Source organism: Quercus robur, chromosome 8 (genome assembly GCF_932294415.1).
Source record: "Quercus robur chromosome 8, dhQueRobu3.1, whole genome shotgun sequence".
Lineage (NCBI taxonomy): Eukaryota > Viridiplantae > Streptophyta > Magnoliopsida > Fagales > Fagaceae > Quercus > Quercus robur.
The window spans coordinates 6,704,057-6,768,896 of record NC_065541.1 but is presented as its reverse complement, the minus strand read 5'-3'; the positions used below and the strand labels follow the sequence as shown (position 1 = coordinate 6,768,896).

Below are 64,840 nucleotides of genomic sequence, written 5' to 3'. Positions count from 1 at the left end.
ACCTTTTTCCAAAACGCAAACAAGGACCCTTTCTTTTTGGGCAACAACCATTCAGGTCCGACTCCCTCAAAGCCATTAATCCCCACGGCAGGATCCTTTTCCTGGGGGGTTATTTGCATTGAGAAGAGGCATTCTCTCCTCTTTGGCTTTGCTGCGGCAGACTAAGCTTAAAACTTAATTTATGCCCATTTAAATTAGCCAGTATTATTTTCTTCATTTTTCTCTGTGATTGATATCATTATGACTATAATCATGCTTTATTAGCAGGGAATACATAGCCGTTTATTTAAATAAGTCAAAGTACTCTGTTTTAGTTATTATTATATCTGCCTACCGTAACTCGTCTACAACAGTTCTGCTTGCCGTAAATTTGCTCCTGGCAGACAAGGCATAAGTTTGTGCACAAACCGGCCCAAGTTGAGTTACAATTGGACCGGCCCCAGCTCCCTTACTCAGAAACACTAAGGCCCATCATCGCAGGAGGCAGCCCAGTCCATTATCGCAGAAGACAGCCCAATATACCATATCATACAAAAAAGGCCCCTACACTGCTATAGTAAGTTACATATATAAGAGCCTACTATAACAGTATTGTAAATTTTTTGGGATATAGAAATCTGAATAAAGCATCATTTTAGTGTGTGTATGGTAAAATACCATTTTGAGGGCTTTTACAAGCCCCAATACTAATGCTCTTACATCGTCAACCATGCCAAGTTATGAATCTTCTCAAGTGCATTTATTCCTGTTACATGTAAATTAATAATAATTTTATATTACCTAGGAAGATAACTAATAAACTTTAAAAATAAAACATTACATATTAGGTACGTAAAGAAAAGTAAGTAAATATTAATATGAATTATGTCTCAATTTAATCAACGTTCGTAGTAAATCCAACCGTAGAAATCTTCGTACTTTAAAATTATTATCTGTCATATAAATTTTTTCACACCATTTACACTTTGCCCTACATTGAGTGATCTGTTGTAAAGTGATTGCATGAACTTTGTGCATAAAATTAAAAGTGGATCCGATTGTGTTTGGGCAAGGTAAGGTATGAAAATAATAATAATAATAATATTGTGTCTATGTCACGTATATGTTATGGTTTTAGTTTTAATATAAAATAGTGACGTTGATGCCACATAAAATTACATAACTTGTGTTACAACTCGCCCACGTGGTGAGTTGTAAGTAGTAAAGATATGTCCCCACATAAACCCACCATCACACCTCTATTGCTTACAACTCGTCATATGAATGTGTTGTAGCATAAGTTGTGTCAATTTACATGACACCAGCATTACTCAATATAAAAATGTATGTTATACTTTTCTATTAATATCATATACATAGGGACTCCAGGAAAAGCATTAACAGTTCAATTGATGTAATATCATTTTGGCTGATCTCTATCATCAAATCAATAACGGGGTATTCACCAAAAATAAATATAAAAAATAAAGAATGGGGGTAGTACAACAATTTATAAAACCAGCAATTACCTACAAGGGACAGAGCCAGAACTTTGAGTTAGGGGGGCAAAATTCTTCTAAGATTGAATCTCACAAAAGGATTATTTTTTGTTTTTTTATAAGAAAAAAATGACTAATTATTATTACTACTAAATAAAGACAAATATAAGAATGTGGAAAATATGCATAAGAAATTAATTATAAATTTATTACTTATCAATTCATAATTTATTAGTTTTCAATTTATAAATATATTTATTATAAATTTATAACTAGTTATAGCTAATGTATTTCCCTCAACAACCCATTTAGCCAACCAAATATTTTTACTAACTGTACAATAATTTTTTTTACTTTAACTGTACTTTTTTTTTGGATAAGTTTCTTTAACTTTATTAAGTAACTTTTTAGTAATTACTCACTCTATCTATTCTCTTTATAAGTTATAATAAGTCATGCTCACACACACTTGACACTTCACAATTTTGCAACATAATTTAGAAAGAAAAAATTAATAAAAATAAAAAAATACAGTCACACACAGAGACACAAATTATATAAATAGGTATGGAGGGAGATTCCAAGAGATAAACAAAATACATAAATGGGTATGGAGGAAGAGAGAAGAAATGCCTGCTATTCACGAATACTAAATTGTTTGGGTTGATCTGTCTTTTTATTTAGGCATATTTTTTTATTAAAGGGGCCAAGAGTTTGGAGACTTGGGGGGCTAGTTTAATTTTTTTTTTTTTTTTTTTGCGAAAATACGTGTGGGTGAAAAAATGTATGAAGATACGTGTTGTGGTGTTTAAATAACAGTTTTCATTGTTTAAACACCGTTACCAAACCGGTCCATAGTTGTTGGTTTTTCAAAATCTCAGGACGGGCAATGGCCCCCCAATGCCAAACTGTAGCTCTGTCCATGATCGATGAATCAATAATTGCATTTAGCCAGGGTTCCAACCAAATTCATTTTCTCTCAACATTTTGAATTATTATGAGCTTAGCACTTTACACTAGGCCATCATTCAAAAAAAAAAAAAATTGTTTCAAAATGGATCGGGTCACAAGTCAATCCATTTTCACTTCGAGTCAAAAATCTAAGGTTACTAGTGTTAGAATAATGTGGCCCAACATGATATTTTATTATCAATAATTAATTATTCAAAATTTCTTGTGAAATTTTGCAATATTTTTATCATGTAAAATATTGAAATATTGAAATATGTCTACTTGATATTGTAGACTAAGATTATGAATCATTTCATTATAGTCTTTGACTTGACCATATTCATCATGATGTAGCCTATTCTGATAGGTACATTATTGGACCATGGTGAAAAGGAGGTGCAAGTTAAAATTGCTCAGACTATGGAAGACAATAAGGGCTAGTCTTTCGATGGTTAATGCATAATAATCTCGAAAGTCCTTCCACAATGAGATTCATGCAAGTTGAGTGTTGGCCTTAATAAATCTATCGTGTCATTGCCAGTAACTTGGCCTCCTATAAGAGGTGCTGTCATTATAGTGATTTTGGATATGAACAATAGATGAATCCATGTGTTAGTATGGAGTTACAAAAGTAGTGACATGTTAATGAACTTATTCATTAATGAATCTAATTAATGAAGTTGTATATTAATGAATGTAATATATATGTTACATGAATTGTTATTACAATAGAAAGGATTTTATCACTGGTCATGTTCTTTCTAAATATTATATATATTGTCAAGGCCACACTTGCAAGGGGTGTGAGAAGAGGAAAGAAAGCTCTTATTAATTCTGACCAGCTGGGGAGAGCATCCTAATTGCTTGTGAGGTCCTTGAATAATATAATTTAGTACGTAAATTTCTCACATCTTATTGTTGATTTTTATTACATATGCACATAATATAATTGTTATTTGATAGATGTATTATATTTGTTTCTCTTGAATTATTACTTTTTAAGTATAATTCCTACAACTTGAACCGGATCCAATTTTGTCATGACTAGTTTTAGATAACTTGAAAAGTATACTTTGTTATTAAATAAGAGAATTGGACTTCAAAGAATTTTTACACCCAATACTAAATTGATATTTTTTTTTTATCGGATGTCCCCGAAGGGACAAATTGATATTTTGATATCATCAACTATGGTAACGGAAGAAGTAATAATTTCAAACCCTAAGGAATCTTTAAAAAAATAAAAAATATATATTTATATTAGACAAAAGACAAAAGAATCGCTCTAATACACAAAGTTTGATTTGAATCACTACTAATTGCAAGTAGCAGTGAATATATGTAAACTACTATTGTCATCATAAATACAAGAGTGAACCCATTTACATTGGGATGGAAATTGGAAAGGCATAAAATATTGAATCTGCATACATATTAGTACTATGTTTTTACAGTGATGGTGATGGTGGGTGTAGAATTCTATAAATCTTAACCGGTATTGATTGCATATTAGAGTCCAAGAGATGGATAAATAGGGATGGCAAAATTAGACATGACTAGCAAACCCGACATGATACGACATGAAATTAGCAGGTTATGGGTTGAGACTTAACAGGTTTGCGTCATATTCAGGTTGACACGGCTGACCCGTTTAATAAACGGGTTAGGTTAGACTGGTTAGTGTTGAACATATGAACCCGTTTGATCCATTTGACCCATTTAATTAAATGACATTTTACCAATATACCCTTCAAACTCTAGGTATATAAACTTATTAGTTGTTGTGATTTATTTTCTTTAACATATTGTGATAAATTATTTATGATATTGTGATATGCTTTAGTTTTAAATGATTATTTGTGATGCAAATACTCGTTAATTCTGAAATTTATATTAAAAAAATTTGTTTGTTTGTTGTGGGGGGTAAAAGACCAATAAGCCCACGTCGATGTCTATATTGGGCCAAAGGCCCAACCTAAGGGAAAAATCTCTCCTCGGTCGCAGGGAGGAAAAGCCCTTCCTCGGCCACAGGGAGAGCCCTCCTCGGCACAGTGTAGCCAAGGATGGAGGAGGTAACCTACCACCGGTAGTGACACTCCCTATCATCCCATGGAGCGGGAAAAGTACTAAAGCAGAAAAGGACAACGAAAGTGTTTAAAGGAAAGGCTGTCATTATTGCATTCAGTATCTTGTGCCTGACACGGTCATACTTCTCTGTCCTTACAACCACTCCCAACAACTGGAGGGAAGGGCTGATGAGACAAGTACCTACCCTAGGGACCCCATTCAGAAGGAATAAAACTGCTATAAAAGGGGATAAAGAGAAAGGAGGAGGGCGGGGCGAAGACCCCCTAACACACAAGAGGGACCAGAGAGGGCTCCCGGAGCTGTACCGAGGACCAATTCTCCCAGATGAATTCAGTCCATCTCATCCTATCGAGTAAAACACCATGATAACTGTTGTCCATACACCAAAACCTAGCTCTTTAGCCCACTCTCTACAAATTCATTGTACTAAGCTCATAGGTCTAAAGTCCCATGCATCCTGGGCTAAACCAAAAAAATCAGACCCTACATTTGTATTTTCATAATTTTTTTTTTTTCATTTTGATAAAATCTGATAAACAGGTCGACACGACTAACCCATTTTATAAATGAGTCTTGTTAAGGTTGAGAAATCTTGACTTGTTTAATAAACATGTCGAGTTATTGTTGACCTATATTGTCAAATACTCATGAGTTGACAAGACACGAATCCGACACGTGAACGCGAATTTCCACCCTTATGGATCAAAAGACAATTTTTCTTATTAGTTATTACAATATGTGAGGGTAAAATAGGGTTGGAAATCCAAGTTTCCTGTTAAATTCTTGCAAGGGATTGACTTCTAAAATAATTTAGAAGAAAAATTATTGGGAAAAATTTTAGATTTAAAAATACATGTCATTTCCAACCAAAATTATATATATTAATTGAGCCAATGAGATTAGAATTTTGGAGAATTTCATGTAGCTTTATTCAAGCTTGGTCATATCATTTAAAACAAAAAACAAAAAACAAAAAATAGGAGTTAGCTAATCTACGCTAGCCTCCGAGCAAAACGCTTAGGTTAAGACCGTAGGCCAACCCTTATGGATGCCCATTGGTCTAACTGCCTGTTTGTTTCAACTTTCCCAACCCAAAAAGCCCGTTTTGAAGAAAGCGGAACCACAAAACCCATTTGGTTAGATATTGTTGAGGGCCATTTGTGGAAGGCCAGGCAGACAGAAAAGCCCAATAATGAGGGCTACAAAGAATTGACAAAATGGATAGCAAGAAACCCATTAGGCCCAAGCGGCAAAAATAATGGATCACAGACCCAACAAATAAATAAATGGGTCTTGAAGAGACAAGCGGGCTCAAAGAAGCCATGAAAGAAAGTAAAAGCATCCCATGGGCAGTGTATGAGGTAGAAAAATGAGAAAGGGTCACCGCAGGCCCAAGGCAATGCAAATTAAGAGATTAAGGGGTTTATGGCAAGCCCATGAGCCTCAAAGATAAGGGTAAGGTTATTGGGCCGGGGAAGCCCAATGAAGTTAGTAAAAAAACCCATGGGAGTGTGGAATTAGCAAACAGGCTGAGGAAGCCCAAAGAAAGTAATCGAGTCATGGATGCCCAAAGGAAAGCCCAAAGGGACATAGGAGCCCATGAGTAAAAGCAAAACAGTGCCCATGACAGGCCACTGAGAAAAAGGGATAAACAGCTGGCCCAAAAAGAGGTCCAGCAGGATTAAGTTATTACGGCAGGAATAACAGTTCAACGTAGCAGGCAATAAAGAAAATCAAAAGTGGGCCAAAGAAATGTAAGGCCCATCATCATACGAAGCCCAGCTCCTGAATGGAGAGAGAAACCAAAGGAAAGCCCACATGAAGGGTCAGGAAACGCAGATGGAGAGTCCCCAGTTCACGGCAGACGCATGAGCAGCAGGCAGACTCTTGGACATATCTGAAAGGGAAGCACGCGCAAGGCCCAGACACCACCAGCCTGTACCCAGCCAATATAGGACATGGTGGGGCCATGGGCCAGAGGTAAGAGGTAAAGGGGGTATGGTTTAGTGGTGGGGAAAGGGGAAAATGTCTATTTTGCGGTTCCTGCCCAAGCCCTTTTGGGAGGTATGTCCTGCTGGGATGATAGACCACCCAAAAGAGGCAAGTTTGAGGGGGAACCGTTGGGTGCATGCCTTGAGAGTAGAGAGAGAAAGCATTTATACCGTGGCAGGAAGAAATGTTACGGTATACAGAGGAACAAAACAAACCTGCCTCTGTCTGGCAAGGGTGGACGTCGCACAGACCTGGTGGTCGGCAAGTACTCCCAGACCAAACAAAGGCGGTTAAGGGGCAAAACGGTAAAACACTAGCCACAGCAGGCGCTATAAAAGGGCCCTTGCCGTGCCCTGAAATGGAGAGAGAGAAACAGAACATTTTTACGGAGTGAAAAGAAAAAACAGAGCAAGAGGAAAAGAAAAAAGATAAGAAAGAAAACAGAGAAGAAAAGAAATGAAACTAAGGAAAAAGAAGAGTTAGTTCAATGGGCATGCACCAATAGATCGGTTTCCCTCTCTCTCTCCCTTCAAATCTTACTTTCTTCCAAAACGTAAATAAGGACTCTTTCTTTTTGGGCAATAACCATTCAGGTCTGACTCCCTCAAAACCATTAATCCCCACGGCATGATCTTTTTCCTAGGAGATCATTTGCATTGAGAAGAGGCATTCTCTCCTCTTTGGCTTTACTGCAGCAGACTAAGCTTAAAACTTGATTTATGCCCATTTGATTAGCTAGTATTATTTTCTTCATTTTCTCTGTGATTGACATCAATATGATTGTAATCATGCTTTATTAGTAAGGAGTACATAGCCATTTATTTAAATAGTCAAAATACTCTATTTTAGTTATTATTATATCTGTCTGCCGTAACTCATCTGCAACAGTTCTACTTGCCGTAAGTTTGCTCCTGGCAGACAAGACATAAGTTTGTACACAAATCGACCCAAGTTGAGTTACAATTGGACCGGCCCCAGCTCCCTTACTCAGAAACACTAGGGCCCATTACCGCAGGAGGCAGCCCAATACACCATATACAAAAAAGGCACCTACAGATATAAAACGCAATTTTTTGGAAAAAGTTGCATTTTGGGTTTGTGAAGAGAACTCGCAATGCCATAAAGGAGCTCAAAGTTGCATTTTGGAAAAAGCCCATGCTTGTTGATTTGTATCCGTTGGACACGCATGGGCAATTACCAAATTACCCTTCACATTTTACTGAAAATCTAACTTTACCCTTTGATGCATCAGAAGATGTTCCCACGCTAGATTCCTCATTCCTCTCATCTCTTTGCTCTGCCCTCTGCCCTCTCTGAAGCTCACTCACGCCAGATTCCTCATTCCTCTTATCCCTTTGTTTATAACACAATATTACAAAAGAACCCAATAATGAAATCAGAACCAAAAAAAAAAAAATCGATCTAACCCATTTCTACTGCATGTCGTTGGCAGTGGGGAAGAGATCAAGCAACAGTGGGGAGGAAGACAGGCGGCGGTGAAGGCAAAGATCAAGCACCGATCTGACCTATTCCTCCCTTTTGGATTTCCCCCTTTATCTTTGTTTGATGAGAATCAAATGGTGTGGCGTGTGTGACCTCTAAGTTTGTGTGTTTTGATGGGAAAGAGGGAAAGAAACTTGCAGACGAAGTGGTAAGAGAGAGAGAGAGAGAGACAGAGAGAGAGAGAGAGAGAGAGGTATGTGTGTGGAGGAGAGAAAAAGAGGGGGGGAAAAAAAGGAAATACAGATGAAAAATAAAAGTAAAGAAATAAGGGAAAAATAAAATAAAGAATGAGAATTTAAAATTGAAAAATGCTACCACAATATTTTCACAATAAATTTTAAGTGATAGGTTATTATTAGTTAATATTTGTGAAAAAAATAATAATTTTTTTAGAAACTTTAAAAGTTCTTTTTAGAATAATTTTTCACAATACTTTATATATACATTGTCCTTTTTGGTAATTTATCACTCAAACCGCCACTTTTATAAATACTAACCAAACACTCAACTTTTTCAAAAAACACTTTTTAACAATTTTTACCAAACACTCAGTTTTTTAAAAAAGCACTTTTTCATACTGCACTTTTTGAAAACTCCACTTTTTCAAAAAACCTAGTTTTAAAAAGCTGAACCAAACTCACCTAATTCAACTTTCAGCTTATTGTTGGAGAGAGAACTTATTGTTGTTGAAACTGAAAACTAAAAATACTGTAGCAAAATAATTTTTAAATGTGTGAATAATACCATGGGATTCATTTTTAATATTTTTTAGTGAGTGAACAGTAATTTTTGTCACCTACACAGTGAATCCATGTGCTATTACCATTCACGTGCAGAAAGAAAAAAAAATTGAAAATGCAGAATCTGAAAACGCAAACACCCACTCCAAATGACATCTTTATCAAATAAACAATAAATTTTGAAGAGAGAAACATAGAGAGGCATAGACGGCAAGCTACTTATTATACTTTTTTTTTTTTGGATAAGAGCTACTTATTCTACTATGAAGACTTTTGGATGCCATTCATAACTGCATGCACATGTACCATATTTGGATTTCCAAAAGGGCCACTCAGTAATCATTACAATGAAGGACACGAAGAAATGATTTTGGTATGGGACACCTTGAACTTCGCAGAAGAAGTACCGTCTATCTATTCTCATTTCTCTTCAAGGCATACGGCATTACTGCTGTAATTGCCAGGGAAATACGCATATTGAATGTGAAAGGTTATTTGTTTATATGCTAAAATTGTTAAAGTACAATTACACTAAAATGGAAAAATAAAAAGTTTTTAAAAGTTAAGTTTTAAAAAAGAAAACAAAGTTAATCGAAACTCACATCACTCAAAACTTTTTATTTTTATTTTTTTTGATAAGCACATCACTCTAAACTTTTAATTAGAAGAACTCCCCTAGAAGTCTAGAACATATATTTGAAAGGCTTGCTCAAAAGGATACCTCAGTTGCTAAAGTTATGCAATGTCACAATCATTTTCATCCTTTTAAATTTAAACAATTATTGTGATGTATGAAACAATTAGTAAGACACATACTTGTCAATATATGGTTTAAATCTAGGCTTGCAGTAAAGCTTAATTCATAAGGTTTCTTGTCATCGGAACATGTGATCAAGTCCCTCATTCAACAGAAAAGTATAAAAATAAAAATAAAAAAAGTGTGATCAAGTTCCTCCAGTATCAAAAATGTGGTTTCTCAACCCAAAAAAAAAAAAAAAGTTCCTTTAGTATCAAAAATAACTTAATGGTAAAGAACAATCGCCACAAGGTTAATGACGCTCTTTATGGTACTGATATCTCTGATTACTTTTTATGATAAATATAATTTGACAACTCAATTGTCACCTCAATTTGTGACTCATTTGGAGTGTCCCCAAATTTTCTAATCTTATTTACAATGCTTTGTTCAATTTCCTCAACAATCTTTTTTTTTTTTTTTGGAAAGAAATTTCCTCAAGATTAGTCATCCTAATCTTGAGCCAAATGGGCAATTTTTGTTTCCAACATGTGATAAAAATCAGATTAATAGGGATCGTGGTAATTGCATAAACCCATTTTAGTAGGAAAATGGGCAACACCTCCTAACTTGGTGCGCGTGTAATGTCCGAGAAACATGCACTCCCTTTTAAGTCAAAATGAATAGCAAAGCACAAAAAATAAACCAACTCTCAACGTTCATGGAAAGACACTGCTCCTATTATAAACAAAAAACTTTTGAAAATGCAAAGGTTTCTTTGTCATTGTTCAGTTTAATTTCTTCAGCTAAAGAACCTGTAAGGCTGTAACCGCTCGTGTTCACTACTGAGTTTAACTTTTAATTACTCACTCACTAATAAAGTGACTAAAAAAACCACCTTCTGCATGATCAAAAAGCCAAACAAACTCTTTGAATTCTTTCAAGTTTAAACTCTTATTTCAGTAGCACCATCTTTGTACTTATCCTCTTCTTCTTTGCAATAACTGCACCACTTAATAGTTTTTTTTCCATATATATAACTAGCATGGTTTATTCTTTCTGTTCTCATGGTTGGAATCTAGTAAGGACTTGCAAGAGACACTGCTACACTACGCTCCTATATTTATTACTCTCACTTCTTTCACACCCCTCCAACTCCAATACTTTGTGTAACTATCAAAAATCAAAATCAAAGCCACCCCACTAGGAAAAATAACAGAACTTAGATAGAGAAAGGTCAAGGAATTTTTCTGTTTGTTGTATTTGCTTGTGTTGGAGCACTTTTTAACACTAAAATCAGAGATATATGAAAGTACTATATGTACTGGAAAGCTCATGGGTTTATCTGGTTTTAGTGCTTTTGTTATGGTTGTCTTGGTGGTTTTGGATGGTGTTCAAGTGGGATTTGTGAAAGGTGAAAGCTTTGCTGAGAATTATATTAGTTGGGATGATATGAAGGTTGATGAGCATGAGGCTGGATTGAACACTAGATATGAATATAAAGGAAGACGGATTATTGTGGTTGACAAGAATGGTTGGGGAGATTCTCATACAGTTCAAGGAGCAGTTGATATGGTTCCAGAGCATAATACAGAAAGAGTAAAAATTTATATTCATCCAGGAATATACAGGTAATGTGAGGGAAGTGTGTGTGAAACTTCTTTTGGGACCATAAATTGATCTGTCTTGTTTGAAATTTATTAGAATCATATAGAAGTTTTGTGATCTCAATTTTCTGTCCAATCTTAAGGCATTGCTTTGTTTGTTGTGATATACTTTTAGAGAACCTCCAAGATTAGTTTTTTTGAGTTTTGTACACTTTTTAATCTTAACAGTTGTGTTGTTGGTATCAAAAAAAATAGTTGTATTGTTTATGGGGGTTGAGTAGGAACAAATAGTGGCTACGTGGGTATTAAAAAGTAGTTACATGATTTTAAATGCTCTCTCTCCCTCTCATAAGATCAATCTTTTCATTTTGGCCTTTGATCTACATGACCACATTGCTGGCACATTATAACCAAAATGTGCAAATCTTCTTGATTTTGAGTTCTATTCTATTGAAAAAGTGCGATGCATAATTAACTTAATATATATTCTTTCATTTCATTTTTTAATGCTAGTTTTTTCACATAATGAGAATTGAAACATGCTCATATTGTTGCGTACTTTTCTACAGAGAGAAGGTACTTGTGCCAATTACCAAGCCATATATTTCTTTTATTGGGAGCCAGGATCAAACTGCAGTTACAAAAATTACTTGGAACAATAAAGCATCAGATAGAGACCGAATTGGACTTCCACTTGGAACCTACAGATCAGCTTCTGTGACCATAGAATCCGATTACTTTTGTGCAACTAATATCACTGTTGAGGTAACAACAAATTCGCTTCCATACAAATTAATAAAATGGAATATGAACCAAAGCATGCATGATTAAATTTTTCTTTGCAGCATTAACTAACTCATTTTGTAAGCTCATAAATAACTGCAGAACACAGTAGTTGCAGTGCCTGGAGGATTTGGAATGCAAGCAGTGGCACTTAGAATTGCTGGGGATAAAGCCATGTTCTATAGAGTCAGGATTTTGGGGACACAAGACACTCTCTTAGATGACACTGGATCACACTACTTCTACCAGTGTTATATTCAAGGAAGTGTAGACTTCATATTTGGAACTGCAAGATCACTTTATCAGGTGAAATGCCATTATTATTTTTGTGTGTGAAGAGAACCCCAAATTCAAGTTGTAAAAGCTAAACTAGTATACATAAAAGATCATTTTTTTCGTTCGAAATCTTGGGTATTTCTTTTTGTGATTCTAATAGTTGAAGTGGGTGTTTGGAAACAGGATTGTGTCATTCAATCAACAGCCAAGAATTGGGGAGCTATCGCAGCTCATCACAGAAATTCACCATATGAAAATACAGGGTTCTCTTTTGTAAACTGCACAATCAGAGGAACTGGTGAAATCTTATTGGGAAGAGCTTGGGGTGACTATTCAAGAGCAATTTACTCATACTGTGATATGGATAATATCATATCTTCCTCAGGATGGAGTGACTGGAGGCACCCATCTAGGCAGAGGTATAACTTAACTAGAAATATATAACTAAGATTTTCCTCATAGATAGTATAATGATCTGAGAATTGCACATTTTGCACATACAGGACAGTGGTGTTTGGGGAATACCAATGCAGGGGCGGAGGAGCAAATACAAGAGGTCGGGTGCCATGGTCCAAATCTTTCAGTTATGATGAAGTTAGGCCTTTTCTGGACAGAAAATTCATAGATGGAGACCAGTGGCTTAGACTGTAGTGCTTCTCCCACCTAGTTTGATTAACTTTAATCACTTCCCCATCATTATCTATTCATTCTCATATACCAAGGACTCTCCATGTCCTATAAGGCTAAAACACTATTTTTAAGGCACATAAATTTTGATCCTTTTTCTTCTTCTTTTTTTGCTCTATATCTTGTAATGCAAACAATAAGGATAGTCCAGATGGTGTATGCAAAAACTGTCATCTAATTATTCACATTGTAATAAGACATGATATATATTCTTTACTTGAGTCATTTAGTTGTGTGGTGTTATTATAAAGCGATTGAAATTGACACAGATCCATGAACATATCACATTTGGGTGCGAATGCATGTATATGCTGCAATGAGAGCACAGAGCAAATAGTGTTTCCAGCACATATGAAATAGCTTATTATTAAAAGGTTGGAGCAGTCCAAATGAAAACATAAACTAATAAGTAGTAATTTTTTTACTTTTATGGTAAGTCTTCAAATTTGTTGATACAAGTAAGAAGCACATAAGAGAGTCAATCCGACTCATTTGGAGTGCTTCTAAGCAAAGAAATTTAAATCTAATACAATCAGTGGATACTGATAGCCATCATAAATCCTAAACCTCAAACCTGTACACCTACTAAGGCTACAAAGTCAAGTCCAATGGCAATGAGCTTTCCCTACACCCGTGTAACTATTTACAAATCCAAACAATCCACTCAAGCACTCAACATTAACCGAAGATACTTGCATCATCACCATCATAAATTATGGCATACAAACTCCTGTTGGTCATCTTATGATGCCACTTCCATGAGTTCTACTTCTTCACAATCCTGCCCAGAATTATCCAAATTCTCAGTTTTGTCACCATTCTCACCATCATTTTCATGTTTGTCATCATCATCATTACCTTGGACATCATCTACATTATCACAACTGCCATTCGTCTCAACACCATCAACCTCTGTTTTTATGTCATTTAATGATGGGGACTTCTTATCAACCCTGTCCATATCTTCAGGAAGGCCATCAGAACTGGCAAATGAAGATGAGTTGAGTTTTTCATCTTCAACAGTATTAAAATTAGTACTGCTAGGAGCTTCAACATATGACACAGAAAAACCAGATTTTGTATCTTGGACAAGGTTTGAGGATGTGGCAAGCTTGGTGTCTGAGCCAATAGTTTCAGATATGGTTGAGAGTATGTCAGGCTTTCCCTGTATATCAACCCACTGGTCCCCCATCCAATCTTTGGATTTTCTTAGATCCTTTTTGTGTATATTCAGAAGTAAGCTCTCACCTGCCACCATGTAAGTCACATTAAAAAGAGAGAGAGAGAGAGAGAGAGAGAGAGAGAGAGGATGTAGAAGAAAAAATAAAAGAAACATGAAGCTAAATTAGCGTACCTGGAATGAAAATTTGCGTAGTACCATCACTAGAGTTATCCAATCCAGTTACAACTCCTTCCCACCAGCCATCACTCCACCATGCATCAACTGCAGTCCCAACCTCAAGGTCAAGGTCTACTTGCTCTTTAGGAGGGGCTGGCCTAATTGTTAAGCGACCCGAATGCCTCATGCCAAGTTTATCAGGCATAGCCATTTTGAAAGCAGGGATCCATTCCTACAAATTGGAGAACATCTTAACTACTTTTCAAGATAGAAACTCTGGTTTTAGAAGAAAATTAGGAGATTAATATGACTTGTGTCATAGAAAATAGGAGATTTGTATAAAGTTATGTTAGAGCTGACTTTGCTAGATTGCAACTCATTATTGGTCTACTGAATTTTCTTTAAAATGTGAAATAAACTACAAATATGAGAATATATTTGATTGTGAATGGTCAATCAGAATTGACACTTAAAAAAGATGTGGCATTACCTAAGGTAGACATTTAGCATAATATTCTTCAAAGGCTATGATGTCAACTTACCATAGAAGTTTTATCAAATTATACCATGAATCAAATCATTTATTTAGTATAATGGAAAATTCAAATGCAAATTGTAATTCTATACTCCTCTATTCAGAGTTGGAAAATATTGTAGAGAGTAGTTTTAAATGACTGATCATACCTCAAGATTTCCGCATCCATCTTCATCCTGCACGTCATCATATCGAACTTTCATCTGTTTTCGTGATACCTGCAAGACATTGCACCTGAACCAGCATCCTCTGATGCCACTATCTTGGCAAAGCAACTCTATCTTTTCATCAACCTTAAATGGTGAGGTATACCAAGGGGGACATTCAATGCGCTTTAGAGAAAGCAATCTCCTGCTGCCTGAGAAACCATAATTTAAGTTCTCATAAGGTTCATATGTCATCATCTGGTGAACTCTACCAGAATTTCTGACCCTTAAATTATCAGCCAGAAACCTTTGACAAACTCTACCACTTCTGGTCCTCTTAGCTCCTAGCTTTACATCGTCACCTGCGCTTAACCGTTCTTCTTCTTCCCCATTCAAGCTATGGCATATAGACTCGGGCCTTACAGAGGGATCAGGACCCAAACAAGAGAGAATTGGTTGCTCAGAATAGCCTTGCAATTTACTGAGATCAAAGGGCTTCACTCTGTTGCTTCTGAACTGCCTATAGCACAGGTGTACTCGGGCTAACAAAGCATGAGGAAAAGAAGCTACGCATTTCTCATAATGTTCACGAGTTAAGACTGTGGCAGGGCCATCAACACACTCTGCACTAATGACCTGTGAATATGGTGTGAAGAAAACTTCTTTTGGGTGAGGATTTCGTACAGGAATTACCCCCTTGACTTCCTGATTGTAGTGAAACCACCTTACTTTCACCTTTTTCTGACCCCTCTTGTCTTCATACATATCTTCCAGATAAGCAAGATAGTGATTTTCTCCCTTCGCCATGACAAGGACAAAGGATCGAATCTAAAAATCAGAAAAGATGAAAAACTGTCAGAGCAACTGACATCATCATTAGAAATCAAGTGATCTTTCCATCAAAAGGCACTCCTCAATGCAAGTCTCAAAAACTTATAAAGAATACTTGTCCCAAATCCCCGAAGGACATGCATAAAGATGCCATGCTCAGATGAAATGTGCACTGCTTGCTATGAAGCATATGAGGCATGTAAGATATCAAGAGGAAATTAAAATCTCTGTTACAGGATTGTGACTTTAAAATCAATTTTCTTTCACTGCAGCAGGTTCTTGTTCTATTAATTTACTCTGAGAATTGAAAATGCAATTTTCTATAAATTACATGTGAATGCAATTCGGCCCATGCCTTAACACCTCATGCGCTTAACATTTAAAACACCCCATATCATGCATTCCCTTTAAGATTAACTAGCGGATGCTTACTGCTATTGTAATCCCATTCCTGCAAAATTCTGGGTAATGCTTGAGCTGTTTACCACATTTCCATGCAACACCTGACCAAACAATGTCTGAATGGTGTCCCTTGAAACTCCTTGCAAGTCGGCCCTAATACACAGGTGTCAGAAATATTGTGAGTTTTGGTTAGGAATAACAATTACATAACAACAACAACAACAACAACAATAATAATAATAATACCGTATCATCTGGTACTTGAGTCCGCAGTCCATTCATTAGAGATTCAGAAGACCCTAAAGGTTGTATTGAGTCATGTTTTGGAGATTCTGTAATTGAAAAATGGTAAAGACAATGTAAATGTTTCAGAGAAAACATTCCAACTTCTTGATTGCTAATAGAATAAATTTAAATAATAAAATAAACCTAATAAACTGAAGACTAATCCACTACTAATGAAGCATATCTATAGGAATATAAAATTATATTACCACCTTAAAATTCTAATATTAAGAATAAAAAGCAAAAATCTCCTACACAGAAGTAAGGGCTCTTAATGCTCCAACTTGATTGATGTTTCACTTGTATTCCTGTTACAAATTACATCTAATACCACAATCCGTTGCCTTGCCTGAACTAATACGTCCAAGCTCCACATCTAATGACCAAAATATACTAAAATTTCTTTTAATAAAAACCATGTACAACGTTATCTAATTTCAGACTACAAAAGGATAAGCACATAAACTTCCAAACATAGGATTTCTTGTACATTGTGACAAATTCTACCAAGTTCGTTTTGAAGAATCTTAATTGAATATGGTTCTATCACATTTGTATTACGTATAAAAGGTTGAAGGGTGGAAGTGGTGCAGCCTTATCCAAAACACAGATTTTAACTACTAGAATTTAATGAACTTCAATCTTGGCCTCAATGAGTTGCATCAATGGGACAAAAGACAATGTCATGTATCAATGACTTAAGCAAGATAAATATAATTATATTGCCCAAAAAAAGAGCAAAAATCATTTTGAAACATATGGAGGGACACCAAGTTATATTTATGGGATGATCCACAAAACACGAGGCATAGAAGACAGCAAGGAGATAACAAGTCATTTCTAACATGAAGGACTGTAAAAGACACCAAATTTTGATTGAAGCCTTGAAAATTCTTGCCCATTTTATGACACGCTAAACTTTCCATGCTGTCAGTGACTAACATCTAATAAGCTGTATAGCAAAAACCTAACATTAATTATATCAAATTTTCATGGGACCTCAATGAAAAATACATAATAGATTATCCCTTAGCCTTATTAAATCTCTTCACCATTCCCATGTATTCAGTGCAACTCATGTAATGTTTTCCAATTACCCATGTAAATCTACAGCAATAACTGGTAAGTAAGTATGGGAAAACCAAATAACCAAAAGGGGGAACACATACCAGACCGATCTCCATGTACATTCTGCTTCGACAGCATAGAAGTAAGCCAGTCCACAACCTCTCTCCTCGACCGCCATTTATAACCAGCATGGATGGAACTTTCCTTCCCATAAGCCTGCAAAAACTCCTCAGCAACAACATAGAACATGTGCCTAACACTTCTCTCAGTTCCCACAACGGCACGGATGGATTCCCCAGTGGAATCTTTCAGGAAATAGTGAACCACTCGGTTACCACGTTCCTGTGATACAAATTGCTCTTTCCACTCCACAAAACAGTGACTATTTCCAGTCATCTTGCTCTCAAAAGTGGGAGAAAACAGATATGACTTTACAGGAGTACAGGACACCAAAAACCCACTTGATCAAATTACATAGCTGAAGTACCACAATACAAGATCAAACCTAACCAAACAGAGCACGTTTTCAGACAAAGCTACAATCTTGCAATTATTTATAACCCTGGTGCCATTAACCCTAGGAAAATTCATGTTCTATCAGCTAAAACCTCAACTACTGTAGCAATGAAATACAGGGTATTTCATCAAACTCACTAGAACTGGCAAAAAGCCCACAATTTGAAATTGAAAAAGCAGATCAAAGAGCCACAAGTACAAAGCTGAAGATGCCCCAAGTAAATGGGACACAGCTCAACACAACAAACCCAGATGATTCAGTTGCCTTCAGAATCAACACCCTTGCCAGTTGCAACAATTCACAAAGGTTCTACCATTAAAGCACAAATTTTGAGAAACATTTACCCCAATATGATAAACCCTAGGAAGCACCACAGAGAAGGATTCTAACAAACCAGAAGTGGGTTTTGACAACGTTGACCAGAACCCAAAAGACAAGTACTTTGAAGGTTTACAAGCAGCAGATCAGGAACCTCAAAGTCAGAAAAAAGTGGGTCAGGGCTTGAAGAGCCCCCCAAGAGGAACAAAGATGTGGCTTTGGCTGCTTATGCCAAGAGAATCACCAAAAATATGAAATGGGCATCTCAATTTAGACCACAAGAGTGAAACTTTCAGCACCAAAAGATGGATTGTCAAAGCTTTGATGCTTGAAAAGAACCTGGTGATAGTGATGTTGAAAATTTCAAGAAAGAGGAGGGCAGTGCAAAAGGCCTTGTACCTATTTTGTTGAGTACAAGGGGGAGCAGAGGAAGATAAGAAATAGAGAAGAAGATGAGGTAAGAGATGAAGAAAGGGCAATATACCTTAAAATGGGCATGGACATGGAAAGTGTGAGAGTTGCAGAGCCTTGGAAATGTGCATCCCATGCAGCTGAGCTAATGAGGTGAGAGAAGAACAGGGGACCGGTAGAAGAAGAAAAGGTAAACAACAATTTGTAAATTGATTTTTTTTTTTTTTTTTTTTAATAGTAAAGGGGGCCTAGTATTAAGCATTATTTAAAAATCATAATAATAACTTTGCTGAAAATGGCTTTATCAAAACTAGTCCCATTACATAAAGGGCGTGTGATGAGTTTTTTTTTAATTTAGTGTCATAATTTTTTATTTATCAAAATATAAAATGTTTGTTTAGTTTATCTAATTAAACTATTTGCATAATAATTTTTATTTTGGACATAAAAAATACATTCATTAAAAATAATAATACAAACAAATGTGAAGAGAAAATAATTCAAACACCAACATAGATAAATAAATAAGAAAAAGTGGAGTACATTAAAAATCACTTTTTTTAATAATTCTAAAATAAAGAAGAAGAAATTTGAAAAAAAAAATCCAAAATAAAAACGTGAGATTAGAATTTAAAAGAAAGGAAACTAAAAAAAAGAATTAAAAAAAAAAAAGAGATTTTTCTTACATTTTTATTCATAAATTAATTGATGGGATTTTTCTTTTATATGAGATTTGACGTACAATATTTAATAATTCTTCATTTGGATCTATGGCCCATTTAATGCAATAAATATTTTGTTGCAAATTTTTTTGAAGAAAAATATATTTATATTTTAAATCCTGTAGTTCGGAGGGTTTAAATGGTTTCAAAACTATAAATTACATTATATAAATTTAAAGCAATGTGGTTTATGGTTGACTTTATAATATTGTGCTACATCTTTTCAAAAAATATTATGTCGTACAAATTTTTGACGACTCATAATTTTACACATTATTATTCTAATATATATTTTCATAGATTTAAAAATTCTTGTATATTTTTGTAAACTTTTATTTATTTATTTTTTTTTTTTTTTTGGTATCTCCTTTAGAATCTTTTGTAATCATATTTTTTAAAATTATTTAGTAAATATTTTTTTATACAAATATAATCATAATAAAAATCTATTAATAACTACTATAATTATTAAATTTCTTATTTAGATAAAAATATATAAAAGATAGAGAAATTCATATTTTGTTAAATTTTCCCATGCATTACACCGATTAATAATTATTCATATATTATATATAATATATTAAAGTGGAAGCTCAATTAAGAATTCAAATTTTCTAGTTACACTCTAAATTAAAAGATAGAGAAACCCATATTTTGCACTCATGCATATTCTAAGTTATAAGCTAGTTAAATTTATTTGATTCTAAATAATGTTGTATAATTCGCATAAATCCTATGAGATTCTTAAGCAATTTCATATTTTGTTTTGAGGTTTGTGGAATCCCTTTTAAAAATGTGGGTATTTATATACCCATAAATTGAGAATATTATATTTTATAATAAAGTATTTATGCAATAGGTTCAATTCACTACATACATATTGTGGGGCCCAATAATTTGCGGCCCTGGCCCATTTATTCATTGGGGCCCAAGGCCCGAGCCAAGGAAGGCTATAGCCAAGGATAGGTAATAAAAGTCCAAGTAGTCCTGAGACATAACCGAGGACAATTCTGTCCTCGGCATGTCCGAGGTCTCACTGGAAGGAAGGGCAAAAACGGTATAGGAGCAGCTTGGGAAAAATCTAAAATATCTAGGTCAATAGAGAATGATACGCTGGAAAGTATAAACGGTCAGGGAAAGCTGCCCTTACTGCCATTCAATACTCTGCACCTGACAGAGCCAGCCATACTCTTCAGCTTTTACAACCACCCCCAACCACTCTGGGTATGGGCTGATGGGACAAATATCAGTCTTGGAAAAATCGATCCTACACGTGGATGAAGGATAAGGAACACATGCTAGTATAAAAGGAAAAGTAAACAATCCAGAGCAACGGCTGGGAAAAATGGCCAAAAACCAGAGCCACTCAGCCCGCATTCAAGAGAAAGACTCCTAGGGCAAACACGATTTAACTATGTATGAACACCGCGGAAAACCCACTGTCTTGTGACCAAGGCTTAGCCTTTCAAACCCACGCTCTATAAATGATATTGTTTGGGTCTTTTTACGTGCGAACCCAACACTATTATGGGTCGTTACAAATCGTGTCCTCACAATTGGCGCCGTCTGTGGGAAAGGCTTATGTGTTGGCATAGACGGTAGGTCGAGACAGTTCCCTTGTCATTTCTAACAGCCGGTTGTAGTGTTTTAGCGTAAAGTTCCATTAGGGGCTATGTTTCTTTACTAGGGGCTGCGCTTCGTAACGTCAGCAGCATGGATGGCTCTAGGGGCTTGGCCGAGGAGCTAATTCCCCTAAAACCAAGGTCTCATGCCATAACCGAGGGGTTAATTCCCCCAGCAACTTGTAGAAAAATCAAGTCTTATCAATATCTATCAAGTTTTGGACAGAACCAAGGTATTGCATGGTCCTCGAACTCAAACCCATAGGGAAACCAACTACTTAAAAGTCTTACCAAAATCAAGTTTTGGACAGAACCAAGGTATTGCATGGTCCTCGGACTCAAACCTATGGGGAAACCAACTACTTATCAAAATCAAGTTTTGGACAGAATCAAGGTATTGCATGGTCCTCGGACTCAAACCTATGGGGAAACCAACTACTTATCAATATCTATCAAGTTTTGGACAGAACCAAGGTATTGCATGGTCCTCGGACTCAAACCTATGGGGAAACCAACTACTTAAAAGTCTTACCAAAATCAAGTTTTGGATAGAACCAAGGTATTGCATGGTCCTCGGACTCAAACCTATGAGGAAACCAACTACTTATCAATATCTATCAAGTTTTAGACAGAACCAAGGTATTGCATGGTCCTCGGACTCAAACCTATAGGGAAACCAATTACTTATCAATATCTATCAAGTTTTGGACAGAACCAAGGTATTGCATGGTCCTCGGACTCAAACCTATGGGGAAACCAACTACTTATCAAAATCAAGTTTTGGACAGAACCAAGGTATTGCATGGTTCTCGGACTCAAACCTATGGGGAAACCAACTACTTAAAAGTCTTACCAAAATCAAGTTTTGGACAGAACCAAGATATTGCATAGTCCTCGGACTCAAACTTATGGGGAAACCAACTACTTATCAAAATCAAGTTTTTGACAGAACTAAGGTATTGCATGGTCCTCGGACTCAAACCTATGGGGAAACCAACTACTTATCAAAATCAAGTTTTGGACAGAACCAAGGTATTGCATGGTCCTCGGACTCAAACCTATGGGGAAACCGACTATTCACCAAAATCAAGTTTTGGACAGAACCAAGATATTGCATGGTCCTCGGACTCAAACCTATGGGGAAACCGACTACTCACCAAAATCAAGTTTTGGACAGAACCAAGGTATTGCATGGTCCTCGGACTCAAACCTATGGAAAGGTCAGCTACTTAATAAGAATTTTAAGTTGCTCAATCTTCGGATCAAGTACCAGAAGAGGTTAAAACTATGAAAGTTATTAGGAGGATGGTGAAACGCCTTATTACTCGGCAACTTGTAGGGGCTGTTCATTTTTGGGTTGTATGTTCTCGGATGATTACCTCCTACACCGCATCGAGCATTCAGCTGTTATCTCAGCTATTTTTAGGGTAAGTATTGTTTTCTTAGGTCAACATTATTGTGCCAAACAACTCTATTAAATTCATAATAATATGTTTTCCTTAGCAAGGGTTTCGACCTTGAGTGTCATTTGTTCAAGTTGCCATTATTGTGCCGAACAGCTCTCATAAGTTCATAATAGTATCTTTTATCGTGGTAAGGGGTTTTGGCCCTAAGTATCGCTTTCTTAAGTCGGCATTATCGTGCCGAACAATTTTATTAAGTTCATTATAAACATCATTTTCTCAATAAAGGTTTCTGTCCTAAGCACCATTTATTCAAGTCGGCATTATTACGTCAGATAGTTCCAATAAGCACAGAGCAAGATCTTTTTATTAACTGGGATTTCGGCTCCAAGCATCGTTCATAGTATAAAAATAAAAAAAAGTTACAGGATAGTACGCCTATTCACGACATAATTATTTCGAAAGAAAAGATAGAATGTACGAAATCAAGAAATGACGACCTTTATTAATGTAAAGAGGTGTTACAGCATACAATGAAGGGCTTAAACAAAGCCTGTATAGAAAATGAGTTACAAAAACAATATAAAAAAAAATAAAAAATAAAAAAAACAGAAATCTTGTTAAGCTCTGCTCGCAAGTCTTTCCAAACTCTGCCCCAATGGCACCCATATTGAGAGGAGGACCTTCCTTGGTAGGAGAGGAGAAGAAGAGGAAGAAGGAAAAGCACCAGGATGGATTTGGTGGTGGAAAGAAGAAGAAAGAGAGGCAAAAGGAGGCATTAGTGAAGGAAGAGAGGAAGAAGCAGGGATACTTTGTCCTTGCGTCAGTCTTGACTCCTAACACGCTGGTGCCATGTTAGCTATGCTTGTAAGAGAGCGGCTGGTACTGATAATGGGTGATCCCAACTCAGCCGCACCAAAAGTTTGACGCAGCAAGCCCCTGCTTCAGATTTTGACTGAAAGGAGGATGAGAAGTATCTTGAATCTCTCCCTTCCCTGTCCTGACCGAGCCATTTTAAGTTTCGCAAGAACGTAGCATTTCTGGGAAGGGTATGGTCTCTTCATTCCCACTCCTATCTTGGACTTATCACGATTCAAGGTGTAAGCAAGCGGATAAGGGAAACTCTAGGGGAAGCTAAAGATTTTCAGACTTCAAAAGGATTGAAAGGGCTCTCTGTAAGGGAGGTAACCTCTTACTTTCCTCCTTATATGAAGGGCAAAACGGGAGGCATTTAATCTATCCATATTTCCAAGAAAATCGATAAACAAGAATACGCCCATTCCACTTCCTCACATCGTCAATAACCGTCGAATTTAAATGGTCTCGCAAAAGGAAATCATTAAAGGCGCGTTTTGGGTAATGAAGCGGCAGGAACGCATTATGAACGAATTCAAAAGAATGTCTAGTAATCTGGTATGTTTCCTGGATAGATGAAGAGACGCCAACATTAATGAAGGACAGAGTTGAACGAGCCGTAATAAAGGCTTGGCATTACCAAAACCCTCCTCTCTGACCAGGAGGTCGGACAGCAGGATTTTGAGGGGCTATTGTGGGACCCAATAATTTGTGATCCTGGCCCATTTATTCATTGGGGCCCAAGACCCGAGCCGAGGAAGGCTGTAGCCAAAGATAGGTAATAAAAGTCCAAGTAGTCCTGAGACATAACCGAGGACAATTCTGTCCTCGTCATATCCGAGGTCTCACTGGAAGGAAGGGCAAAAACGGTATAGGAGCAGTTTGGAAAAAATCTAAAATATCTAGGTCAATAGAGAAGGATACGCTGGAAAGTATAAACGGTCAGGGAAAGCTGCCCTTACTGCCATTCAATACTCTGCACCTGACAGAGCCATACTCTTCAGCTTTTACAACCACCTCCAACCACTCTGGGTATAGGCTGATGGGACAAGTATCAGTCTTGGAAAAATCGATCCTACACGTGGACGAAGGATAAGGAACACATGCTAGTATAAAAGGGAAAGTAAACAATCCAGAGCAAGGGCTGGGAAAAATGGCCAAAAACCAGAGCCACCCAGCCCGCCTTCAGGAGAAAGACTCCTAGGGCGAACACGATTTAACTATGTATGAACACCGCGGAAAACCCACTGTCTTGTGACCAAGGCCTAGCCTTTCAAACCCACGCTCTATAAATGATATTGTTTGGGCCTTTTTACGTGCGAACCCAACACTGTTATGGGTCGTTACAATTCGTGTCCTCACACACACACACACACACAGATATATATATATATATATATATATATATATTGTAAGGACTCAAAAAGAAAAGCCTAAGCCCACTTTGAATAGTGGCTCCCAATCCTTCAAGCCAAGCCGAATTCAATGAATTTTTTTAAGAGAGTGGGCTTTAGAGTCAGTTGCAATGCTAAGGAAATTACAAGCTTAGGACCAATAGAACAAAAGCAGTTAGTATGAATGAAAGGAACAACAATTCAGTATAAACTTTTACGGTATGATCATTTACTCTCTCTCTCTCTGTATTTTTTCTTGTAGAATGTTCATCCCTCTTTTCTAAGGGGTTCCTTTCCTTACATAGTCCTGTCTATTGCATCTCAGCCCTCCATCTGTATGTGTCAAGGGAATAATTTGGATGTTTGTCCCATCAAGACCCTTCTAGAGGTGGTTGAGAGAGTTGTGAGCTGTGAGCTGTGAAGTCACTATTCAGGTGTTTTTCTCATAAATGCGGCTAGTTCAATTAGTGCAGTGTATTAAATGTGGAGGTGGTAGTCACCTTCCCAGATATTTCCCCCTTCCGTTGCTTGCATGACTCTATTGTCTTCTCTAGAGCTTTACTTTTCTGGTGTAGGGAGTTGTATAAAGTACTCCCAAGGTGCATTTGCTCCTCGGGATCCTCGGTCGATAGACCAGTCAACATTCTTTCCACGGACCTCTCATTCCTAGTTTTAGTCCGACTCTTTTTTTTTTTTTTTTAAATACTAAGTATTTTTAACACACAAACAAATGAGGAGAATGGGAGAATATTTTTTTTAAAAGAAACTTACAGTGATGTATATCCAAAATAGCCTAACTCTTGGATATACAACACAAGTTTTAAGTATCTTTAATTCACACTTATTTTCCAAAATGGGATTAACCCACTGTTTTTTCTTTTGAAAATACTAAGTATTTTTAACACACATACACGAGGAGAGGGGGAGAAGTTTTTTTTTAAAAAAAATTGATTGTAATGTATATCCAAAATGGCCTAACTCTTGGATACACAGTATAGATTTTAAACCTCTTTAGTTCGATTCTGAATGATCTTGACGTCTTCCCTCCTCGGTCTTGGTCCACATGTCGGACTTCGATTAATATATGTGTGGATTTTTGATCATCCTCAGACATGACCCATGGCCTTAGAATGGTTATATGCACCTCTATTCATCACTTTTTTTTTTAATTCCTATTCGGAATTTTTAAGTCATTTAAGAAAATAAATATTTGACTAACAAAGCATGACAGCATGACATTTTGATAAACTATAAAAATTACAATAATTATATAAGTGTTGTATGTGTAAATGTTAAATTATTATTTTAGGATATTCGACATTTTTTTTTTTAAGGAAATAGGATATTTGACTTAATTCAGTTCATATTATTTTGTAATTATTTATTTGTAGAAACCACATTAAAGTAATAATGAATACATTTGAGAATATATTTATAAATCTAAGTATAATTTGGAAAGAATAAATGATTCCTATTAGATTTCTCGGCTTAATTAGAAATTGGAGATCAAGCTAATTTATCCAACCGGTTCACAGGAGTATGTTGTCTAGAAATTTTTATTTTTTATTTTTTATATAAAATTGCAGGCATGGAGGCTCAAAAAAAATTTCAATTTATTATTATATTTTAATTTTAAAAGAGGTAAAATTTAGCATTTGGTTCACAAAATTTGGGTCAAGTTCTATTTTAATTCTTGAATTTGAAAGTTTTTGGTCCTAGGATTAGTCCTTTCATAATTTGTATTATAATTATTGCTTTGGTCCTAGGATGACACTTCTTTAAAGGAATCTCAAATTTTTGCAACTAAAATAAGAACCTAATCCAAATTTTATGCACTAATTATATATTTTACCTTTAAAAATTATTCAAGGTTACCAATCATTAGGAATAAAAACAAGTTTTCATTGTTAAAGGCTACACAAGAATACATCAAAACAAACTTATATCATACATTTTTGGGATGTCATGTATACTTTCAGTTTAGTAGCTTTCACAAATTCAATTTATTGTTTTTTATAAAAGTGAATTCTATTTAATTCATACTTGCGTATATGGAATTAAATTTGGAAAAGATTACATGTGATTTTCCCCCCCTTTTGAAACTAAAGTAAACTTGGCTTTGTTCATCAAAACAAAATAAAATAAAATAAACTTGGCTTTGAAAAATTAAACAAAATAAATAAACAAATTCTCGTTTACTTTGTGCGTGTAAGGTATTTTTGATTGTGGCTTTGTGGTTGAAGGCGTAGGAGCCATCAACAGAACTTAAACTGCTTCCTTGTTATATATATGGTTAATATTCAATGTCAAATTGTAAACTCAAAGTTTTGGCAAAAATAGACAAACAAAAAAATTATTTATAAAATACCCCCTGTTTTATTGGTCTCATCGAAACTAGCAGTCAGGACTCAGGCACACCAAAAAGGTAGCCGGCAGGTGGGAAAAAAAGTTTTATAAACCTAGAAGAATCTTTGCAAATCTTTAATTCATTAAAAAATACTTTTTTAATAAATTGGATAGAATTTGAATGCATAGTTTGGATGTGTTTGGATATCGCTTATTTTGCTAAAAAACTAAAAACACTGTAGTAAAATAATTTTTAAATATGTGAATAGTACTGTGGAACCCATTGTAATGAAAAAATTGTTGAAAAAGATATCTGTGGGTCCATGAACAGTACATGGGACTCACTGATGTGACATAAAACCATAGAAACATACTTCTTAAAAAAAAAAAAAAAAAAATATGCAGACACAAACACTAGGAGTTTCATCCGTATCCAAACAGATACTCTATTTAACAAAGATTGATCATATTGGTACTGAATTACTGACACTGATAAATTTCTTTAAGATCTGATTTCAAATTTTCTATTTAACCGTAAAAGACTTTACAGTTTTCCAATTAACTTAATTAAAATCTAGGATTCTTTGAGTTGAAAATTATAGGAACTCTTTGGTTAATTAAAGAGTAATCTTGGTACAATATAAAAAGTCATTACTTTTATTACAACTATTTTACGTAGTAAACTATGACAGACTGTATGTCATCACTTTCACATAGACTTATTATTTTTTCTTAACCACTCACATTTTAACACATAAACAGTACTTGTGACAAGAGTTGTGGTTTATTAGGTGGTCTAAGAATTTTTCTTTTGTTAATTCAAGTAACTACTTTCCCGGGCTGCACACTTTTCTTAATGTCATATGACAAAAAGCAGATGTTATTACTATTTGAAACTACAAATTAACCTAATACATATTGTATATAATACATGCTTTACAGATGAAGCAAATGTCCTTTTTTTTAAAGAGGGTATATTCGATTCTCAAACTCGGTTTAAACCACATGACCCAACAATCTTTCACATGGTCAACTATATCGGTTCTACTAGAAATTCAACTGATCTAGTGGCTATATTTTTTTCTGCTCACATTTTTTTAACAAGTGAGAAATGGGTTTCAAACATGATAGGTTTCAACTAAGCCAGACAGTGTTACTAAAATCATGAAAACTCTTTGCTAACTACGCATGGACTTTTATCAAAGAAAGAAAAGGGTACTTGCAAAGTGAGTTTTAAATGTAAGCTTTACGTACCGAAGGTACCGTGATGATTTACAGATTATAAATGTCCACACAACAACAACATGGTATTGTCCCACAAAGTTAATCGTATATAGGGTACCTCATAGAGTCACAAAATGTGATCCGCTGGTCCACACTGCTGGCTAACTACAACCACTTGCAAGATATGTGTGTAAAATTTCCCTTATCCAATTCAGTAGCTCAGTACTAGTCGCATCTATTTACCAAGAACCCCTCTGAAATCTGTAAAAAAAATGGGCGTCAACACATTTTCTATAGCTCATTAATTTGCTTATTTGGGAGAAATTGTACTTTTCTACTATGAACTTTATCTCATTTTACACTTGTCATCTAAACTACAAGAATGCATGATTACCCCGTAAACTAAGACTTATGTAACATTTTAATCTCTCTTGTCAGTCTGTTACTTTCTCAATTAAGTCTAATGAAATGTTTCCCTCAAAAAAAAAAAAAAAAAAAGTCTAATGAAATGTAACATTAAAAAACCAATTTACCATCTATTGTCTGTTTTGGAGAGAGGAATAAATTGATTTTTTAATACTAAATTTTGTTAGACTTAACCCCAAAATAGATGGCGTAGGAGTTAAGTGTTACAAAGTTATAATTTTTGGGGTATCAATTGTGCATTTTTGATAATTTAGAGGCAAAATGTAAAATGAGGTATAATTTAAGATGAAAAAATAATAATAATAATTTGCCCCTTATTTTTATTGACTTTGAAGTAATTTTATATTCACATTGATGATGTCAAAATAGTATCTATTCCTCTGTGTCTCTGAATGATTCAATGTGTTCTTCCCAAAGATGAAAAGAAAATCTTCAAGTATGAGCATAGCCAGAAGTTTCCAATGATAAAGCAACCCTATTCTCATAGAACCAATAGTTAAGAGCCACGTGAGGATATGACCAAATATATCCAACAACATTAGTCCATGATGTTGCACAAATAGGGGTTGGTGTAGTTATAGATAACATATACACAACACTCCACCAGTTTTATTATAAGTTATAACATCCAATGATCAATGATCAATGACATTTTTGAAATTTTAATGCCGACATGACAGTAGGTGAGTGAAATGGATCACTTTGTGTTGAGTAAATGTTATGCCATTAGACTGTAGTGGTGGTTTCTTAGACAAAGCACTGAACATTAACCATTTGAATTTTGAATTAACAAATGCTCTGGCCGAATAGGATTATGTAGTTGTGATGATTTAGCCTTTAATGTAATTATTAATGCTTCTTTGATACCCAAAAAGAAAACATCGACAATTTGAATGTTTTCCTTATCCTTTTCATCATTGGGACAATTAAGTCAACTTTATAAATTCACCTATACTTGTATGCCTCTTGTTATTGTTATTTGCTAAAAACTCATATTAATCAAAGGAACCACAAGGGAGTTCTCACCCCGGTGGATTTCTTGGTTCAAGCTTCAAAGAGATCCCTCATATTACTTCTTTTACATTTTTTTTTCGTACTCTAATATAATTTTCGGTTTTTTTTTTTTATTTTTTTAACTAGTAATTAATAGAACATTGTAATTTTTTTTAGTGATGTTAAGGATACTACAAATGTTACTAATAAACTTTGGAAATTAATATCTCATCAACTATCAAACTCAAAACAAGGAAGAAATTAAGAAATTAAGAAATTAATTTGTATTGTTGATGTGGCACAATTTAAATTCATTGTTATGTTAGTTTGTCAATTTCATATGTGTTTACCACTAACACCACTTATATTTTGCGCTAGTCACAATAGGCCACTTACAACATCAACAATTGCAGAAAGTGTTGTCTCTAAACTTATTGTTTTCTATATTTGAAGCTCATATAAAAAAGAAATTAATATTCAAATTTCATGAGTTAAAAGGGAAAAGAAAAATACATTTGAAACGAAACATTAGCGGGTATGTATTGCCAAGAGCCTTGTAACTTATCTAGCACATCCTAATATTCCTAAGAGAGAAATCTACGGTTTAGATCATCCCTCAACAATAGAATTTCCAATGTCGGATGTGAACTTATAAGCCCCACTAATTCTTTTTGATCTAATTCTTTTTTCTTTCTTTTTAAAATTAGACTTCTATTGACCGGGTAATTGCCTAATTGGAGACTCAGGTTTTTTTTTTCGATATAGATTTATATTGACTTGGTAATTGAGAATTGGTGCACCCAAGTGCCTCAACAAGCGTTCTCATTGTTAGGAAAACTAGCAGCCCAACTTATTGGACATCGGCCCAAATCCACAGTTTAAATTCTTGACACTGTTGTCAAGTTTCTTCCATATTCTGCCTCATATATTTAAGCATTGTCCATTCAAGAGCTATAACCGATAGCAAATGACAAAACCTTAACTTTATTCCCTGCCTCAAATATGTAACTGGGATAGAAATTTCACCATCACAATTATGTAGCCAGAAATTCTCGGATGTCTTCCACCATGGATTACCAGCTTGCCTTTATAGTTACCTCGAATTTAGGTTGTCTTAATAAATAAACCACCAGAGAAATTACAATCACTGCCCAATAAGTGTCCTGGTGCTGTCTCCATACATGCAGTTTGTCCAGGATTCAGCCATCTAACATTCAGTATCGAGTCTACTTGCCTTATGCCTTAATTGAGAAAAGGCAAAACTTATTGACCAATGATGCAATGCTTCTGAGAAAGTTCAAGAGATTTTTGAGCAGCAGCAGCATATAATAGAACTAGGACCTCTTATTTATTTAATTTGATTATTACTAGCCAGGAGCCTGGGCCTTTTCTTCTTTTGCATGCCAAAAAGGTTCCAAATGAGTAATAGCATTCTGTTTTCCCCTTTCATGCTTTCATATTAACTCTGGTAGAATTAACAATAAAAAATCATAAAGCTGTGTTTGTGTTTTTGGTCAAATAGCCATGTAGGCATACACCATACGGGATTTCTATTTCGATGCATTCAGGTCTACACAACTGTGAATTAACTTTCTTTCTAATATAATGTCAAGAGAAGGCTTCAACACATGCCAATGGTTTCATATGCATGTACAAGTGCACATGCCAATGGTACGATCTCTATATTTCTCTTATTTCCTATGATCTTGCAATCACTTACATATTTACTTTAAAAAGCTCCACACAGCAATCACACCAGTGTGTAAAATACAAAAAGTGGTCAAATTTACACATTTTCCACAAAAAACTACCCACATCAATGGGTGTATAAGTTTGTAAATATACACATCTGCTATAGTAACCGTGTAAATATACACAGTTACTGTAGCTATGTAAATAATTTTTTTTTCTCTCTCCTACTCATCAGACCTCTCCTTTTCTCTTTTCCCCAAAATCTCTTCTTCCACCATCTTCATTTTCATCTCACACACTCACTCTCTCTTCCTCTGAACAAGACAAAGCCGGTTAACCACCCACCACCACACCCAAGCTTAAAATCCCACCTTTCTTAAACCCCAAAACCCAAATCAAAACTACACCCACAACTCAGAACACCAAAAACCAAAGAAAATCACCAAGTCCCTAAACCCAAGAGAGAATCCAAAGTTAAAAGCCTTTTGTTTGTGGCGGTTGATTGGCTGAACCCATGGTGTTCGGCCATGGTGGTCTAGGTTAGGTGGAAATCGGGTTTAGAGAGCTAGAAAGAGAAGGGGTTTAATTTATGTAGGTTTCGGCCTTTGTGGTGGTAATGTGAGGTCCGGCCATGGCCATGGAGCTCCAGCCTTGGAGGTTTGGCTTTGTGATGGTGAATAGAGAAGAGAGTTGAGAGATGAGAGAGAACTTTTTACTTTTTTGAGGAAAAGATGAGAATGGACGTGAAGAGAATAGTCATAAAGTATAAAGTAAAAAAAAAAAATATATATATATATATATATATAATTTAAATCAAATGAAGTATATAATAGATAATCTGATGTGAGTGTTTTGTAAAAGTGTATGTGTAAAATAGAAAAAGTGGGTTCTTACATATTCACTTAAGTTGCCCATTCTTTAGTATATTCAATCACTGAATATATGTCACTCATGCATTTGCTATCTCTAAACAGATGTGTATAAATTATAAACTAGAACATGAACATGGGTGTGAACAAAAAATTTGATTAAGAATTTTATAAATCTCATTCCCAAGAGAATGTCCATAACAACTTAACCAAAAAGTAAATTGGTAAAGTTATTGTATATCCAATAACTTTTAAGAGTCCAAAGATACATGGGAGATCATTGGCCGATTAAATGGTACCTCTCAAGTGCCAAGATCAGGTTCTTGGAAATGATTTGATGGACACTGGTGGTCCATGTGAGTATCTCCACTGATCACACGCAGAGCATTTCTCCAACTTCACACTGTTCTCCAACGTACAAAATTTACAGGACCAGATTGTGTACTTGATACCAGCATCTTTTGGCTTTTGTGTGCTACAAACCTCACATACTAGAGCCAGCGGCTGCAGTAATACACCACCATTCACATGCAAAACACTCATGAGTATTATAGCAGGAGTGCAGGCAAGTAAAATTTATATACAATGACCGTAGAATAGGATAAAGTGGAGCATAAGAAACTGAGAGTAAGTACAAACTCAAGCAAGTCTTTATCATCTAACTAATGACCACTACCTTTTCACAATCTCTAGATTGCTTTCCATGGCATAAAATTTATAATGAAACGTTCATAGGTTTGACAATGGAAAGGACCTTTTAGTTCTGTGAGAAATTTACAGTTAGAGAGAGAGAGATGAAATGCTTGCTATAATGCTTAAGTAAGAAAGAGTAAACAAAAAACCAGGCACTTATCAAACAAATTTTTTTTTATCAGTCAGCTACACATGCATCCAGTGGATCTTGAATCCATGACCTCACCATAGGGGAGAGAGTGCCAGTTGAGGTAGAGTTCATTGGCAAAACAGTATGTTAATCACCATAAGATAATTTACATGACCATTTCATAATAAACTTGTTCTAAGTGAAGTACAAGCGAAACCAATTTTTCTCTGCTTATGCTACAAAACTTGGTCTGCATGGGTGAACTTTGAAGCAACATACTCATTACATATCCAAAAGGACATATACAGAAAAATATTCGCTCCATTAAAAACTGAATATATAAAATAATATTATGCATTGAAGCACTTACTGGATTCAATAAAGTGCATGTTCCACACTCCCACATAGCAGGTTCCTCTGAGTTCAGTGTTCTATCACACATTGTATCACGACTAAGCACTGGCCCAGAAGATGAAGGACAGGACAAATCCACGAAATCAGGTTCAGGCCGACAAGTAGACTGAGAAAATGAAGTGTTATCTGAATTACCAATTCTTTTTTTAGATCTATTGTCACGATCAAGCATGGACCCAGAGGTTGAAGCATCCATAGATAAATCAACAAAATTGGATTCCACATGATCATTGGAAGATTGACCAAATGAACTTTGATCTGTTTCCCGACTTCTTTTTCGAGATACTGCTGCATCCACACCACGTGACCTTGAACCACCATCTAGCCTTGAACCTCCTGCACTTTGCTCCATATGTACAAGGTCCTGCAAGATATCAGAGCTACTTTCTTCATCCCCAGAAGCTTCACAAGACTGAGAACCACACCAGATATCATCCTGTAATCTTCTTTCTGCAGCCATTGCAGCAGCTTGTATTGGACTAAGTGAAACCATAATGGTACTATCACCACCAAGACGCTTCGGTCCAGAAGGCAAGAGAGATTCCAAACGCACTCTCTTTTCTGCAGCTGCTAGTGCAGTTTTGTGGAGAGACGAAAGAGGAGGTTGACGAGAGAAACCACCCAAACGCCTCCCAGGAAGATCAAACCCATCACCTGTGCCAGTTATACCCTTGGTCATCAGCTCCTCACATTCCTGTACATAATCAAAGGCATCAAGCACAATAAAACAAACAAGAGAGAGACAGAAGCTGCAAATTATGCAACTGAAAACCTGCTTTCTACATAGTTTTCTTAAAAAAGCGATTTCAAAGCTGGAAAACAGGGTTTAGGACGTCCACAACTCAAATCCACATGGTGCCAATTACTAAAAGAAATGAAATATAAGTATAATTCTTTGAAATTCCCTAACTCCAATCCAAGTTTTTCTCCACTCCAAATTGCATGAAAGCAAACATAAGATCCAAAAAAAATGTTATCCAAGTCGAGTGTGCAACGGTGAAAATCAGTGAAATATATATGGTACATATTGCAGTACCATGCAACTGGTCCAGCACAGTTTTTGTAAGAAAAGAAGTGCTTGCTTTTTTTTATAAAAGCGGAGAAAAAAGAAAAAGAATTACTTGTGCAGCTAACAAAGTAGAACTCAGGTAGAGTGGATATATCATAATTAACAAATCCAACAATAACACTTCTTTTCTGACTGCATTAAGTATATTCATCCATCAAAAAGGCAAAATCTTCAAAAAAATTTAGGACTATACATTTGCTTATATAAATTGATCATCAATTGGGATTGGACACATGACTCAAATATTTAAGGGCTATGGATACATACAAGAAAAATATTTGGTTTCTTAAGACGCATGAAATGCATTTCAGATTCATTTTTTTTAATCCTCTTATAAGAAATGAAACATTGAATGATAGTTGTAATAAAATGAAGGAGAATTAGAAAGACCTTTCTAAGTTCATCCCACAGCTTGTAGAAGCTGGCATTGTGAGGACCATGGGCGTTATGGCAAAGCTCATGAAGCATAGTATCAAGAACTTGATCAAAAGGGAAGAAATCCCAATCCCTGTTCGGCCTTCGAAGCCTCAGCTTCACATGCACCCCACCTCCCACATTCAACCCCAGAAGAGCTGGATTTTTTGGACTGCCAATTTGTTTATTTATAATTATCATTCAATACAGAACACAAAATAATATAAACTTAGACCCAAAAAAAGAAAAAAACAATCCAAACTTATGTGCCTCATTCGACTGCCAATAAATTTAACAAAACAAAACTGTAGAGTACTAACAATAGTGGAATTTACATGGGAGCTTAAAACAACATAAATCAAATCAATAAATATTCAACTTGGGCAATGAAATGTTTTTAACAAAATAAAAATATAAAACAAGTTTGCAATTAAGTAACAATCATATCCTCGTTTAATGCAGAAATGATATAAAATAGTTCACCTAATTTTAACCAATGCACCATTTGGCTTGGTAAAAACTAAAATCTAAATCTTTCTTCAAAGAAACAAAAACCGAAAAAATAAAATGATATCAAACAAAAGTAACTCTCTCTCTCTCTCTCTCTCTCTCTCTCTCTCTCTCTCTCACACACACACACACACACGAAATAATGGAATATTCAATATCAATAACCTAAAATCTTTGTCTAATAGCCTATTACATTTTTAAAAAAAAAAAAAAAAAAACATATTTGAATGTTACAACATAATTGGATTTGAATAAATATCATAAATTTAAAAAATAACAACATTCAAAAAAATAATCTAACAAAATCTTTGTCTAATAGCCTAATAACAACATTCCAAAAAAAAAAAAATAATAAAAAAAAATAACTTTGAATGTTATAACGTATGGGGTTTGAATAAATATCATTTTCCTTTACATAAAATCAATAAAAAATCTATCAGTTTATTAAAAAAAAAAAAAAAACGTATGGGATTTGCATAAGTACCATAAATTTCCAATTTTTCATTACTTCCCCATCACTTTTTGCTACAATTTTCTCTGGAAACAAACGGAAAAGTAGAAGAGAATACCAGAACTCAGAGAGGACTTTGACCCTCCATTTGTGTTTGCGCATAATGGGTTGGACCTGCTTGGCTATTTTCTCAAGCATCTTCTTTGCCTCGTCTTGTCCAGGCTTTTTCAGGGCTTTGGTTTCCCAAACCTTGTGAAGATCGCCCAAATTCATTGCTGAATTTGAAAATTACCCAAAAGCCCTAGACGATTTTGAAGCTAAGGTAACCAAAGCTTGGATATTTTTAACAATGTAATTATGATGTTCATTTGTGAATGATCGGTGAATCCGTGGGAGACTGGGAAAAGGTTTTCCGATGTGGGAATTGGGATTTGGGATTTGAAGTTGAAAGGGAAGTGGAAAAAATGGTTGGCGGGATTTGAGTTTATGCATTCTCACACGTGGGAAGTGGATTTTTTTTTTTTTTTTTTTTTGCAAATTACATTTTTCCCCTCTTTACTTTCTGCTTTTAAATTAGATCATATAATTCCAAGAGGTGTTAAATTAAAGCCTGTACAAATTAAACTCTAACATTTTTTAAAATTTTAAGCTGAATCTTTAAATTTTAAAATATTGTCAATTTAAACCCCTAAATCAAAATAAAAAATTATGAGGTTTTAAGTTATTGTGATTTTTCATTTTTTACACTATTTAAACTATTAGAGAAGGTTGCTTCACCGCTACTTGACCTATCCAATTTATGATTTGTAATGTTGTAGACTTTAGCAATTTTTTTTTAAGAGAAAAGTTGTAATTTTAACTAGATAAGGAGAGAACTTAACTCTTGAACTCATTATCTATAAGTTAAATTTGCAGTTGTTCATAGATCTTTCAGTTTGTTGTAATTCGTATCTTCTTTTCTTGGAAAAAGGATGCTGCTTTTACTTTGTTTTAATAATATTCTCTGTTTATTAGCCAAAAAAAAAAGAGTCCACATTCTTCAAAGAGGAACCGTTTTGATCTTTATCTTGATTTTCTTCATGGACATGAGTGTTTTAGTAAGATTGTACAGTGATTGGATACCAAGAAGATTAGGTGTTTCATCTTTATTAATCATGATTTAGCTTCATTCATTCAAGAGTCGTTAGCACTCTATCCAACCGCTCTCATTCTAGCTCTTGAGCATTTCCATAGTTGTGCCATGCGAACTTGGGATGATGCATTCTATGTTTTGTCATTTTAAACTTCAAACTTTTATAAGTCATGAAAATCTAAACACTTCGTCCATATATATGTTAAAAATTAATGATAGAAAACTTGTTTTTAATATTTATTACTTGAATTTCCCTCTCTTAAATGGGAGATATATGAACTTTAGAAAAAACAATGTTCTACCAGATTTATTTCTAAGCTGCACCACACAACAAGTCTTGAAGAGGCTCAAGAATTGGGAAAGGAAAGAACTCCGCCTTTTTCTCTTGGAACTAACCTAATTTTTTTGCGGTTAACAAAAAAAAAAAAAAAAAAAAATGTTTTCATTCTTTGCTATTTATCTTTATTGGTTTTATCCTCTGTAACTTTTTCTTTTTTGAGAAGATTATCCTCTGTAACTTGATTGTGTTTCTAATAAATATTGACAAAATGTTTAGATTGTCATATTTTATAAAAGTTTAGGGGTTAATTTGACAATAATTTTTTTTTTTTTTGGCATAATAATTAAACTCTACTTTTTTGCTAGACTTTAAAATCGTTGGACTTGACCAAAAACAAAACATAAACAAAGGGTTAAAACAAAAGTAACTTAAAAGAAAAAGGCACTCCTTCCTTTCACAAGCTCTCCTTTTTACTTTTATTTATTTTATTTTTTGTTATAAAAAAAAAAAAAAAAAGGGCTTTTAGTGCAAGGCAAAACCAAGCTACAATTAGGGATGGCAATTTTTGCCCGATCTACAGGTACTCGGTCCGACTCAACCCTAATGGATTGGATTTTACCTAACCCGGTAAATAATAGGGTCAGGTATGGGTAAAAAAAAAAAACCCGAAACGAGTCCAGGTCGAGTCCGGGTTTTAGTCATACCCGGCTTGAACTTGACCTGTATACATATATAATAGGGATGACAATTTTGTCCTGCCCCGCTTAACCCGCCCCTCCCCGCTTTGCCCCGCGCGGGTTTTCCCCACCCCGCAAAAGTGGTGGGACGAGGATGGGGCAAAATTTTAGCCCCGCACCACGGAGCGGGGTGGGGATGGGTTTAAACTTTTTTGACCCACCCCTCCCCATCCCCGCATTGCTAAAGATTGTAATTGTAAATATTTAATACCCTAAAACCCTACTATTTAAACAAACATATCAATATTAGCATATTTTATTCTACTAATATGGTTTTCTACCTTTATTTTGTTATGTGTTATACTATGAGATTTTTTTTTTTTTTTTTTTTTTTATTGTCTTGTTAAACACTTGGATATATTATTCAATTTTTTTCAAAAAATTGATTTCATTTGATGGGATAAATTTAGTTGTAATTTCAAGTATATTTTTATCAATGAAATAAGTTTTATTAAAAAAATTGTACTAGTTGTTGGGCAAATTAACAAAAAGTAGAGTTTTACAGTGTGGGGCGGGGCTTCGCGAGGCCCTAAGGGGTAGGGATGGAGTGAGAATGTTTTTCCCGTCATGCGGGACGAGGTGGAGATGGGGTAAGACAAAACCATGCGGGGTGGGGATGAAAACCCCATCCTTCACCCCCGCCCCGCCCCATTTCCATCCCTAATATATAATATTAAAAAAAATTTAAAACCCGACTACCCTAGTATAAATACTCTCTTTCATTCATTTCATACTTCATTTTCTAAAGCTCTCAGCTGCCTCCTCTTTCTCGTTCTCAAGCTATTAAGATCTCTGCCACACTCTCTCCCTCAAGTTCTCACCATTGGCCACCCTTTCTCTCTCTCAAGCTCTCACCGCTAGCCACCCTCTCAGCCTTAGATGCTCCCTTCACGACCTTATTCAGCCTCACGCTCCTTACCTCGTTTAGCCCCACGACCTCACATAGCCTCGCCACCCTTTACCTCTTGGTCCTTTCTCACTCTCACTCTCGTTTTCGACCCTCACCCAGTCACAAAGGAGCACAAATCTCGTGGTGGTTGCTGTTTGTCACGGAGGAGCATGGGATTGTTAGATCAGATCTAAGAGAGATGAGATGATTGGAGGACGAGATTGTGTTTTTTGTTTGTGATTTGTGTTTTTTTTTTTTTTTGAGTAAAAAAATTGTATTAACAGAGAAGATTTGTATTTATTTATTTATTTGATAAGTGAAAAATCTGTATTAACAAAGAAGAGCAAAAAAAAAAAAAAAAAAAAAAAGCTGATTTGTGTTTCTATATATGATTGGGTTTGTGATTTGTGTTTCTATGGTTGTGATTTTTGGATGTAAATTCGATTTTTTTTTTTTTTAATAAGATTGGGTTGGTTTGGGCCATGGCTTTAGATAAGGCCAATAATTGTTGGACCAGGCCCGTGGGGCTCAAGGGGCGGGTTTGGAGCCCAAATAAAAAATCTGTTTATTAAATAGGTCAGGTTTGGGTTTTGGGGCTGGGCCCGCGGGTTGGGTTTGGATATAAAGAAATCCGACTTGAACTCGACCCGTTGCCATTTCTAGTTGTTGTTTGGTTTCTAGAATTTTCCCAACCCAAAAACCAACAAGGTAAAAAGGCACAGATTACGATGATATGTTTGGCTCTAAGTGTCTGTGTGGGAATAACTTATTCAATGTTTATTTGGAATTCGCTTATTTTGCTAAAACTGAAAATTTGTTATTGAAAGTATTATAGATAAAGGTAAAAGTTAGCTGAAATAGTACAGTGAGATATATGAATAGTAACCAAAAGTGCAGTGGGATCCATGAATAGTAACAAAAATAAGTTGAATAGTAAAATAAGTTGGCAAAAATAATATTTGTCATCTGTTTGAGATTCGTTTATTTTGTTGAAATTGAAAATTTTTTTCTGATAGTACTGTAGATAAAGGTAAAAGTTAGCTGAAATAGTATAGTAAGACCCATTAATAGTACCAAAAAGTGCAGTGGAGTTCATAAATAGTAGCAAAAATAAGCTGAATAGTAAAATAAGCTGGCTTTTTAAGTAGAGCCAAATGCACACTAAGTCCGTTTGGGATTTGCTTATTTTGTTGAAATTAAAATTTTTTTTCTTGAAAGTAATGTAGATAAAGGTAAAAGTTAGCTAAAATAGTATAATGAGACCCATGAATAATACCAAAATCCATAAATAGTAGCAAAAATAAACTAAATAGTAAAATAAGTTGGTAAAAATAATCTTTGCGAAACGGACACTTAGAGTCTATTTGGAAACAGCTTATTTAGCTGAAACTAAAATCTTTTTGCTAAAAGTACGGTAGATAAAGCTAAAAGGTAGTTGAAAAAGTACAATAGAGTCCATAAATAGTATTAAAAAGTGTAATGGAGTCATGAATATTAGTAAAAATAAGATGAATAGTAAAAAAAAGGATTTTTAAGCTAATGGCAAACACAACCTTAGTTGAAATTGGAAACTTTTTGCTAAAGGTACTATAGATAATGCTAAAAAGTAGCTGAAATAGTACAGTGTGACTTATGAATAATACTAAAAAGTGCAATGAAACTCATGAATAATAGCAAAAATAAGCTAAATAGTAAAATAAAAAAAATAAAAAACTGATTTTTTAAGTCAATGCCAAACACACAATAAAGTTTGAGATTATTTTACTCCAACCCACTATATTCTTTTAATGAAAAAAATTATCTATATGTGATTTTAGTGATATTACTTTTTTTAATGAGTCATGTGGCTTATTGAACTAATATATAATTATAGTCATAAATAGCCCAGTAAACTTCATTTGTCTAATTTTTCAAAAAAAAAAATTCACGTCAAAACATTTTCAGGTGCTTGGCGTGACATAAATTTTTCAAACATAAATCATCAAAATAGGTGCCTCCAAGTCCTTGCCACTAGTTTGGCCGCCCTGCCATTATACTGACGACCCAGCCACCAAATAAGGAGAGTGGAGCCACCATGGGTGTTATGTAAAAGAAATTTACACACACGTGCATATAAATATATAAATATATATATATATATATATATATATTTATATACACACACAAAATTTCACAAATAACGAAATCATTTTCAAATTTAACCAAATTTTACATTAAAATAAACACACTAAAATACTAAAAATGTTACATTTTAGTTTTTAGAGCGTAACAAATGAATGAGTTGGATTTAAAAAAAAAAAGTGTTACATCTATAATATTTTCACAATATTTTTATAACAAATCTTAAATAGTAAGTTATTATTAATTTAAATTTGAATCTATTATTAAAATTACTTTTTTTACTTACTAATAATAACATCAATTACAATTTATTATAAAATTACTTTTTTACCTAAACTTATGCTACTATTTATAACATAAGTTTATTCTCAAAGAAAAAGTATAAGTTTGTAAAGCACTGTCCCAAGCCTACAACTAGAAGCAAGGTTTTACTTTTTAGTAGTAGACTAGTAGTATTGAGTAGATCAAAATTTTTTTTTTTTTGGGAAATATTCAGTAGATCCTAAAAACCCGAGAAACAAACTTGATAGGCCTTAGAATAACCACACGAGGGTACGGTAATTTGTCCCCCACTCTTAATTCACTCTCTCTTTCTCTCTCTCATAAGCCTGCTCACTCAACCTTCTTTGTCTCATATCTCTGTAATATACTACTACAATAAACTCGATCTCTTTCACTCTTCTAAACCAAACCCAGTTATTTTCTCAGGAATATAAGAGAAACCCAGGAAGATTTTCCTAGAAAGTTGAGTTTTTTCTCACTGGGTATGGTAAAAAAGATAAGAAAGTTTGTATCTTTGTGATTGGTTTTGGGACAGTAGACACCAACAATGTCCGGAATTTCTATAATTTTGGATCTGTTAAGGAACAAACCAAGTTTATATACAGGACAAAGCCTCCACTCTTATGGGTTGATCTCAGCCACTGCTGCAGCCTCTGCCGCCGCCGCCTCCGTCGCTGCCGCACACCCTTTTGCCTCAAGGGCTTTTTTTGGGTACTCTCTCTCACTCTGTGTGTGTGTGTGTGGATTGAGAATTCAATTGGGTGATAATGGTTTTGGTTGGTATTATATGGATTCATCATTGGGTGTGGACTTTTTTGAGTAAAGTGGGTATGGTCAATTGTGTGTGTTGAGTAGATGAAGTATTGAATTGCTTGATAATAGTTTGTATTGGTTTTGTATTGGTAAGGCAAATAGGTATTTGTCAACTAAAGGTTATTGTTTTTCCAATTGTCTACTTTATAATTGTTGAAGAATTTGATATAAATTATCAGATTGGACTTGATTTTGTATGACTTGAGTTCGTAGGCAGAGTTTAAAGTTGGTAAAGTACATGAGACACTAGGCTATTCTTCACTGATCCATTTCATTGTTGTTGTAAAATGTGATTAAGGCTATAAGCTTGGCCTTGATTTTTGATTTGATTGGCTGTGAATTATTATTGGGCATGTTTTAAAGTTGGTATTGTAAACGAGTTGAGAATGGAGATATTAGGTATAATATAGACTTATCTATTATTGAGTGGCATGAAAGGCAGTTGTTTGACATGGGAATTTGTTGCTTCATTCTTTCAGATTTATATGTCAAAGCTCTCTGTTAGTTTGGTTTGGATGTGCCACACTAAATTACTCCTGAGATAGTTGCGTTTTCCGAGGAACCAGCAGTATATTTGTAATGATAGTATCTGAATGGGTATCTTGAAAAAATTAAGTGTATTAGAAATCAATGCAATTTTAGTGTATTTAATCTTAATCTGCATTTGGTTGCTGCAGAAAAGTGATCTCCATAGCTACATGTGGTGATGTTTTGTCCTATGCAGATTTTTTTTTGTCCCCTAATCTATGGACACCAAATAAAATCTTTTCTTAGATATTGCTTTCATTTGAAACCGGCTACTTGGTTCTTCTAGTGAATGTTTAGGGCTGTGTTAAAAAATGTGTCCTATAACTGTATATTGACTTATACACACAGACACACACACACACAAAAAAAAAAACCTGTATATTGACTTATATTATTTACACTGCAGAAATTTTGGGCCATCAGTTGCTTATTGTGATGCTGGTGCAGCATTGTCTGAAGATTACATATCCAATATCCGAAGTGCAGCTTCAACTTTCTTTCAGAAAGATTCTCTGAATTACAGAACAAAAGAGTACACAATTGAGTTAAAACCTCTATTCTCGGCTTTTGAATTGAGGACATTTGGTATGACTACCTTGAGGTCATTTCTATTGTTTTATTTGCCTCTTTTGGAGCCTCGTTCAAACATGGAAGAGGATGATGAGGACTTCCTTCAGGACAATCAAGAAGAGCACCGCGTAGATTTGGTTGTTCCTTTCAAAAAATCAGTGAAGCAAATTGTCCGTGAGGTGTGTTGTATTGATATTCCCTGCTGTCTATTTCATAATGGCTTATGGTTCAGCTCTTCTGCATTCAAGGGAACTCATTTGTATGCATTTAATTTATTCGTCATGAGTGATAAATTTATATTCATACTATGATAGGAAACATAAAAAGAGTTGGATGAATCTCCAATGTAGTAGTTACTTTATCTTTAAAAACCCTCTTAGTCCACTCCATCAAAATAAATCACATTAAACATTTCGGAACCACATTCCACACACTATTTCTGAATGATTTTGGTCATCATCAACGTCACCACTCTTGTAACATTCCTTTCACAGTCATTGGCATCACCCAACTAGCTCTAAAAGCTAGTAATATAAAGTGCCATAATCCCATTGCCACAAGATAATGAAGCAATAAGTGGTCCACCATTTCTTCACTACTTTTATTCATAACACGCCTATTTACCATCACCATACCCCCTTTTTACTAAGTTACATTTAGTAAGAACTTTCTCCCACGTTGCAAATTTGCAATCCACACAAAGAAAGCAACTTTATTTGGGATTTTAACCTGCCTAATAGCTCTCTAGGGGAAGTCCAAACAGCCTATGCCTTTCAACACCTCATAGAAAGAACAGAAACTTAAGTGTTTGTCCTTACCAAGCTTCAAAGAATTCTATCCCCCTCATCGGTAAGAACCCATATTGAATAGAGGTTTAAAAAATTGATTAGACATTTGTAACTTCCAATCATGAGCATCTCACATGAACGTAGGTTTCCAGAGGATTTCTCCATTTCTTACCTATCAAAAAAAGAGGAGAATTTTTCCATTTCTCAACTCAATACGGTCCGACACAATATCCTCTCTGTTTACAGCTAGCTGAAACAATACAGAGAATGAAGAAGTTGAGCCTCGTTTAGTATCCCAAAATCTTATCCTTCATCCGTCACCTTGGGAAAAGCCAACAAATCTAGTGAAAGAATCCTGTCCTGCTCTAAATGCTTTCCAAAGACTATAACCATAAGAATGTTGTACTGGCTGTGTGCTCTAACTCCCCAACCTTCTACTAGTTAACCATATTTTGCACCCCAACCCCCCCCCCCCCCCCCCCCCCCCCCCTCCCGGCTTAGTAGCAGTTCCCTAATCTACAAGGTGAATTTTCTTCTTGCCCTAATCCTCCCCCATAGGAAATCCCGTTGAAGCTTCTCCAACCTATTAGCTACATTACTGAGCATAGTGAATAGAGACATGATATATATAGATAAAGTAGATGGCATACTCTTGTTGAGTGTGAGTCGACCCCCCTTGGAATGGTATAATAATCTCTATTTTTCACATCTTGTCCTCCGCCATTTAAGTTTTAGACATTTTTGTGTGGATAATTTCTTTTTCCACTAGATAGAATAAAGTGAGGTCCATAATTTGATGCTCAATGTAATCCTCCGATAAGCTGCTTTCTTTGACTTTATTCTCCTTGGTCTGAGCTGCTCCATCATTTAAGGTGGGGGCTTATCTTTATAAGTAACAAGGAGACAGTGAGGCCCAAAAAAGTCATAATCCATTTTAAGCATAGGTCCAATGAGAAGTGGAGGGCTCAAAACAATGAAAAAACCTTGAGCCTAAGTTACAAATGGATTATGAGCTTTGTAGAATTATTTACAACAAAAAATGGCTTGAACTCTTTGAATGAATTTGCCTATTTTAGCCTATTTTTACTGTTCTTGTGCTTTCCCTTATATCGACTGTCAGTTTCCTCTTTATGAAGATTTGAGCTGCTAGATGTGGCTCTTTTCATTTGCCCTTTTTAACTTTCTATGGGAAAGTATTTATCTACATATAACCATCAACCATGTACAGAAGTGTACTCATTGGATTTTGTATGATAATTGGTTCCTGCCTCCTGGACAGCTTTCTTGTCCTAGATTTTTTTTTTTTTTAATTAACACTTTAAAGTATTGCGCTTTAACTGCCCTGGTATTGTTGTACGTAAACTTTTGTATTGCCCTTTGACAAGCTCTAATATCATTGTTTCTGAACCCTCTTGTTGATAATGTTTACCTAAACTGGTGCCAGGGAGCCAGTTTTTTATAGTTTATTTATGCAATTATGCCTTCTCTTGATTTTGGAATTCAATTTTGTTTGCTACAAAGCTTTTACATTTTTTCCCTCATTTTCTTCACTCCCTTTCTGTGGAAGATACAAAACTCAGCTTGTAACTTTTGGAGACTAACTTTACCTGGCGATCTTCTGTTTATTGTTACAGACTACTGTTGTAACCACTAGACGGGTGCTGGAACGAATTGCTGTCCACTATGTTTCACAGAGGATGGCATGGAAACTTCTGAAAGGTGCTTGCATTTAAAAGTATTTCAAATGTGTATTTGTTTTATTTTATTCATCAGATATAAAAGAAGAATCAATGGACTACTTACATTTGGTAGGGGAGATGGATTTAGTTATGGCTGGAAGAGAAAATGATTCAGAGATATTTACTATAACATAAAAAAACTCTACTCAGCTTTCTGAATAGTATTCTAAACAACTGATGCATATCATCAACATGTATAGATGTTCCCAAATCTGCTGTGCGGAAGGCTGGAAGAAGGATGCCTACATTTGTTTACTTCTGCAGTGTTAGCAGAACAACTCTCAGAGGTAAAGCCTTATATATTGGCATTCTTTCTGTTTTTCGTAATTCTTTGCTGGGTTGCCAACCTCATTGTTTTGTGCCTCATTTTGAAATACAGGACACTTTTTAGGAGTTGCAGCATCATGGCTTGTCCAAGTTGGCATTGAAGTCTACAGATACTTTTCATCTATGATTAAAGAAGGGAAAGATGATTTTGATAGAGAAGAAAAAGCTAAACTTCTTGGGAAAAAGGTCTCTTGTGCTACTGTGAGGTGTAGTGCATCTTTAGTTTTTGCTTCCATTGGGGCTGGGATTGGTGCCACTCTTTTTCGTCCTTCAATTGGCCAGTGGATTGGTAAGCTTTTATTGGATTTTGATTAACAAATTGAATCTCCAGTAGATAATAATGTATGGGCTTTTCCATATTTTATATTATCCTCCACTAAATTATGCACTATATTGCAGGCTGTGCTCTGGGGGATTTGGCCGGGCCCATTATTGTAACAGTTTGCCTTGATAAAGTTCTGCATGTGGACCTTTAAGCGCTGGGTTGAATTATCTGACTTATTCTTTGCACCTGCTTAAAATTTGACTGGTGTAATATACAAATGTTGAGATATTTGATGATATGTCTATGAATGATACCACTTACTGAGGCTACTTAAGAGAAGGTTTCGAAGCAGAAACCACTGTCATTCCTCAAAATTTTCCCTCTGTAGGGCCATTGTCATGCCCTTTATTTCGGATGAATTATTCAAATAATACCTTATGCTTTTCATTTATCAAAAAAAAAAAAAAACCTTATGCTCTTCAGTTGAGTTATGATTGCTTTAATAACAACTTCCCTCTCTCTCTCTCTCTCTGTGCACGTGTGGTTTGATAATGCATTATCTCTGTTTTCTGTTTTCTTGGGAGTTGTGATTTATCAAACTTTCTCCTACTAATTCCATTTTGTATCAGAGCCTTAGCATGATGTACATCCATGGTTGTGAAATTCTCAAAGCCTCATTGTTTCCTGGTTCTCAACGTTGATTTTTGTCTAGTTGTAAGAGCCTGCTAAAATGATCCACATTAATGATATTACTATTCTCTTAATGACGCAACTATAAGTTGGTACACAGAACTGCAGATTTGAACCTTTTCCTGTCTTGATAAGATTCATGCAATATTGTTTGAAAGAGTGATATTAAGAGTACTTCAAATTTTACCATGTATAAGTCTTACTCTTAGCTAACATAAATTGATGTGTCAACTTTAAAACACGAAACAGAGGATGTCAACTTTAAACCACATTTATTGCCATGTTAGTTCAAAATTTTTTTCCAGTAAGATGCCAACTCTTGATTGTGTACTTGAGATGACAATTCCGACACGCTGTACTCCTCCCTGGCTTGAGATGTTGAATTGTTTTGGTTGAGTCTCATCGTTTACTAATGATGAAAGACCTGGGCCATGGAATGAGCTTATACACGCCAAAAGGTGTTGCTTGCAAATTACAATTTTCACTTAGCGATCAGAGACGGAATCTGTGTGACTTGCAAGAAAGCGGCCACTATGAATGCCATTGCCAACACTTTTTAACATTTTGTAAAGGGAAAATAAAGAAGAAGAAAAACATATATACTCTGATTTTTGCTTGGTTCATTCCTCAGAATGACTTCTTAACAAGATAATAAAGAAAAGGATTGGCACTCAATCTATCTCTGTATTAGTTTCTAATAAATATGTCCATTCCAAATTATATAAGCAAGATTCCAAGTTCAAATATGCAGTGGAATGTTCTCTTTCAACTGGAAATCTGTCCCAAGGATCGATCACTGGCAAAACAGTGTTTTAGAAAAACAGGACTAACCAATGGTAAATCTAAAATTTCAGTTCTCAAGTGTCCCAAATCATCACGACAGCAATTACCCCAACGCCTAACAACACTGCCAAAAACCTGTGATGGGGTGTGTCAACCGTGAGAGTCTTCTGGGGTCTGTAACCCTTTGCTAGTAGATGATTTATGGATACATAGATGAACACTCCACATGCAATACCCATTGATATGGCAAAGATCCAATCTGCCACAGCACCCTGAGTTGTGGCATCTATTATGATTCCAATGGCCACCCCAATTGGACTTGAAATGGCAAATGCAAAAGCATAGGCTGCACATGATAAGAAGGGACGGTTTGGAATCATACGAAGGAGAGCAATGCCCATGGCAATGGCAGCAAATATCTTGTGCAAAGAAATTGTCCATAAAGCTTTCCAGGCATCATCTTTTGTTTCTGCAACTCCAATTGCAATGCCCTCAAAAACAGAATGGAAACACAAGGCAACAATCAACAAAATGCTATCCCCAACCGAACCCGGAGGAGCCAGGAAGTGGTGCACCTATTAAGGCATACAAGCAAATATTGATTCAGTCATAGAACCACTAACAAGTTATACACCAAATACTACAACCAAGGAAGAGCTTGCTTGTCTAATGCTAAAATGAATGAATGAGCACGTATCTCACCTGATTCTGTGATTGTAAAGCCACACCATTTTTTGTGCCGTTTCCTTGCCCAACTCCACCTGAAATGAAGGAAAATCGAATAAAGTTATCAATCAAACAGGAAACAGCCATTACACATTTACATCCTCTTCTTGGAGTCAACAGAGGAGATTCACATTTATTTGATCTGTCTAGCTTGATTTGCTTCTTTTGAGACTTTTTGCCTAGAGTTTTATTTGCTTCTTGTAAGCTCAAACTTATTTATTTCAAAAGTTTAATCATCCTAACTCCTTTTGCACCCCAATAGAAAATCACCACAGAATCCAACCCATTGTTGCAGACAACACTGTTTCTTACAAACGTGGCCTTCATATCTATATACTAAATCCAAAAAGCCTAATTACTCACCATGGATTTATCCAAGCTAGCAAACACTTGATAAAATTACCTACCTTTTCCATCTTAATTCTAACTTTTCATGTGCTAATTGAATACAATCAACCTTTCAAAATAAAACAACCAGTTTCACATCTTCCAAAAACAACCAAACCAAACAGTTTCACCAAAAACCCACATGTTAGTTAAACAAAACCAAAACACCCCTTTTTGTGCTTGTTCCCCTGGACCCTGGAAATTACCTACCTTTTCTATCTTAATTCTAACTTTTCATGTGCTAATTGAATACAATCAACCTTTCAAAATAAAACAACCAGTTTCACATCTTCCAAAAACAACCAAACCAAACAGTTTCATCAAAAACCCACATGTTAGTTAAACAAAACCAAAACACCCCTTTTTGCGCTTGTTCCCCTGGACCCTGGAAATTACTTTTCTTCATTTTCTCTCTCTCTCTCTCTGTACTTTTCAGGGAAAAAGCCGGGAGGGGAAATAAATAAATTCAATCACTTTTTCCATCCCATTAATTAATCAGGACCATTATACCAACCTTTAGGATTAACATCTCATTCATCAACATTAATTGACATTATGCTAAGACCCCAAATTAAAAGTAAAAAGAAAAAAGAAAGAAAAAAAAGAAGAAGATTGAATTGGCTTACCTTGAAGCTCGAGATCACCAGCCTTTTCGTCGTTTCTAAACGCATAGGAGACTATGCAATCAGCAACCATGGTCAACAAGTATCCAGCACAAGCCAGCATGAATGCAAAAGGGTACGTTTTGGTAGTCAAGTCCTCGAAAGTTTCATTTGCATCACTCAAAAAGTGCATCATAGCCGTACCCAAAAACACACCCCCAGCAAACTGTGTCCCCAAAACCAAGAACCCCTCGTTCCATTTAAAGAAGTAAGGTGAAACGCCACCAACAAAAGTGGCCACAAATATGATAATCAAGCACCATATTTTCACCAGTACCAATGGCCTTGCCCGAAGGTCAACGCTGCCATTTTCACTGCTATCATCGTCGCCGTCATCGTGGCCACTGTGAGCCGAGGCAGAGAGGATGAGGAAGAGGAATAGGAAAAAGAAGCAGAAGATGGAGAGGGAACGAGACATTGTTTTGTATTGCATGTGGCCGTGTTGCAAATTTGCAAACAATGAGATATATAGTGAGAATTTTTGGAGTTTTGGGTTTGTGGATTGGGTTTTGTGAGTTTGTGATTATCAAGAGGTCAAAGGAGGGACCAAGGTCTAGTTGGCATTGAGTTGTTTGAGTCATTGTATGTTTGTAGTACACAGAAGAGTGAAAAGAGTATGTACTGCAAAGAAGACGAAATAGGAAACAGACTAAAATGTATTTGTACTACATAGAATATGAGAGAATATTTAGTTTTGAGGTGGATGGTAGTTGATGTTGTAAGTTGTAACAGCTGTGTTTCGTAGTAGTTTGGCGAACTCAAACCCACACGCTTTGGCGGCAGGTGGTCTTACACGTCGTGATTAGGTGTCATCCCATGTATAGAGTAATACTAAATATATGAACCTTTTTATAAGAAATTTTACAAATTGCTGGTGGTAAGTGATTATCTATAAATAAAAAAGTGATGCTAATGGTAGACTTAGATGAAAATTAATAAAAAGTTGATCACATCAACAGCTTGTAAAAATATTATAAAATAGTTTGTGACGGTAGTATTACTTATAAGTATATAACATGAGTTTGAATTTAGTTAGGATGGGATGTAAAACCTATGTTTTACACTATCCAATAAGAAATTGCTACATCAGTATTTTACTTAAAATTCAATACATTTTACTACCCCTAAAAACATCTCAATAAATTCCCAAATTTGTTGGATTTATATATGAGTATTAGAATTGATTGGGTGTAGTTGTGTTTATTTTTAAATATGTGATAAGATGATGTGACATGTTAGAATTGGAGGAGTAAAACATAGGTTTTACACCACATTCTTACAGAATTTTATCTCATATAACGACTAGCTTCATCACATGCGCGAAACGCGTACAACGAGACTTTTTATTTTTTGGGTATATACGTTTTACTTATGACAGTTTTATTTTATTTTTTATTTTAAAATGAAGTTGTATTAGTATATATATATATTTTTTTTTAAAAGAAGAGTTGTATTAATAGTTGACTACTAATGTGAAAAAAAAATGTGGAGGTGGGAAAACAGTACGTTTGTGTTAGTACTTGACAACTAACATGAGAGGAAAATGTGGAAGTAACGAGTCTTATCCTCTTTTAGTCATTATCTTGTATGTGTAATAAACTTGTATGAGTCTTATTAATATATAAAAAGATCATAAATAAACTTATTGTATAAGACAATTTTGAAATAATGAGAAAGTCAAAATATTTTTTATTTATCTCTATATATTAAAAGGATTCAAAAAGTTAGTTATGGTTTCAAAAAATGTCAAAAATACCCCTAATCTAATTAGATAATACTTATTCTTAAAAAATAAAAACAATGTTAAAATTGCAATTCAACAAAATTCAAAAACAAAAAAACTAGCATAGAATTTTTTTTTTCCTAAAAATTAGCACACTCTTTATTTTAATATATTTCACCCACGCTTAATACTTTTTTTTTTCCTAAAAATTAGCATACAATAAACTTAGCTTTAGTCCATATCAAATCCTAAATTTTAGTTTCTTAAAAATTTCTTCTACAATAGATAAATTCAAATTGAAAAATTACATTAAACTCAAAATAAATAAATAAAGCCTCATCGCACGCACGAAGCGCATGTGATGAGGCTAGTTTATTTATGTCAATATTTTTCTTTCACTTTTATGTGTTTATTTTTGGGAAGGGGCTACCTAGTCTTATTCATTTGGTCATGTTGGTCTTATTAATCTAAGGTTAGTGTGTATAATAAAAAATTATACTTAGAAAGTCTTCAATGAAAATTTCTTAAATATTTTATGAACAAAATTTCATAAGGATTTGTGAACTGACTAATAGTAAAAAAAAAAAAAAGAAAAAAAAAAAAAGAAAAAAAAGAGGAAAAAATAAATACATGCTTGATGTTGTAGTGTAATGACCTACAATTATTCCAAAAATGTTTATAAAAGAGACGGTATAACATCAAAGCCTTGAGGCCTTTGTTGTATCTTAATTTCTCTTTCATCAGCATCATCATTAAGCCCTAATTATCTGCCACCCAAAACGTTTAACATCATCTACTTTAACCATAATTATAACAGAGCACCATCTAACCTTAACTTGATCTCATCATGAACATCTTGGTTATTGCTACTTATAAGATATCAAAGACATATTCTTGACATTCTTAGTCACCTAAAGATAAGGACGTAGAAAAGAATCTGAAAGCTCACTTGTCTAAATGGTAGAGCTAATTAAGACCTCCAAAATTTTAATTATGGATAGATTAATTTTAGGCTAAAAAGTAAAAACAATTAAAGTGGAATATATGTATTAGCTAATTAATTGGCCAAAGCATTCAACAATTGCATGAATGTAAAAGGTGGTAGGGAAAAGAACATCAAACCCAAGATAACATGCGATGTTTTATCAAAGAGGAAAGTTGAAGAACTCAGCGTAAAAACCTCTCGACAACCCTCCTAGCTGAAATGATCCTCTAGTAAATAAGTTGGAGTGTAAGGTTAATCAAAAAGACCCTTCAAACCCAATCTATCCAGGTACTTGAGGCTTTCAAGCTCCAGCTACCAATGGATTTCTCTAAATCTTGTCTTCACTAGCTTTCTGGATCCTGTAATATCGTCCGATTACATTGCCTACTGGCTTAATTTGGCTAAGCTCCAATGCTTCCCAAAGGGTCCAAAACACTCTCAACACTCAAATTGTGTGTGTGTTGTGTTTGGGTAAAATCTCCTCTCAAGTTTTGACAATAGAAGAGGGGAGACTATAAGGATTTCTCTCTTGAGGATATGTAGCACTCTCTAAAAGGTGGGAGTTATGAAAACTTCAATCTCTAGGGTTTCTATCTAAAATTCTTCTTACAATTTTATGGGTAATGAGGTTATATATTGTGTGGGTGAAGGAGAGGAAATATCACATTAAAAATCCAGCCGTTTAGAGTGCTTGACGACTCATTGGCAAGTGGCCTACTCGAGAGATAGTTGTTAGAGGCACTGTCTTGAGCAAATCTTCACCCTCTTGAGAATAAAGCCATTACAATAAACCCCACAAAATACAAGAAAATAAAATCATGGAATTTACAACAAATTTTTCATGGATTATTGCCAACATAAATTTTATGGAAAACATAACTTAACGACCTCCACATTTGGCTATTCTGGGACAAAGCACCTTATAATAGACTTTAAACTTAAACATGAGCTTGGGAAAATTAGCAAAACTTACTCACACTTGAATCTAAAACATGTGACAAACTTGGAACAAGCTACCTGTTGCCTGAAACACTTGCACAAGAGATGTTAGACTAAGGGTGTCCACGGGTTAGTCCGGGTCAGATTTGTGCCCAACTTGGAACCGACCCGATTCCATCGGGTGGCAGATCGGCGGACCTGCCATCGATTGTTGGACGGATTTTCCCCAGGTCGAGTTGTTTCGCTTAAAATCGAGAGAATAGTGGTAAATGATCAACCACCACTGGATTTGGATAGAGATCACGAGATCACCACTGGATCTGGACGAAGAACTCGAGATCTCCACCCGATCTGGGTGGAAATCGTGAGATCTACACCGGATTTGGGCGGAGAACTCAAGATCTCCACTCGATTTAGACGGAGATCTTGAGATCTCCACCGGATCTAGGTGAAGAACTTGAGATCTCCACTGGATCTAGGCATAGAAAGGGAGATTTCCACTAAAACTGGGCTGATCTGAGAGAGAAAAGGAGGAAAATCAAACAAATCTACCTATTCTTTGGTCGGGTCAGCTCCGGCGGGTTAAGAGAAGTGAAATCGAAACTTAAACCGACAAGGGTTAGGTTTCGTTGGACAAAACCATCATCGACCGCGGTGATGCTCAGGTTGGTCAGCTTTCGATTTTGGTGGCAGTGGGTCGAGCGGGTCCTGGACACCCCTATGTTAGACCATCAAGCTTAAAGCAAGTAGGAAGAAAAACTAAAAATCTAAAAAGTAAAAAGTAAAAAGTAATCAAGTAAATATGATACGTACTATATGAGGAACATGATATATACATTTTTTTTTTGTCTAGTTAGGGTGGTCTTGTCACTTGTGACCACCCTAAGTTACACATGGAGCCGCCCCAGATCTCTACTAGGCTAGTCTTTTCTTTCTTTCCTTCACACGCTACCATTTTCTCCCTTTCTCTCGCCCCTGGCTCTTCTAAAGCAAATCTAAGCAAACTCCTCTCTCTCTCTCTCTCTCTCACACACACACAAAATAGATCTGATCAAAACCTCCCCTAAAACATTAATCTAGCGAACAAGATCTACCACTTTCGGCTTCTAGTGAACAAGATGACCCTCTTCATGATGAAAGATTCTAAGCTTCCTGCAAGTTTTGAACGAATATTTTCAAACAAAAAGCCTAGGTCTGATCAGAATACCCATGCACGATTTATCAAACCAGGCGATTTGACCATGAATCAAGTGGTTCCTTATAAAAATTTAATTTCCAATTTTTGTGTTAAAAAAAAAAAAATTGGTGACTGGTTCTTGGTTAAACTAGGTTTGATTGTCCAATTTGTTTCAATTTTCAAAACCTTGATAAATACGACAAATATAAGCTGAACCAAGATTTGTTATTGGATCCAAAAAAGTTGCAAAACATGACAGAAATTCTTTAGTACTAGTTATAGGCCCGTGTGTTGCACGGTTTTATGAAAAAACTTATAAAATAGATGTATAAATAATTATATATTTTAGTAGATTCAATAAAGATAAAAGAAAAAAATTATCAAGTGTAAATAATTATCTCACTAAAATAAGGGTTTCTTCCTAAAGCTAAATTAAATTGATAATTCCAAATTGTTAAATTGATAATTATTTTAAAAAAATGTACTAAAAATTGAAAAATATAAAATTAATATAATCTTGATAATATTATAAATTAAAATTAAATTTGATAATTCAAGAATACATGTGTAGAACATCTTGATAATTTGATGTAACATAAAAATCAAATAAGAAAATTGTTAAAATTAATCTATTAATTCTAACCATATTTAATCATTAATTCTAAGACCCTAACCCTAAGCATATAAATTAGATCAAAGCTAAGAAAATTAGTTTAAACAAAAGGCAACCAATACACAAAACCTAATCAATTTAATAAAAACAAAATACAAAAACAAAGAAGGAGCCTTTAGAAACTTGACAATGTTTTTGAATGTTTTGAATTCATTAATTAAAATCACATGAAGACAAAAAACCAATAATAACACTAAAGAAAATAAACAAAATGAAAATAGTAATAATAAAAGAAGAAAGAATGCATACCTACACTGTCATGAGATTTAGGTATTCACATATTGAAATAAGCTTTACTTCAAAAAGGATATATAGGGTTATATATATTGGTAGAGTTCCATTTGAAATATAATTCATTTAAACCATATTGAAATTAAAGATATCTAATCATTGTGTTTGTTTTTATCCCATAAAAATTGGAATTAAAAAAAAGGTCATGAATAGAATGGAAAAAAAAAAAAAAAAAAGAAGTTGATTCAACATAACATAACATATAAAAAATTTAAAATTAAAAAAAAAAAAAAAAAAAAAAAAAAAAGAGAAGGAGAAAGTGATTGATAGCTATAAGGAATTTATATATATATATATATATATATATATATATTTATATTTAAATGCCATCAACGTAGAGATTATCAAATTAATGGAGATACATACTTTTTTTGGGATAGATAGAGATTATCAAATTATTGGAGATATATACTGTTCCTTGGGATAGATTATGTTAATCACCTCTTGAAGAATTTGGATTGTGCTTATCCCTTAATAATCAAGTTTTGTAGCTTTATATTGTGATAAAATAATATTAATTTAATAATATTAAAATTTGGAAAATTTAAATGATAAATATTATCTAAATAAAATTTTTGTATGTTAAATATTATCTCCTAATTTAAGAAATATATCCTAACAAATAAAAAATAATGTTAATTAGATGATAAATATTTCTAAATTAAATTTTTGTATGTTAAATATTATCTCTTAATTTAAGAAATATATCCTAAAAAATAAAAAATAATGTTAATCTAAGAATAAATTAGGGCCTGTTTGGGTAAGGAATTTTCGTCACTCAATTTCCGTCACTCAATTTCCATCACTCATCACTCATCACTCATAACTCATAACTCATCACTCATCACTCATCACTCATTTTTTCACACTCATTTGGCAACATCACTTTTATTTTCATCACTCAATTTTTTCACACTATTCATGGGTCCCACACCTGTCAGCCAGTACAGTAGTTTTTTTTATTTTATTTTATTTTATTAATACCCAACTCACCGAAGCTTAAAAAAAAAAAAAAAAAAAAAAAAAAAAAAAAAAACCGAACAGCCAACCCAGGAAAAGAAAAAGAAAAAGAAAAAAAAATAAAAAAAAGGACAACGCCAACCCAGAAAAGAAAAAAAAAAGGAAAAGAAAGAAAAAAAAAAAAAGAACAACGCCAACCCAGAAAAAAAAAAAAAAAAAAAAAAAAAAAAAAAAAAAAAAAAAAACTGAACGGCCAACCCAGGAAAAGAAAAAGAAAAAGAAAAAAAAAAAAAGTCAAAAGGTGGTCAAAAGTTGCGGCTGTGGGTCCCTCATGTGTGTTTATTTACGGGAATGCCATTGAGTTATGAGTTATGGAAACTGAAAACAGCCTTTTGTTGTTTTCAGTTTCCATAACTCATAACTCAAAAATCAGAGAATTGAGTGATGGAAACAGAGTTATGGAAACAGAGTTATCGTTTGGCCAAACAACCTTTTTACTATGGGTCCCACCATTTTTGAGTTATGAGTTATGGAAACAGAGAATTGAGTTATCAAAAAACTCAATCCAAACGGCCCCTTAGAGTCCTGGTAGTATACTATTTTTTTTTAGTTCTTTAAAATTCTAAAAATTTAATTCTTTTTTAGTTAAAGGCCCATGCGTTGCACGGTTTTATCATAAACTTATAGAATATACATTTTATTTGATAAACAATAATCTCTCAAATAATTATTGTGGGGCCAGAGAATTTGTGACCTCGGCCCACTATACATTAGGGCCCAAGGTCCGCGTTGAGGACAGTCGTTGCCGAGGACATGCAGCGAAAGTCCAAATGACCTAGAGATGCAGTCGAGGACGATCCTGTCCTCGGCGTCCCAAGGCCTAGAAGGGAAGAACGACATGCCATCAAAGGCAGCCCCCAAAGCGCTCCCAGAAGAAAAGACGAGTACAGTAGGACTCGCACGAGGGTACAGTGTGGTAGCGGTTCAAGGAAAAGATGTCACCTCCGCATTGAATGCGCCAACAAACGTCCTGGCCACATTGATGGGAAAAGACCCCTGAACAGTGTGGCTTCGGTTACTGCAACTAACAAAAAGTGGGGGAAGGCAGCTGATAGGACAAGCACTCGAGTAGTTACCTGCCTGATCAACCGATGGAAGGTCAGGATCAACTGAGAGGGGCTATATAATGTAAGAATTCATCCACCAGAAAAGGGGAGAGAGCATTATGCATCGACTCTTGAACCATTGTAACCGAAGAAAAAAGGAATAATAAGAACATTAAGCTCCCCAGACGAGGTCCTATGACCGGAGCCGCTCAGGCCGTGCCAGAGAGAAAGTCTTCTTGAACAAACTCAGTTTACCTCTATGCGACCATCATGAACACCATGACTAACAACTGTCCGATGACTAAGGCCTAGTCTTTTAGCCCACTCTCTACAAATTTATTGTTTAGGCCTTAACGTTCGAACCCAATACACCAATTTGAGATCGTTACAAATTGAGTCCTTACAATTGGCGTCGTCTGTGGGAAGGTTTGTGCGTTGGTGCAAGCGGCGGTTAATCATGGTGGGATCAAGCCCCTGTCAACCAAGGGTCCCTTAAAAGAAATAGCTTTGGCGGTGGTGCAAGCTATGCGAAAGCCTCTCCATCATTTTCAGCAGCACGTGGTTGTTGCCCTAACTCAGCTCCCACTGAGGGCTACACTTCGAAGCGCCCGTGGCACGGGCAGTTCTAGGGGCTTTTAACATAAAGTTTATGCCCCACACATATGCCAAGGGGCTAATCCTCGTAGGATCAAGAAAATATAAGTTTTGGACAGAACCAAGGTCTTGCATGGTCCTCAGACTCAAACCTATGGGGAAACCAACTACTTCAAGAAAATATAAGTTTTGGATAGAACCAAGGTCTTGCATGGTTCTTGGACTCAAACCTATGAGGAAACCAACTACTTCAAGAAAATATAAGTTTTGGACAGAACCAAGGTCTTGTATGGTTCTCGGACTCAAACCTATGGGGAAACCAACTACTTCAAGGAAATCGAGGTACCAAACATGGCCTAAGAACACGCTCGGCACCTCGGATGATGCATTTAGTTCCCTAGAAGAATGTGTAGACGCAAACTCAACGCCCCATGGGCGTGGGTAAGTTAGAATTCTGGGATGTAATTCCAAATACATCATATGCACAACCATTCATACATGTTAAGATAGCTAATTCAAAAACCATGAGATTCGCAGCAATGATAAATATCGGCAAGGGCAACGAACGTATAATTTAAAGGAAAAAGGAAGAAAGAAATTTCATACATATGGTCAAAGAGTTTAGTTACAAGCAAATCCTAAGGTCCTCAAAACAAAAGGGAAACTATCTAACAGCTAAACTGAAAACAAACACAAAAGTTGGCCAGGGCTCCTACTTCTTCAATTTTGTTTTGGCCGCTTCCTGGGGAGGCTGAGCAGGATTAGCCTTGGGACCCTGAGAAGCATCCCCTTCCTGGGGAGGCCGAGCAGGATTAGCCTCAAGGCCCTCGGAGACATCAGCAAGGGGAATGACCTGAAGGGGTTGAACCAAGAGGGCCGGCTCCTCGGCAACAAAGATCTGAGCACTGACTATGGACTTAGCAGCCTCCTGAGGCATCTCAGGATTCATACCTCCAGGTGTTTCTGTCATCCCATGAAGCTCTCCTCCCTTAGTCGACTCATCAGGAGTGAGAACGAGCTGAGCAGCTTCTAGCTGAGCAGCTTCAGTCTCCTAGGGAGCGCTCACAGCCTCGGAGCTGGCGGAGGCGGTCTCACGGATAGCTGGATGATAGTACACCTTCTTCGCCTTCCACAGGTCGGATAAAGCCTTCACTCCAGCTCGTTTGAGGGTTTTATTCCAAACCTAGGAGCAGTATAGCCTGCATACACCAGGGGTTTGAGCTTTAAGGGTGGCTTGGGTATCAGCCACCCCCGCATCGTAAGCCTCATCCTCGGCCTTGTCCTTGGAGGTCTCGGCCTCAGTCTTGGCAGACTTAGCCTCTGTCTTGGCCCTCACGGCTTCGTCCCTGACCCATTTCGCGACGTCCTTATCCCTCACTGCCTCGGTCAGTTTCTTCTTTAAATCACCGATCTGCTCCTTGGCGATCTCCAATTGCTCCTCGGCAGCAAGCAGGCGCCTCGTCTGGTCCTCGGCCTGTTTTTGGGCACCGGCCAAACCTGTCTCAGCACTATCCCTGGCCTTGGTCATCTCCTTTAAGTCCTCCTTGGCCTTCGCGAGGTCAGCCTCGGAATTTTTAAGGGTTCATGTGGCCTCTATACGTTTATTACGCTCAAGTTTTGCGGACTTACTCTGCCTCTTAACTTCATCCTCCAACCTATAGGTGGCCTGGACGGCCTGCCAATTGAAACAAACACATTATGAACGAGAATCTAGGAGCAAGAATCGACAGAGTCATAGGTTTTAGAAGTCTTACCATACCCAGGTACCTCTTCATGCTGAGGAAAACCTCCTGCATCCTCATACTCTTCAACTCTTTCATATCAATGGGAAGCAGCAGGGTCCTCTCTAACGCGTCGGCCACATAAGCGCCTTCGCCGTCTCCAAGGTTCCTCATAGATGCATCTTCCATCAATGGCTCCCCATGGAGCATTGGGGCAAGAAGCCAGCATTCGGCTCGGATTGGGCATCGATCCCTTTCCCCTGGCCTTGATGCCCGATCTTTAATTGTTTTTGAGCTCGCGGGGCTTCGTCCTCCTCTCAAAAGGATTGGGATTTCCTCCCGTCCATTGGTTCCTTACCCTTGGGACTCTTCTTTCTCTTTGGGTTGGTGGGCTCAGGCCAAGGAGGCAGAGTTGATTGGGGAGGAGCAGGAAGTTTGGGTCGGGGAGATTGTGGTTGCGATCGGGAAGGAGAAGACCTATTCTGGACAGGTTGGGGCTGTGGTGGGGGAGTTGGAACACTGGGTTGCGACCTTCCCTGTGCACCATTCCCCGGCTGACCCTCAATGAGGTCGAACAAGCTGGTCGGGGGGTTTTCTCTTAAGACCCATCTCCGCTCAAGAGGATGTTCCCACTGACAACAGTTCCGCCTCGGACAAGTCAGGGTCACCCAGGTCACCAGAAGGATCCTCGGATGGGTCAGCTTGGTCAAATACCCCGAACCCCTCTTCGGACAGACCCAAATCACCCTCGTCCTCCGCTACTTGGTGGGACGGGGAAGAGCCCGCCAACAGGATGCCCTCCGGGACAGGAGATCTTTCAGAGATCAAAAACCCGTGCTCGACTACAGTGATTTTCTGAAACCGAGGATCGTTAGCTCTGATCATTTGCTTCGGGGCGGCAAATGACTTCTGGATGGGATCGTACCCTAAGATTTTGTGAGCAGTTCTGACTTGACCATCCTCGTCTTTTACAAAAACCGCCACCTTGAGAACGGTTTCCAAATCCGCCCGGTTGATCAGATGAAAGTGTCGGTAAAAGGCGTGTAGATCTGCAAAAAAAAGGCATGTTCATAGTTAGTAACCGAACCACACAAAATTAAGACTGCGCAAAAGATTGGCCCCCTCCTACTCTCTACACCCCACCTGGTTCTCTCTCCACAATTGGGCAAGGAAGGCCATCGTGCCACTCCCCAGATACAATAAGAAAGTCCTTGTTCAATCCTTTGTTGGACTCAGGGAGGCACTGGATTAGCCAAACCCTATCATCTCTCGTCTTCATGTAGTAGGATTTGCCCCTCAAATGTTGGAGGTTGTAGCACCAGTTTACGTCGTGATGGGTTAGTCTTAGCTCCATTTTTTCGTTTAAGGCGTCCACACAACCCAGAATCCTAAATACGTTAGCAGTGCATTGGGTGGGAGCTAATTGGAAATGCCTAAGGTAACTCCTCATTACCGGCCCTATGGGGATTCTCACACCCCCATCTACAAAGGTGAGAAGGGGAATCACCACCTCGCCCGTTCTTCTCTTAAGATGCCACTCCCCCTCCTTACAGTACCTCAAATTCACATTGAGGGGTATCCTATAGTCGGTGATGAACTTTTCCATCGCCTCTTCGGTCTCAACCAACTTTTTTAATTTAACCATCTCTAGGAACTGCTAAACAGACTCAGGGGATGACGGGAGAAGGAGAGGAACAAGAGAAAAATAAACCCAGAAGAGAAAAGGCACGAGTTAGTGAGAGCAGAAAACTTACAGAAAGAAGGAAAAGTTCCTCGGACAGGCTTTTTATGCTGGAGAGAGAGACTTGAATTTGGATGGAAGTTTGACTGAACCCAGGATATGTGCGCTAGAACTCTTAAGTGCAAAAGTGAAGAGACAAATCAGTTCTAAAAATTATTTATACCTCTCATCAAAAGTAACTGTGCGAATTTTCCCGCCCATAAAGGTAAGGAAATCTCTACCGTTAGATTACCATCGCACCATTGAATGTGGGAAGCACAGAGCCGCCCGCATTTAATGAAGACGCATTTCACCTACCAAGGCTCCAAGAACGTGTCTCGGGCAGACGAAGAGTCTCTGGTACTGATGGATGATAAGGATTGACAAGCTATGATAGAGGCTTGATGTCATCAAAACCCTCTTCTCCGTTCGAGGAGCCGGACAGCAGGATTTTGAGGGGCTATTGTGGGGCCAGAGAATTTGTGACCTCGGCTCACTATACATTAGGGCCTAAGGCCCGCGCCGAGGAGAGTCGTTGCCAAGGACATGTAGCGAAAGTCCAAATGTCCTAGAGATGCAGCCGAGGACGATCCTGTCCTCGGCATCCCAAGGCCTAGAAGGGAAAAACGACACGCCATCAAAGGCAGCCCCCAAAGCGCTCCCAGAAGAAAAGACGAGTACAATAGAACTCGCACGGGGGTACAGTGTGGGAGCGGTTCAAGGAAAAGATGTCACCTTCGCATTGAATGCGCCAACAAACGTCCTGGCCACATTGATGAGAAAAGACCCCTGAACAGTGTGGTTTTGGTTATTGCAACTAACCAGAAAGTGGGGGAAGGCGGCTGATGGGACAAGCACTTGAGTAGTTACCTGCCTGATCAACAGATGGAAGGTCAGGATCAACTAAGAGGAGCTATATAATGTAAGAATTCATCCACCAGAAAAGGGGAGAGAGCATTATGCATCGACTCTTGAACCATTGTAACCGAAGAAAAAAGGAATAATAAGAACATTAAGCTCCTCGGATGAGGTCCTATGACCGGAGCCGCTCAGGCCGTGCCAGAGAGAAAGTTTTCTTGGACAAACTCAGTTTACCTCTGTGCGACCAATCTTTAGAAGACATTTGAGTCCAATCTTTAGAAGACATTTGATAAAAATAAATAAATTACATAAAATTATGGCACTATTACATGTGTGTAGTGCACACGAGTATGTAGTGTATGTATGTAAAAATTTAAGCTTGGACCAACTCAACACAGTTGAGGCATAAGAAGATAAATTTAATTGTGGTAATTTTTATATTAAATTCAACTTTGTATGAAAATTTTATTAATTTTAATTTTGAAGAACTTCTTTTTGTATAAACAACTGTAACAAGTATTGTCAGTAAACTTTTATAAGAATAGTCTTTTCATATAATGAAAAATTATTATGTAATGAAGGTTGTTATATAAATTTTTTGTTAAATTTTCTATATTAACAAATTTATCAAAAGATCATATTTGAGATTCAATTAATTTGTCTCTTTTTCTTTCTCTTTTTTTACTTTTACTTTTATTTTTAAAGGATTTTATTACTTCCCCATATTTTTTATTAGTTGTATTTAGAAAATTTAACATATTAAGAGAACAACATTTAATACATTATCTTTTAAATAAAAGTATAGTTTTCTAAATTATTTTCTTTAATTTAAACTCTCAACGTGGGTTCTAATTAACTTAACTGGTAAAGTCTTCAATGGTTGAATAAGAGATCTAGAATTAAATTTCCGCCTACACCAAAAACTAATTAGTGTTTTGGTCTGATGATAAGAAGCTATCATTAGAAATAGACGTCATATGTTGAAACTCTCTGAATATATATATATATATATATATATATATAAACTCTTAACCAAAAAATTGCAATAATTTTTTAAATAAAAATTTAGAAGAGTTATTAATACTATAGCCATTAGATTATGGATGACAATTTTTCTCCGCCCCACTTAACTCGCCCCTCCCTACTTCACCCCGCGCGGGTTTTTCCCGCCCTGCAAAGGCAGTGGGGCAGGGATGGGGCAAGATTTTAGCCCCGCACCACGGGGCGGGGCAGGGATGGGTTTAGACTTTTTAGACCCGCCCCGCCCCGCTCCTCCCCGTCCCCACCCCGCCCCGCATTACTAAGGGTTATAATTGTATATTTTTCATACCCTAAAACTCTACTATTTAAACAAACATATTAATATTAGCATATTTTATTCTACCCAATGTGATTCTCTGTCTTTATTTTGTTATGTGTTATAATATGAGATTTTTATTTTATTTTTATGATTGTCTTGTTAAACACTTAGATATATTATTCAATTTTTTCTAAAAATTGATTTGATTTGATGGGATAAATTTGTAATTTCAAGTATATTTTTATTAATGAAATAAGTTTCATTAAAAAAATTGTACTAGTTATAGGGAAAATTAACAAAAAGTAGAGTTTTACGGGGCGGGACGAAGCTTCGTGGGGCCCCAAGGGGTGGGGATGGGGTGAGAAAGTATTCCCTGTCATGCGGGGCGGGGTGGGGATGGGGCAAGACAAAACCATGCGGGGCGGGGACGAAGACTCCATCCTTCGACCCTATCCCGCCCCATTGCCATCCCTACATTAGATCTTCCAAAAAGAACCAAATTTTGCGACATCCAAAAAAATAAATAAAGATTTACAAAAAAATATGAATAATGGAAATTTTATACTATATATGACAGTATTAATAGTGGGTTTTGACAAGCTTAAGCGGTAGAATTTCTAGTTTTAGCGTGATGATAATAATATATGGTAATTATCATAGAGTGGATATTATAAATTAAAATTCTATTATAGATTCTCTTAATAGATTCTTTTGACACAACTTATATAGTAAAAAATATAATAAAAATTCTTTTTTTCCTTTTCTTACTGTAAACTTTTCCCTTCTATTAAAGGTATTTAAAAAAAGCAGCATTAATGGAGTTTGCACGGCATGCTCTTCAACTCCGTGTGATTTCAGATATTTGCATTCTCGTTGAATGATCAGCTAAAAGTCCGTTAATATCCGTGACTATTCCTACTTCAAGAAGGCTGACAGCTAAAGATGCAATTAATTAGTGTTTCCAATTACAATTAGTAGACCAAAGACAAAGCTAGTCAATGTCCCAAAGTCATGATGTGTCTGCAACGCTACATAATTATTAACGAGTTACTTTCATTCCAAATTCTTTAAAAAATTGGAACAGGTTCATTAAAAAATTGTTCATGTGGATCACGTTTTCTGAAAATTAGACTCAAGAAAACAAAATAAAA

General features: G+C 35.9%; 5 protein-coding genes across 7 annotated transcripts; 2 read left to right on the top strand and 3 right to left on the bottom strand.

The window, feature by feature from the left end:
• Nucleotides 1-10,823: 10,823 nt before the first annotated feature.
• On the top strand, nucleotides 10,824-12,842 carry LOC126693901 (pectinesterase QRT1). The gene is made up of 5 exons (XM_050389961.1): nucleotides 10,824-11,119; nucleotides 11,665-11,860; nucleotides 11,981-12,184; nucleotides 12,338-12,573; nucleotides 12,658-12,842. The coding sequence occupies exons 1-5, from the start codon at nucleotides 10,824-10,826 to the stop codon at nucleotides 12,803-12,805; spliced, it is 1,080 nt and encodes a 359-aa protein (XP_050245918.1). The 3' UTR covers nucleotides 12,806-12,842.
• Nucleotides 12,843-13,241: 399 nt separating this feature from the next.
• LOC126694366 (uncharacterized) lies at nucleotides 13,242-18,910 on the bottom strand. 3 transcript variants are annotated; one of them, XM_050390603.1, is made up of 7 exons: nucleotides 18,767-18,910; nucleotides 17,549-17,952; nucleotides 16,341-16,426; nucleotides 16,125-16,247; nucleotides 14,865-15,689; nucleotides 14,196-14,412; nucleotides 13,242-14,089 (listed from the first exon to the last, which is right to left on the bottom strand). In XM_050390603.1, the coding sequence occupies exons 2-7, from the start codon at nucleotides 17,841-17,843 to the stop codon at nucleotides 13,584-13,586; spliced, it is 2,052 nt and encodes a 683-aa protein (XP_050246560.1). In that variant the 5' UTR covers nucleotides 17,844-17,952; nucleotides 18,767-18,910; the 3' UTR covers nucleotides 13,242-13,583. The 3 variants fall into 3 exon arrangements, with proteins under 3 accessions (XP_050246560.1, XP_050246559.1, XP_050246558.1); XM_050390602.1 differs by having other exon boundaries at nucleotides 17,549-18,621; nucleotides 18,767-18,901; XM_050390601.1 differs by having other exon boundaries at nucleotides 17,549-18,885.
• A 13,472-nt stretch (nucleotides 18,911-32,382) lies between these two features.
• LOC126694365 (uncharacterized) lies at nucleotides 32,383-36,386 on the bottom strand. Its single transcript, XM_050390600.1, has 4 exons — nucleotides 36,039-36,386; nucleotides 34,936-35,131; nucleotides 33,433-34,170; nucleotides 32,383-32,743 (listed from the first exon to the last, which is right to left on the bottom strand). Exons 1-4 carry the CDS (start codon nucleotides 36,191-36,193, stop codon nucleotides 32,555-32,557), a joined length of 1,278 nt encoding a protein of 425 aa, XP_050246557.1. The 5' UTR covers nucleotides 36,194-36,386; the 3' UTR covers nucleotides 32,383-32,554.
• Nucleotides 36,387-41,576: 5,190 nt separating this feature from the next.
• Nucleotides 41,577-46,882, top strand: LOC126694364 (uncharacterized). Its single transcript, XM_050390599.1, has 6 exons — nucleotides 41,577-42,072; nucleotides 43,109-43,451; nucleotides 45,695-45,779; nucleotides 46,000-46,086; nucleotides 46,179-46,415; nucleotides 46,526-46,882. The coding sequence occupies exons 1-6, from the start codon at nucleotides 41,909-41,911 to the stop codon at nucleotides 46,600-46,602; spliced, it is 993 nt and encodes a 330-aa protein (XP_050246556.1). The 5' UTR covers nucleotides 41,577-41,908; the 3' UTR covers nucleotides 46,603-46,882.
• Nucleotides 46,883-47,745: 863 nt separating this feature from the next.
• On the bottom strand, nucleotides 47,746-50,239 carry LOC126694363 (zinc transporter 11). Its single transcript, XM_050390598.1, has 3 exons — nucleotides 49,604-50,239; nucleotides 48,567-48,625; nucleotides 47,746-48,439 (listed from the first exon to the last, which is right to left on the bottom strand). The coding sequence occupies exons 1-3, from the start codon at nucleotides 50,070-50,072 to the stop codon at nucleotides 47,939-47,941; spliced, it is 1,029 nt and encodes a 342-aa protein (XP_050246555.1). The 5' UTR covers nucleotides 50,073-50,239; the 3' UTR covers nucleotides 47,746-47,938.
• Nucleotides 50,240-64,840: the final 14,601 nt, after the last annotated feature.

What these genes read in the sequence shown, in the direction of transcription:
- LOC126693901 (XM_050389961.1), top strand. Translation starts at nt 10,824, where the DNA reads ATGGGTTTATCTGGTTTTAGTGCTTTTGTTATGGTTGTCTTGGTGGTT. An exon ending in CAACTAATATCACTGTTGAG is followed by an intron (nt 11,861 to 11,980) that starts GTAACAACAAAT and finishes AAATAACTGCAG; the next exon opens with AACACAGTAGTTGCAGTGCC. An exon ending in CTGCAAGATCACTTTATCAG is followed by an intron (nt 12,185 to 12,337) that starts GTGAAATGCCAT and finishes GTTTGGAAACAG; the next exon opens with GATTGTGTCATTCAATCAAC.
- LOC126694366 (XM_050390603.1), bottom strand. Translation starts at nt 17,843, where the DNA reads ATGACTGGAAATAGTCACTGTTTTGTGGAGTGGAAAGAGCAATTTGTA. An exon ending in TGTACATGGAGATCGGTCTG is followed by an intron (nt 16,427 to 17,548) that starts GTATGTGTTCCC and finishes TTTCAATTACAG; the next exon opens with AATCTCCAAAACATGACTCA. An exon ending in GGAATGGGATTACAATAGCA is followed by an intron (nt 15,690 to 16,124) that starts GTAAGCATCCGC and finishes TCTGATTTTTAG; the next exon opens with ATTCGATCCTTTGTCCTTGT.
- LOC126694365 (XM_050390600.1), bottom strand. Translation starts at nt 36,193, where the DNA reads ATGAATTTGGGCGATCTTCACAAGGTTTGGGAAACCAAAGCCCTGAAA. An exon ending in AAAGTCCTCTCTGAGTTCTG is followed by an intron (nt 35,132 to 36,038) that starts GTATTCTCTTCT and finishes ACAAATTGGCAG; the next exon opens with TCCAAAAAATCCAGCTCTTC. An exon ending in TGTGGGATGAACTTAGAAAG is followed by an intron (nt 34,171 to 34,935) that starts GTCTTTCTAATT and finishes GATTATGTACAG; the next exon opens with GAATGTGAGGAGCTGATGAC.
- LOC126694364 (XM_050390599.1), top strand. Translation starts at nt 41,909, where the DNA reads ATGTCCGGAATTTCTATAATTTTGGATCTGTTAAGGAACAAACCAAGT. An exon ending in GCCTCAAGGGCTTTTTTTGG is followed by an intron (nt 42,073 to 43,108) that starts GTACTCTCTCTC and finishes TTTACACTGCAG; the next exon opens with AAATTTTGGGCCATCAGTTG. An exon ending in TGAAGCAAATTGTCCGTGAG is followed by an intron (nt 43,452 to 45,694) that starts GTGTGTTGTATT and finishes TTATTGTTACAG; the next exon opens with ACTACTGTTGTAACCACTAG.
- LOC126694363 (XM_050390598.1), bottom strand. Translation starts at nt 50,072, where the DNA reads ATGCAATACAAAACAATGTCTCGTTCCCTCTCCATCTTCTGCTTCTTT. An exon ending in TGGTGATCTCGAGCTTCAAG is followed by an intron (nt 48,626 to 49,603) that starts GTAAGCCAATTC and finishes CCTTCATTTCAG; the next exon opens with GTGGAGTTGGGCAAGGAAAC. An exon ending in CTTTACAATCACAGAATCAG is followed by an intron (nt 48,440 to 48,566) that starts GTGAGATACGTG and finishes ATGCCTTAATAG; the next exon opens with GTGCACCACTTCCTGGCTCC.